Source organism: Coffea eugenioides, chromosome 8 (assembly GCF_003713205.1).
Source record: "Coffea eugenioides isolate CCC68of chromosome 8, Ceug_1.0, whole genome shotgun sequence".
NCBI classification, from domain to species: Eukaryota; Viridiplantae; Streptophyta; class Magnoliopsida; order Gentianales; family Rubiaceae; genus Coffea; species Coffea eugenioides.
Window position 1 is genome coordinate 39902484 of NC_040042.1, and position 60874 is coordinate 39963357.

The 60874-nt window shown below is 35.3% G+C and overlaps 4 protein-coding genes, 1 non-coding gene and 2 pseudogenes across 7 annotated transcripts; 2 read left to right on the top strand and 5 right to left on the bottom strand.

Annotated features, from left to right (window-relative positions):
* Positions 1-317: 317 nt before the first annotated feature.
* Positions 318-3775, bottom strand: LOC113780738 (protein NRT1/ PTR FAMILY 1.2-like). The gene is made up of 4 exons (XM_027326516.1): positions 3676-3775; positions 3152-3369; positions 1383-1924; positions 318-1197 (listed from the first exon to the last, which is right to left on the bottom strand). The coding sequence occupies exons 1-4, from the start codon at positions 3773-3775 to the stop codon at positions 318-320; spliced, it is 1740 nt and encodes a 579-aa protein (XP_027182317.1).
* Positions 3776-12718: 8943 nt separating this feature from the next.
* LOC113780739 lies at positions 12719-22186 on the bottom strand (annotated as a pseudogene).
* Positions 22187-22404: 218 nt separating this feature from the next.
* On the bottom strand, positions 22405-27864 carry LOC113780740 (annotated as a pseudogene).
* Positions 27865-32790: 4926 nt separating this feature from the next.
* LOC113781818 lies at positions 32791-32897 on the bottom strand. The gene has a single exon (XR_003469722.1). It is a non-coding gene; the product is annotated as a small nucleolar RNA R71 (small nucleolar RNA).
* A 9601-nt stretch (positions 32898-42498) lies between these two features.
* On the top strand, positions 42499-46333 carry LOC113780741. Its single transcript, XM_027326517.1, has 7 exons — positions 42499-42907; positions 43021-43084; positions 43328-43445; positions 43583-43689; positions 43795-43988; positions 44153-44350; positions 46044-46333. Exons 1-7 carry the CDS (start codon positions 42499-42501, stop codon positions 46331-46333), a joined length of 1380 nt encoding a protein of 459 aa, XP_027182318.1.
* A 2576-nt stretch (positions 46334-48909) lies between these two features.
* On the bottom strand, positions 48910-52589 carry LOC113781745 (protein NRT1/ PTR FAMILY 1.2-like). 3 transcript variants are annotated; one of them, XM_027327737.1, is made up of 5 exons: positions 52200-52589; positions 51767-51984; positions 50538-50779; positions 50229-50321; positions 48910-50138 (listed from the first exon to the last, which is right to left on the bottom strand). In XM_027327737.1, exons 1-5 carry the CDS (start codon positions 52312-52314, stop codon positions 49271-49273), a joined length of 1536 nt encoding a protein of 511 aa, XP_027183538.1. In that variant the 5' UTR covers positions 52315-52589; the 3' UTR covers positions 48910-49270. The 3 variants fall into 3 exon arrangements, with proteins under 3 accessions (XP_027183538.1, XP_027183537.1, XP_027183539.1); XM_027327736.1 differs by having other exon boundaries at positions 50229-50779; XM_027327738.1 differs by lacking the exon at positions 52200-52589 and adding an exon at positions 51468-51630 and having other exon boundaries at positions 50229-50779; positions 51767-51853.
* A 1914-nt stretch (positions 52590-54503) lies between these two features.
* LOC113781515 lies at positions 54504-56661 on the top strand. Its single transcript, XM_027327466.1, has 3 exons — positions 54504-54578; positions 55064-56244; positions 56361-56661. Exon 2 carries the CDS (start codon positions 55205-55207, stop codon positions 56234-56236), a length of 1032 nt encoding a protein of 343 aa, XP_027183267.1. The 5' UTR covers positions 54504-54578; positions 55064-55204; the 3' UTR covers positions 56237-56244; positions 56361-56661.
* Positions 56662-60874: the final 4213 nt, after the last annotated feature.

Here is a 60874-nt window from a genome sequence, read left to right on the forward strand (position 1 = left end):
TTAGATTCTCCAATTTTTGAATGTAAAGAGGTACATTTAGGTGTTTACCTTAAGACTAACAAGTTAAACTAATGTAAGTTGATCCTCCCTAAAAGTTGGAAGGCAAATTAGCTGCACAAGTGGAAGCCAGTATAGTTGTACTATGGTGCACTTGTGTCATGTATTCTGATGTAACATGACATGGATCTAGTAGTTCTGATCATTGTTAGTCATCTCATATATAGAGGATACATATGCAATTACTAGTACTGACATTGTATTAGCTCCTATGCAGCTTTTACATCACTAAGAGGAAACTGAGATTTCTCCTATTGCAACTAAACTTGTTCATCAGACTCAACTTCTTCATCAGAAGCCTTGCCTTCCTCAGCCCTACAAGGACCATAAGCCCAACAGCAAATCAGGAAATACAGCATATTTACCATACTTAGTCCAGCCAGAACGCAGAAGTAGTAATCATAGTGACCCTTGTTAATGTTGGTTGAAATCCAACTTTCTTGGCCTCCTTTTTTCGTCAAATCATCAATACTGTTCATTAGGAAACTTGCTAGCAAACTTGCCACGGACATGCCAGCTCCACTTAGGTTAGAAGCCATACTTGACATGCTCCTTGGAAACTCTGAAATGTAGAACTCATTTTGTGCGATCGCATTTAAACCCTCTGCAAGTCCCATCAAGCAATATTGAGGGAGAAGCCACAGTGCCGACATATCCACCATCGCCTGTGGATCATCTGAAACTCCTTGCTTAATCACGAGACTGCGGCGGATATACTCCACAGCTGCTGTTACTATCATACATAGAGAAGAGAGGAAAATTCCTGCTCCCATTCTCTGTCTTGCATTCACATAAACAGGTTTGCCTTTAATTCTTGATGCTAGGGGAAGAAGTACTTGATCATAAAGAGCAACCCAGAGGATCAAAGAAATGACTGCAAATATGCCAAAAGAACCTGCTGGAATTTCAAAATTTCCACTGATCCTGCGATTCATGGAGCTTGCTTGAAGTATTGAAAACGAGTTCTGGCTGATATTAATGAATGTCACCATTCCTGTTGACCATATAGGGATCACCTTAAGTATAGCTTTCAGATCCTCCACCTGATCTACGGTGCAAAGACTCCAGGGGTCCTTAGCCCTTCCATCTGCAGTCAAATCTTTCTGAGGATCTCTAATGATGCACGCTTTATTAAGAAACCTGGAGATGACATTTAGGGAGTAAGTATCAACCATGGAAGCTTATTATTGAATCTTCATACACGCATTAAACAACAAATCTTCACATTTAGTGGGTAAAAAAAACTGGTAAAAAGCTTTGAAAAATGGCATGAAACAGAGAGAAAATTAGGGATAAAGGAGATATTGTGATGCAAATTATCTGACCTCATTTTCTCACTAGGAAAAACCAGTGCGGAACCATTCTTCTGAAGGAACATGTTTGTGCTATTTAACTTCAGGGCACTATTTTTATAAGACGATACAATCACTTTAATCTGTTCAGTGAGTAACCTTGCTTTAGCCTTCACCTTGACATAAAAGGGAGTGGCAAGAAAAAAAGACAGAGCTGCAAAGAGCATCACCACCACAGAAACTCCAAAACCAAACTGCCAGCCCATGTTTTCTTGAATGTATACCATACAGGTCAAAGCAATGAGAACAGAGAACGTGTATGAAGCATAATACCAGCTAAGATATCTCCCTGACACGCCTACACTTTCGCAGCCATCTCCTTTTTCCAATTGATCTGCCCCAAAGGCTAAGGAAGAAGACCTGATGCCCCCAGCTCCAGTGGAAATGAGTGCAAAGGATGTGAATAGCAGTAAGAGTTGGAAAGATGTTGTAGAGTCACAACTGTTGTTAGATTCAATACATGGAGGAGGTGTTGCTTGTGGAATCATAGTTGTTAACCATAATAGAATCATCCCCTTCAGAATATAAGTCTTATCTCAAAATTTCATTGAAACTATTTAATGACAGTCTAATAATCAAACAACACAATTTGGCTTTTTTGTATCAATAACAAATTGATTTTCGATTGGGCATCAGCTGATCTGGGAGGAGTTATCAACAAATTGATCTTTGACTTATATCATGCTAAAAAGTAATATGTCTATGCAAAAAGTTAGAAATTAATGAAACTTTCTCTATCATCAAAGGACACAGTCATTGGCATCCTAATTCAAGTTTCTAGCAAACCTAGAAATCAACCTAGCTAGATATTCAACTCTAGTTGAGTAAGTGAAGCTGGATTTGAAAATCAAATTCCTCCAAAACAGAGGTCCTCTTCGGTGCCTAAGATCATTGGCAATTCTCACTAACAGTAACAGAATGAGGTTCTAGATTATTGCATCTGATCTTTTCAATTTTTAAGAGAGCCAGAGCTATAATTCTGGAAAATTTCCTCAAGCCAAACAAGTTCTGTACTTATCTCTTGACATGAATAGTGAATTCTGGTCAACAGCCAGTTCCTGAGTGTGATAACGTAACTCGTCCCAAGTGACCTCAGTCATGTATATGAAAATTCTAATCCACGGAAATCATAGATTCCCTTGAGGATGAACAAAAGGAGATGTAGTATTCTGACTCCATCTTTCCAAATAGTGCAGGTACTTAAGAACTCTTAGAGGTCCACAGATGTTACTGCAAGGGAATTTTGATCCTGACAAGTTAGTTACCTCTATTCCCAAGAGAAAAAGGTTTATGATTACATATTACTCAAAAGGCAACAAAAGTACTTGCTAATAAATAATAAAATACTTCAAAATCAAAGGTGCTTGATGTTGACAACCAAATTGCCAGTAAAACCCCTGTTACGTAAGGAAAATGACATCTTAATTAAAGTCAATTATATATTAACTTTCTAGTTATTATATAGTAACTTTCTAGTAATTAATAATTTAATTGAGGCACTAGACAACAACAAGCACTCAAAGAGAAGACATACTAGACCTTGCTAGAACACGGAAAATCATATCAAAATATTGAGATTGATATAGAATTAAAACCTGCATAACTGATAATACTCATCTTCCTTTTTGATTTCCTAATTTTGGCTTAGAAATTAAAAGACATGACCAAGATATTGAAACAGGAAGGAGTAATGTTTACAAGTTAGAAAGCTGTGAAATTAATTAATAGTACCAAATATTTACCAGGAGGCTAACAACAGATCCAAATCCGATCATATGAAAACGGCCCACGTAAGAATCTGCAATGATGGCTCCAAGAATCGGCAGGAAGTTAGTAGCTGCTGACCAATAAAAGAGTACATTGGATGCAGCGGTCATCTCCATATGATATTGCCTCATCAGATACAGAGTCATGTTAGGAGTTAAACCAAAACTTGCCACCCTCTCAAGCATCCCATTTGCTGCAAAGCAGAGTGACAAAAGCAAGGAACACAGTCACTTAAAACTGCAGGCAATCTTCAAGAATTCATAATCCATTTCCATGCCGGCCAAAGAATCCATAAAACAATAATCAAATACTGATTCTTTGCTAGTAACAAAGACCAGTAACAGCTGAGTTGTACTATTCAGTTTCTTTTAATCAAGTAAATGATGATTGATGGATGGCATGGTTCTTGAAACGATGCTGGATTTTCCCATTAAAATTTTATAGGCAAATTAATTCAGCCGGTTCACTAAGAGATAGTAGTAGTGTGTGTTTTTCATACCTATGATGAATGGCATGGTTCTGACACCACCCCTTGGTGAAGTCTTCAAGAGGGGCTCTTTAATCGTATCTTTCTTTGCATCTACTGATGAGCTCTCCATTTTCTGTGCTTCTCCTGTGAATCTGTGTCAAAATATCTCTTACTTCATTCTTGGGGCAGAAACAAGCGCTAAGCTCTGATTATATACTAGCAATCATGGACTGTGATGGAAAGAGACCCCTTGTCTCAATCGCGATAAGCCAATACTGAAAAGCGTAGGTAAGTCCGAGCAGTTATCGTGCAATTTGGTGTCGTTGATGTACTTCTTTCAATATTTAGGATACCTAATAAACGCTTTGGATTGTAAGCCGGGATTCAAACTACACTCGTAGGTGTTAGAGCACTTATTTGATTTGTAACGGTTGAGTCAGTCTTTTTAGATTCTCCTCTCTAGAATAGGATAGACTAGTTTATAAGATTACCATCTTTACCTGAAAAAAAAAATAATAGAGACGATTTTGCTTACACATTAAGTTTATGTACATAATTAAAATCTATCCGTAAACAAATGTTATATAAGTGTACACTAAATATGTAGTGAAAAAAATACAATGACGACAATGCAAAAACTTCAATCCTAATTGACCCAAGTCTTGAAAGCTAATTTGGATTGTGATCTAATGTTTTTGAAGTTTCCAATTTGTGAATCCATCTATAAAAAATAACTCTAAATCACAATATTGCTAAATGATAAATACAAATATCGAAATTTCTAAAATTTAGGAGATGGATTATCCATTAGTTTATTATCCATTTTTACCACTAATTTGAACTATTTGCATTAAAGTCATTACCATGCTAGTAATTTTTTTTTTCTTTTTTTTTTTTAAGTGGGAGATTTTTTATTTAGGACCTACTATTTACGATCTCTTCTATCTTACCATTCAACCCAACCCACACCCATTACTATGTTACAATGAAAACAAAAACATTAAAAAAAAAAGTTTATCACCCATTACATAAGCATTCACCATCAAGGAAGATGAAATATATTTTCAAAGACTTTGAATATTTATTCCTTAAACTTTTTAGTAACACTGTGCATTGTCGTATACCTTTGACATCTAACAATTTGCTTTTGTTTTTGGAGATATTTTCAGAAACTTCCCTTGAGATTTCTGACAATTTCACTTGGATCATTTTAAGTTTAAAAAATTACACCTACCTCCCTTGGCATAGTAAAATACCTATAATGTCCTCCACTTTGTAGACAATTTTAAATTTAAGACAATAAATTTATAAAATCCAAAAAAAAAAATTCTATTTTTCTATTTCTTATCTATTTTCACTCCTCTCTTTTCTAATTAATATAACTTCTTTTTATTATCTTCAATTTTGTGGACATTAGCAAATTGAAATTTACAAAAGCAACAGAGAGAGTAGATTATGTATCAAATTAGAAGGAAATGAAGAGACTCGTAGTCATAGAGAAATAAATAATGAAATTGATGATTAAAATAGGAAGAAGAACTAAAGATGTGAAATTTGTTATATTTTGTTTATTGTCAAGAAAAACTTTTATAAAATGTCAATAATTACATAAGAATTTCTTTCATTGGATTAGATTTTTTAATTATGATTTTATTATGGAGGTAGAATTAATTCTCTATTTTTGAGATATTAATATTTTTAAGGCCATAGGAGGGTTGTAATGACAGTTTTAGATCAAATTATCTTGTATTGAAAAGGTATTTGAGTATTGATATTTAATTTTTGGTACAACTGGTTGTCAATGGGGTTTGTGTGTGTGTGTATTTTTCTTTTCTTTTTTTTTTGGTGGTAAGTATTGATATTTTATATGCAATTTAGGATTTTTTGAATGAGTACTTGATTTTAGAACTTATACTTGAATAGTTGTTAGGGATTAAACTTGTTGATTTATGCAAAGTGTGGAAAAAAATGATTAAGTATACCATATTTTTCTTTCTTAGTTTTGTACAAAAGGGTAATTTAGGATTTTTGTGAAAAAATCTACCTTGTTGGACCTATATTATTACGAAACATTAAAAATATGGGAGGTATATATAATTTTTAAAATCTGAGGGGAACTCTTTATAATTGTTAAAAATCTCAGGGGAAGTTTGTGGAATTTTCCCGTGTTTTTGCATCAATATTATCCCTTTTGCGGGTGATACACGCTATTGCTGTACTATTATATAGAATATCCTTTTCCTTGTGGAAAGGATATCTATTTTAAAACATACAAACAAATAAGAAATTGGTCTACAAAGATTTGCTTGATTATTTACCAATTCAGTTTGCAGCTGGGGTCAAAAAAAAAAAAGATAAAAGAAAAGAGAGAGAATAAAAGAGCAAGACAAATAAATAAACAAAGAGCTTCGGGGAAAGAGAAGTTGGTAGTCTCACTCGGGGGAAACAACAATAAATATGGGCGGCGTTGGATGATGGGAGGATGCGAGCTGACCGATACTCTTCGGGACAGGTGGAGACAGCATCTTGTGGACGCGGGGGCTAACATAACATTTTCTGGACGTGGCAAACGAGGAACAGGCAAAGCTATCTACGCTAGTGATTTTTTTATACGCTAGTCTAAACACCTGTGCTATGTGCTACGCACAATGAATTGTATTTTTGGAATAAATTATAATTGAAGAAGGAATTTAAAAAGAGTGAAAAACTTATGTAATTGCTCGTACCATTTAGGGCACATCAAAATATAGTTAAAAAATAAAATTTTGTAGCAATAGTTCAAAGTATGATAAAAATATTTCCATTATTTATAAACTACCACTCTTGATGGAAGTTGGATCTCGAAAAAAAGTAGAAATGTATGTCACAAACTGAGCGATATAAGGGTCCAATTAAATGTAATTGAATATGTAATTTGATAAGTAAATGAAATACTTACAAACATTTTGTATTCAATTTGATAATCTTCTATGAAATTGTGAACATTTTTCATACCAATCAACTCTAAGTACGAACACCAATAATGGATGATTAATTATTTCTGTTGAATTCTATGGAGTTCGTACTATAAATGAGAAGGCATGATTTTTGCATGAATTAATGTGTTGGTCTGAACAATGTACTTCCATTTTCCTGAGAATTGAGAGCATACTGAATTCAGAATTATCATTTTTTTTAAGAAAGTTTATAAATAATATTACATAAAAATATGTACGTATAAATAATTTATACCTTTCTCTTTAAATCTCTAAGAGAAAAAGTATCACAACAAAATATGAATTGTGCATGCTTGTCTTGAAGATCTAGATTGAGATTACCACTAGAATCTCTAACTTCTATGTTAACATTGTATCTGTTAAGAAAAAATGTGGTGTACGATATAGAAAATTATATTAAAATTAAAGATATATGAAAAAAATTCCCTGACAATAATGCCAATTACATTATTTAGATAGATACACATCATTTTTGCAAAATGAGATTGACATGGTTGTTCATAATTTTTGCATAACTCATCGAACATATTGTCTATGTTAATGCTTTAAATGTAAATAAGTATTCAAAAATATTTAACCTTGTAGGCGGGTATGTTCCATGATAAAATTAAGTCGAGAGCTAAGATTGGTTACCGCAAGGAAGTTGAAAAAGATGATAGATTCCTATTTTTGTTTACGAAAATGACAAATGAACATATGGGATAAGTAGTAATGAGAATAGATGATAGATGCCAAGGAACTATTATGACGAATGGATAGATGGGATAAGTAATGGGAAGAAATGATAGATACTGATGAAATATTGTGTTTTTTGCCCTTTTCTTTTTTTGTCGAAACAATGAACTATTGTGGTTGAAGGATACTATTGTGGTTGTATCTATTACTATGGTTTTGAAAAAGTCTTAAATGAATGAAATTCACATTTGATGAATGTTAATGGGAAACGTGTTGAGTTCAATAATGAAAACGTTCCTAATTAATTATGGTCTTGGAGAAGTCTTAATTAGAGTGAAATTTGCATTTGACATATGCCAATGGGAAATGTGTTGAGTTTAAAGATGGAAATGTGGTGGTGATTTGAAAGACATGCACACTAATGACTTAAAAATGGTGCAGAACATGCATATACTAATGAGACATTTCAATTTTAAAGGATAATGTTCACATGATAGAAATAATTTTGAAAAATAACTAAATATCAATAGTACATGCGACAGTAGTTGAGAGGAATGTATTTTATAGAATAAATTAAATGTGAAATGCTAGACAAAAGGAATTGGGACAGAGAAGGTGCGTGGAGGTTGTTTGTTAAAAACCCCTTCTCAAATTTATATAGATATATAGATTTTCCTTATTATCTTTACAATATATAATACCAGAGGTGAGAGAACCATTGTGTGGTGTAAACACACAATATTATTCTTTGAAGTTTTTATTTTACCTTTAATTATAGGGGTAAAATATCTTTACAGTATATAATGCCAGAGGACTATTGTACAGTGTAAACACACAGTATCATTTTTAAAATTTTCTTTTTTATCCTTAATTATAAGGGCCAAATAGTCCCAGTTTATTGCAAGATAGCCACACACTTACAGCGTAGTTATATCCACTAATTACCCACCCCTCACTCCAACTCCCACGTTTATGTATTCCACTCATCTTCCTTTTCTTCTCCTAAAGCAACTTCCTCTTTTTATGCGATATATAATGCGGAGGATTATTGGGTGGTGTTAACAAATAGTGCCATTTTTTTGAAATTCTTATTTTACCCTTAAGTCCCAATTTATTGCAAGACAACCTCACAATTACAGCATAATTATCAATTCACATTATCCACAAATCATCACTCTCTCACTCCAACTCCCACTTTTATGTATTCCGCTCAACTTCCATTTTTTTCTCTCCTAAAGCAACTTCCTCTTTTCTATACCATTATCCGGAGGAGAAGTCTACTAATTCCTAATGGACGTAGATATGGTTTGATACCAATATTTCAGATATTAATAAAGGACTGTGATAGAAAATAAAAACATTATAAGGACATAATTTCATATATGTACTTTTTATTAATTGCACACCTATTAGGGTGTGCCTTAATCACTAGTTATCATTGTTTGAACTAACTCCATTTTGCGCTTCCAAATTTTTATCACTTTTTTACTTTACATCCTAAAATATAATTTATTAGAATCGTATATTCTAAACTTTTAAGTTTAGACAGTTTATATCTTAAATTCTCAAATTGTCGCATTTAAATCCAATTAATGACAACGTTAGTAGAATTAATAGCATGAAAACCTTGCAAATTAACGATAACTAGTTGAAAATTTGAAATTGGTCAAAAGGAACCAACTTATCGCAATTAGAACAAAATGATACATTATAATTAAAGTAAAGTAAAAAATATATAAAGTAACAAAAAGTATTTACCCTAAACTCACATCTCTGCTTTTGTATATAGTATTGATTTTAAGCATGAATTGCTTAAGTATAGGAGAGTAGATAAGTAATTGATTCACAAAACAACCTTGGAAGGGTGAGTTTGGATAGTTAACTTATCCCAAATAATATTTCGCTTATATAAAAAACACATTTTTTAATTTATTTTTTTGTATTTTCAATCATTTTTTTATCTTGCACATAACACATTATAAAAAGTATTACAGTAATTATTCAAAATAATATCTCAAATAATACTCTATCCAAATATGTGATAAAAAATTAAATATTCTTAATAATGAGGGTACAGAAGAAACTCAAATGATTACATATGTGAGTTAAGTATATTAGAACCGCTGCCACTGCTGTTCCCATTTATACATTGCTTGTGTCATTGTAGAGAAGAGGGGGCCCCGGTCCTCACCTTTTTTTTTTTTTTTTGGATAAAAAACATCATCATTTCATTAAATTTTCATTAATAGTAGAAATAACGTCAACCATATACATATCCAAATACATTTGAAAAATCATTATTTTATACTATGAAATCTATATAATATTACATTGAAGCTTCAAAAAAATTAAAAGATAAAATACTCATAAACCCAAGATAGAATATTACACTAAACAAATACAGATCTTGAAAATCAAGAGAATATTACACTGAATAATTGCTTGACACTGCTTGCTTCCTCCCAAATTTGCTAATGAACTGATTCAAATCCAAATATTAAGATGATATCTAACAAGGTAGAGCTAAAAAATTTCAGATCTAACAACCAAATTTGAAAAAAAACATAAATCTAATACAAGAAATAGACTAACTATAAAAAATCTCATAAGAAATCTTTAGTAGAGGAGAAAACTTTCACTAGAAATCTCTAAAGAAGAAGAAATTCTCACTAGGAAATCCATAGGAGAGTAGAAAACTTTAGCTAAAAATTCTTAGAAGTAAAGAAACTCTTATTACACAATGTTAGAAGAAACTTTATTGTAAACACAAAAAACAATCACCTAATCCATAACAAATGACGTACTTTTTAAGGTATGATCTAATTAGAGCTGTTAATCGAGCCGAGTCGAATCGAGCATTTGGCTGCCGAGCTCGACTCGAGTTTAATTCGAGCCGAGCTCGACTCGAACTCGTTAGGAAAACGAGCTTTAAAATGTGTTCGAACTTGGCTCGTTAAATGTATATGTGGCTCGAGCTTGACTCGTTTATCACAAAAAAGTCGAACTTCACGAGCTCGAGCTCGAGCTCGTGCAAATTAACTTTAATAAAAATCTATAATTTTTAATTTTTATAATTTTGATTTCTAAAATGACAAATATGCCCTTCATTAACGAGCTCTAACGAGCTACTCGAGTATCAAACTCGGCTCGTTTACTAAACGAGCATGTTTCGAGCTCGAGCTCGACTCGTTAACCAAAATTAACGAGCCGAGACTCGGCTCGTTAACTAAACGAGCATGTTTCGAGCTCGAGCTCGACTCCTTAATCAAAATTAACGAGCCGAGCTCGAGCCTTAACGAGTCGAGTTCTAACGAGTTTTCGAGCTACTCGATTGACTTAACAGCTCTAGATCTAATGCAGGTATGCACTAAAATACCCCGTTGGAGACTTCCTAACTAGCGGCCAAAAGAATGCACAGGAAATCCTGAATTTAATCATCTCCCAGAATGGCTTAATTCTCTTGGGAAGAATATGAATGTCTAACTTACAATTGATATGTAAGTACAAAACACTCTCCAAAAATTTCAAACACCAATAAAAAATATTCAAGAGGTTGTTGAATACTGCTGTTAAATTTTTCATTTAACTACTGATGACCATTTATCAGCGTCTATAAGTATTCAGCTTTATTCTGTTCCCGAAATTGGATGGCCATTGGGAGTGGTGATATGTTGTTTTCGGCCCTCACGTGACTTCCCGGCCCAATGGTGACAGCCCCAATTGTTTTCAAAATTCAATCCAAGTTGCTGTCACTTTCTCACGCACAATCAACCAAATTTTACATAAAAATCCCAAAACCTCGGAGTGAAGCTTTTGAATCATACTCACCGTTTCCATCCAAATTTCAGCGTTCGCCATTCGCCATTGACATGTAACAATCAAAGTGCTTATCTCCTCTGACCACGTGTCATAGCTCCGCCCCTACTTTGCAACATTTGCACATTATAATTAGGGTAAATAACATATGACGCTCATATGATTTTGCATACCCTTTAAAATTTTAAAATAGCCATATAATCTCTCTGTGATTTTATGTAAAGTGAAAAATAAACGGATTACATAATTAGTTACGAACGACACGTGTTTTAAAAGTGTGTACGATAAAATAATAATTTTCACTTAATACCCCTATGATTTGTATAAATATTCACTTTATCCTCCAATATTTTTACATTCATCCATGTAACCCCTGTATGATTTTGTATAAGGTGGCAAAGTCGTCATTTGATTTAGCATTCAAGTAAGGGCATCACTGGTATTTCAACTAATGATATTATATAAACTATTTTCCATTAAATTTGTAGTTTACATCAAACTATAAGGATGTGAAGTGAATATTTTGAAATGTTAAGGGGTTATAGGACAATAGATGAAACTGTAGGGAGGTTATTAGTAATTTATCCTTATAATTATAAGCTATATAGCTTCGTGCATGTAATTATAGTCAAAGAGGTTATTTTATATGATGGTTTATGTTACGTGACCATTAAATGTGTAATTACAAGCTATAGAGAAGTTTAATGATGAAAAGAAAATAATGAGAGAGAGAGAGAGAGAATGAAGAACAAATGTTTTTAGGAAAAGGGAGTGTCTAAAATCATGTTCCTTGGGTTTACATTTAGCTTGGGACATTCTTTTCAAAAAAAAAAAGAGAAAAAAGAAAAAAAAAATCATGTAGTTATCTGACGTGGTTTAGGAAAAGAACTGACACAGACTCAGTACAATTGTATTCGTTTCTTATAATTTAGCTAACATGAAAGGGTGGATGGATGACGAAACTACCTTAACAAGGAATCAATAGTGTTAGTCCTAATTTAGCTAACATGAAGAGTATAAAAGTTAATCAATTAATAAAACAACTTTTTAAATTTCATGCAGTAGGTAAAGCTTACAGCAATAAACAACAACTACTTGGCAAGTATCATGAAAACATGAGCACCATGTCATGATACTCCTGTTCATGGAAGCAATACCAGCTCTATGCTAGTTGAGGGTGAAGAAATGGTCTACTGGAGAAGCCACAAGAGGAAGAAACCACTTCCAATCAATGCATATATTTCTTCTACTCAAGAGTTGCTAAATTTCCTTGCCTTCTATTGAAGCTAAAATTTCATCCACACAAACAGCTTACCAAGGAAAATCATCCTGAGTTCCCACCTTGGATGACATTGACAGGTTCGACAATAAGTATGGCAGACTTAGTCTTGAACACGCAACATTAGATGTACAATCCTATGCTACAGTTACATTGCTAACATTATATACAATCCCTGTGGAATGGCAATGATGATGCCATTCAGATCAAGTGATACTCTTGGTTCCCCGCTTTCTTAAAGGTATATCGCCGACAGTATATCTCATATAACATACTTAAACCTATTAGACAAAGCAATGAAAGACCTTTAATCCTGTTCATCTTGTCCAGGAAGAGTTTTCTCTTTTTTATCTTCTTTTCCAGGACCACAAGCCTTACTACAAATAAGGAAATAAATAATGTTAAGCATGCTTAAGCCAGCAAGAACCCAATAGTAATAATCATAGTGACCCTTATTTATGTTGGTTGAAATCCAGCTTTCTTTTCCCCCTCGTTTTGAGAGTTTGTCAATGATGTTCATAAGAAAACTTGCTACCAAATTTGCCACAGACGTCTCAAGTAAGAACAAAGTGGAAGCTATACTTTTCATGCTTCTGGGAAACTCAGAATAGTAGAATTCATTTTGTGCAACTGCACTTGAGGCTTCTGCAAAGCCAATCAAGCAGAGTTGTGGAAGAAGCCAAAGAGCTGACATGTCCACCACTGCTTCTGAAGCATCTGAATATCCTTCCCTGATTGCCAGATTACGCCGTTTAGCCTCCACAGTTGCTGTCACTACCATGCATACGAAAGACAGGAGCATTCCACTTGCCATTCTTTTCCTCGCTGAGAGATGAACATGTTTCCCCATGATTTTGGATGCAATAGGCAGGAATACGCGGTCATAAAGAGCAATCCATATTATGATACTGATTATGGTAAACATGCCAAAAGAACCGGCTGGTATTTCGAAGCTTGAACCAAACCTCCGGTTCATGGAATTTGCTTGAAGTACAGGAAATGAGTTCTGGCTAATATTTACCGACATTATCATTCCTGTTGACCACAAGGGAATCACTTTGAGAAGCGTCTTAAGGTCCTCAACTTGATTTATTGTGCAAAGAGTCCAGGGATCTGCTGCCCTTCCATCTGTTGTCAAGTCTTTCTCAGGATCTACTATGATGCAGGCTTTATTTAAGAACCTTGAAAGACAAATCATTCATGTTTTCATAAGAGATCAATGAACCTATAACAAAATAGGAACTTGTCTTATGAATATTTTGCTTTCAAACAACTGTAAAGAAGCATTCTCAGAGTCAAGAACATTATAACAAATGTTGAATTCACCATCAGATGAAAATATATAGCAATAGTAATTGCAAACCCATTTCAGCTAACAAAGACAGGTAACCTTGTATAAGGTGGGGCTAAGGACCTAAAATTATTCATAATTTCTTATACATGGATCAAGATTGTATTTGTAAAATCCCCTAGTCTCAGTCTGACTCCTCAGAACGAAGCTATTCAATTTGGATAAGAGAACATTAAGATCAAGGGAAGACTTCTGTAAAGGTGAATATAGACTCACCTTAGTTTTTCACTTGGAAGAAGAATCGATGAACCCTTCTGGTGATGGTATATCATGTTTGAGCTCTCTGTCGATAGATCTATATGTCGTTTTCTACAAGAGGCAACAGCCACTTGAAGCAATTCAACAATTATGGTTGACTTAGCCTTCAATTTGACGTAACAGGGTGAAGCCAGGGAGAATGACAGAGCTGAAAGGAACATGAGAATGACTGGAATGCCAAAACCAACTTGCCATCCCATCTTTTCTTGTACATAGACAATGCAAGTTGAAGCAATTAAAACAGAAATTGTGCATGAAGCATAGTACCAGCTGAAATAGCTCTCAAGAATCCATCCATTCCTGCGTCCACCTGCTTTTTTCAACTGATCAGCACCAAAAGCCAAGGATGAAGACCTAGTTCCTCCAGCTCCAATAGACATAAGTCCAAAACAAGAACACGAGAAAGAGTTGCAAAGTTGTCGCAGAGCTACAATTATTGCTGGATTCATCACATGGAGGCGGCCTTGTTTGGGGAATCATAGTTGTTAACCATAAAAGAGCCATACCCTTCAAAGTAAAAATTCATTTTCAGATAATTCAGTTAAAATTAGAAATACTATCGTAAATTTAAATAACTATGTAATCCTTTCCACTGTATTACTTATCAATAGTGTTTTGTTTTCCAACAGCAGCTGATTAAAGTCGTGCATCAAGCCATCAACAAATGGAGGCATGAAGAAATATACAGAGCAATTTAACCTCTTTATGATTGACTAGAATGATGTGCAACAAATAATCTTCTAAAAACCAGGGGCTCTTTCTCAGTTTTCTTTATTGCACGTTCAATGGAGCAAGATTTGTAACTGAAACTAAATTTCAAAGCTCTTGTACGCACGGAGAAACTAATGGCCTCAAGAAATTTTTCGGATGCCATATATGGATGGAATCCTATAAATGAAGATGATTATGGAGTTCAACCCCTAGATTCTAGACGAGCTAACCTAAAATGAGAGTTGCTAGATGCAGACAATAATTCGAAAACATGCCTTATCTGCAATTGTGTTACCAGCTTCATGTTTGAACTATGTTGTTTCTTAAATGAAATGATCATCTGTGTTGATAAACATGGGTTAGAATCTATAGAATTTTGTCTCCATCTGAAGACTACAACGTAAAAGATGATGTTTTCCTTCCTCCTTTTTATTGATAGATTACTATTTTTCGCCTGTACTCTCGCTCTACACAAACAAAATAGCAGGGGATGCTTGCTTAAAAGAGTCAGTCCAATTTTACCATACAATTTCGGGATGAAAATCTTGATGGACGAAAATCCAAAAATGACAAGAAGGCAAAAATCAATTTGTACCTCAATGAATTCTAGCGTTAGGAAAAATTAAACATGGTTAATATTAAATGTTGATTACCAGCAAAGTTTGAAATTGGATTTTTACCAGAAGGCTGAAAACACATCCAAATAAGATCATCCGAAATCGACCCACAAATAGATCTGCAACTATAGCACTCAGAAGGGGCTTGAAATTTGTTGCTGCCGACCAAAGAAAGATTATGTTGGAACCAGTAGTCATCTTCAAATGGTACTCTCTTGTCAAGTACAGAATCATGTTGGGCTGTAGTCCATAGCTTGCCACCTGCTCAAAAGACTCGTTTGCTGCCCCCCCAAAAGAAAACCATTTAAAATCACGAGAACTAAATCCCATTAGCAAATTAATTTTACTCTGCCAAATCATCAGTAAACTTCAATGAAACAAAATTACGTAAAATGTGTGAATCGGATATAGCCCAAGAATAAGGCTTTAGTTTCTTTTGTTCAGATGAGATTTCGGTCCATCCCTCCTCATAGAAATTTAAGGCAAAAAAAGAAAAAATGTTACCTAAAATGAATGGGATGGTTCTGAAGCCACCCTATGCTGAAGAACTGTTATTATCATCATCAAGTAAAGGCTTTGTGATCGTGTTTCCATTTTCATCAGCTGAATTCTCCATCATGTACATATGTGGACTTCTGCTTCTTCTCCTATTACTGTAATGAAATGTGTCAAATATATACTTTGATCCTGCTTAACAAACAGAATTAGAGTATCGAGCATACGATGCATGATTTTTTTTTTTTTTTTTTTATAGTATTTGCTGCTGGTAGCCCATAAGATCATTCAAAAGAAGAAAAACAGTGATTGGGCCACACATTTGATCTTACTTACACTCCAACGTTCTGGGGAGCAATGAATGTGACTGGACCTGCCATCATAATACGTACATTGTCGTGTTTTCACTTTTTAAATGTTTTAAAGTTAGAGTCACATTTAAAAACAAATAAATTATTCTTAGCTTTTTTACTTTTTCTATTTGAATATTAAATTTAGGGTCAGTATGAATTAAGTGTTTTTATTATAACATTGTATTTTTAAAAATTTTATTATATAATTATATTTTGGGATATTTTTAAGTTATTTTTTGGTAATTTTGTTTCGTGTACTTTGAGGTGTACTTGGAGTGTTTTGAGATATGTTTTTTATTATGTTTGAAAAACTATTGCTCGAAAAAAAGTCCAAATCCAAACAGACCATTACTTGTCCAGTTATACACTCATAGAATTTTAGTGTGAGAGCCTTGTTATAAATTTAGCCACAAACATCTCATTTAGATGTAACGATTATATATTCGGTGCAAAAATTGAATGCTCAAATTGACTCAAATTATGAGATGGTGGAAGTAACACTTTCTAAATCATCCATAAGTATTGAATAACACATTTGCGGCTGCTCTTGGACGCTGCCAAATTTCCCGAAACAAGCTCTGGTCATAATTCACCCGAAACAGACTTTCAAATAGATATTGTTGAAAGAAGGAAGATGCTTTTGAGAAGGGGTGAATTGTGAGTGATTTTTTGGGGATAATGAGAGGGTATGGTGGAGATGATGACAAGAGGATAGAGCTTGTTAGGGTTTTAGGGTTTTTTTTTTCCACGATAAATCGTGATTTTGTGAGAGAGTTTTTATTTTAATCGGTTTTGATTATAGAGATTAAGTTTATCCGCCCGGTTAATCGATTAATTAACTTAACATGGTCCGAGTTGGGTTGTTTCAGGGTTTGGTTTATCAAGGAACACTTGGCAAGATTAGAAGGAGTGGGATAGGATGAATGTGAAACAGGTGTGGTACAGAAGATTCGTTGCAGTTAAATGCAATGGTCAGTTAAGCAGAATTTTAGTTCATGGGAATTGCTTTATTCAGTTTCTTGGCTATAAATTTTGTAACTCAGATAACTCATTGGTCAAGTCGAAGCCAAGTTGAACTTTAAGTTGATATTCGAGTGATTAGCCAACTAAATTCAATGCAGCAAATGTTTTTATTAAGCTCAACTCTAAAATTCATGTGTTTGAAGATTAAATTTATAGATGACTGAGACCATTATCATCAAATATAACCATGCACTGCGTAATTAAGAAGAGGCAAAACTACAGAGTATATAACGTAAAGTGGAGTAAGGGAAAAAAAATCATCCAAAATACAGGGAAAAAAAGATAAATGCAGAATCATGTCTTCACATCTAATATATATGTACTTTTTTTTTTACTTATCATCAAGTGCATTGAAGCCTCATGATGTAGAGGTTCTGAATTCAAATTTTTCTTCTCGCTTCTTAAATCCTACCATCCACTATTGAAAAAGTTTTTTTAAACAGAGCATCATGAAATATAACTTCTAGAAATAACAACTTTAAGACCATATGTCTACTTACATGCATGTAATTATGAAACTAAAGAGTTGATTGTGTCCAAAAAAAAAAAAAAGAAGGAAAAAATCCATAATTAAATTGCATACAAATATTGAGGTAATAACTTTGATGTTTGTGGGCCGCCAAAATAAACATGAAAAACCATTGCGGTAAATGAATATAGAAAATGTTGAAATAAAAACTTAAATTAGTGGAGGTCTAGTTGGTATAGTGGTGTATTACTTGTATAATAAGAAAGATGACTTCTAGAAAACACGTGCATCATGTGTTTTTTTCTTAACAATTGTTAACTATAAACCATTGCTTTATTATGGTTGTGGATGAAGCCAAAACTTGTGGTCAACTAGATTAAGAATTCTGCTGAGATGTATGCAAAGAAAACAATAAAAATTCTATTGTTGAACAAAACAATAAAATTCGGCTGAGATTCATGCAAAAAAGAGGAAATTAGGAAAGAAAATAGGCAAATCATCGATTGTGGAATACTCATGGTGCTAAGAGTAATTAGTCTTCTTTGAAATAAAGAGAAAACATAGAAGATGTTCCAATTGCAACTGTAATCAAGAACCAAATGCAGCAGCCTGAGAAAAATTCCTAAAACGATATGAGGCCGCCGGAAACTTTGCCACAAGGTTAGCTAAAGAACAGCGACACTCATAGATGAAACTGGAAAAATTGCCCGAGGAAGTGGGAGAAATTTCTAAGTTTGTGATGGATTTTAAAAAAATTCTACAAAAGGGGTGATTGTGGCGAGGAATTCTGTCGGGGGGTCTTCGCATTCGTGAAATGCGAGGTCAGGAGAGTTCGCATTTCACGAATGCGAGCTCTCAACAGAGCTCGCATTCCTGAAATGCGAGCTCTGTTGAGCTCGCATTCCTAAAATGCGAGCTCAACAGAGCTCGCATTACAGAGATGCAAATTTTTTTTCTTTTTTTTTTTTGGAGGCAGAGATTTATATTTTTGTACTAAAACAAAATGTTTTAAGATGTCACATGTGCGTTTGCATTCCTTAAAAAAAATTTATGAAATACGTTATTTTATTATAATACATTTAAATGGTGGAAATAAATTAGATCAATGTAAAAATAGAATGAAATTATTAACATGTAAGGTGTTGACTATATTTTATGAATAAAATACTAACTTTTGATCCTTTTTTGTGAAATAAATTTATTTATCAAATTCTAATTTTCCTTTGTTATTAATGAATCGTATTTATTTGTTGACAACGATGAATATTAGTTATAAGAATCTAATAATTAATAGTCATTAATATCTGTTACAATTTTTTTATTGTAATTTTAGAAATTCCATAACGCAATGCTAATTAAAAATTATATAAGTTATTTTTATGAGGTGCATGTTATTTGTTTGGTAGTTGAAAAGGAAAAGAAATCAAATATCTGGCGATTAAATCTTGCGTGTTTTACCTTTTACAATTGATGCGAATGTAGATATTTTTAGATAAAAATCACCGGTTACACAACATTTGACATACTGAAATTGAAATGGGGTCTTGGCGCTGGGTAGTGGGAGCTCAGTGAGCTCGCATTCTGAAAATGCGAGCTCACTGAGCTCGCATTTCCGAAATGCGAGCTCCAATTGAGCTCGCATTTTCAGAATGCGAGCTCACTGAGCTCGCATTCTCAAAATGCGAAGACCCCCCATTTACAGAAACCCCTCCAGGAAACGCCCTCGTTGTAGAATTCTTTTTTTTTTTCATCACAAACTAAGAATTCACCCGAGGAAGTGGCCGAGGCGAAATGAAATTTATTGCTGCTGTGCAGAAAATGATAGTGTTGCTGGCAGCACTGCCATATCCATATGATAAACTCTCTCCAAGTATACAAGTTTTCTCTATCTGGATCTAAACTCTCCTCCTTCTCTCTAACTTTTCTTTTCCAAGAGCAAGGAAGGCCAATTGGTCTCCTTTGATCTTCCTCCCTTCCATGTCTTTTTTTCTTTTGTTTTTTGTATTTATAATAAAGTCTCTCCTAGAATTTTTAGTGAGAGTTTCTTCTCTCTTAGGTCCTAACGAGAGTTTTTTCCTCTTCTAAAGTTTCCCAGTGAGACTTTAATTTCTCTTAATAATTTCTAGTAAGAGTTTTCTCCTATCCTAGAAATGAAAGCTTTTATAGTTTTTCTATTTCTTATATTATATCTAAGTTTTTTCAAATTTGATGGTCGAATCTGAAATTTCTTAGATCTAACTAGTCAGATCTTACCTTAACATCATTTGAAACAATTCATTCGAAGATCTAGAAGGAAGCAAGCAATACCGTCAGAATTATACACAAATGATCTTGGAGTTATAAGTGTTTTATCTATTTTAATATTTTTAGAGTTCCACGATGTAATACTGGATTGATTTTCTAGATCAATGGTATCGACTATTTGGTCAAGTATTTGTTTTTCAGATGTGTTTCAGATGTGTTTGTATCTATCTATGGTTAATGAAATTTCTACCATTAATACAGATTTAATGAAATGATGATGTTTTATCCAAAAAAAAAAAAAAAATCTTTCCTAGTACATAATTATGTTTGGTGAGAGCCCAGAAGTTGCAAATCCAAGAAAAGCTTTTTTTTGGTCAAATTTTGATTAACAAAATGTTGAATATTAATTGAGTAATAATGAAAAAAAAGTTTCTTTAATGGTGGATATTTTTTAATCAAATTACATTTTTCTTAAACTGTGTGCAAAATTGAACATGACATATAAAATAAACTCCCTTAAAGTGGCAGACTCGCTATCTTAAATATGTAAACATTGTGTTGTAGGAGTATTCATGTGCCAATTGCCAATAGCATCAGATCTAGAGGTACAAATCCTATACATCGATGACATTGCTAACAACACTAGATCAGCCTGACCTTCGTTACCAGCCCTGCGCAATGACATTGATGAAATCATACAGGTCAACTGATCTTTTTGATTCCCAGCCTTATGCAGGTATAATGATGACAATATAACATATGCTTGAAGGACCACCCATTCTAGGAGAAATTTCTAATATTATGATGAATTTTAAAAAAATTCTACAAATGGGGCATTTTGTGTATGGGATTCTGTAAAAGGGATGTTCGCATTTGTGAAATGCGAGTTCCTTGAGCTCGCATTTACCAAATACGAACTCTCCCTGAATTTTTCAATAACCGAAATACAAAAAAAAAAGAAAAAGAGGTCGAAGACCTCGCATTTAACAAATGCGAGGTACGTGACCTCGCATTTTGAAAATGCGAGGTAAGGTCCGTAGAAGCCATGTCCAAGCGAGTGATGAAACTGGAGCCTATTTTCTTCACTATTTACCATTTTAAGATTATTTCCAAGAACATGAATCTAGATACAAGGATACTTTGCAACAATGATGATACTGCAACTGCAACTATGATAATACTGCAATTTGAACAGAAAATAAAATTGAATGAGGTTTTTACGTCTCTGAACAACTGACCATCTCCCTAGACTGCTTTGGACGTCAAGGGCCATACAGAAGGATGTACACAACAAGATTAAGTTCCCTAACTAGTGACAAGAAAATCCATAGAATGGAGAATAGTGAAGAGGAATAGGCCTTAGATTTATCTTCAAAGAGGTCTGATGGTTCAAGAATGCTCTGGCAATGAAGAATTTGCCTAAAGAATAGGAGAAAGAAATTAATAAACCTAGAAAAGCTAATTGCAGATGGTAACTTCTAAATCAAGATGAGCCTCATGACTACTTCACACTGCAATATTGAAAAAAAAAATCTGAAAAAGATGGCTATCCCACATTCTTAATGATAAATTCAGTCTGAAACTGGAGCTCCAGAAATATTTTTGATCTGCACAGTAATTTCATGCATGGATGGTCGCCTATCAGGATGCTGAGAAGTGCAAGAAATTGCAAGATTTAACAGCTGAACCATTTGCTCTTCGAAGTTCTGATGCCTGAGAAGCTCAGGATCAAAGACTTCAATAGTCCACCTTTCCTTAGCCACTGATTTCACCCATCTAGGGAGGACGATTTCTTCTTCCTGAAGGGCGTTTCTAGGTTGTTTACCAGTTAATAATTCCAAAAGTAAGACACCAAAACTATAGACATCAGCCTTCTGGGAGACCTTGCGGGAATCAACCACCTCAGGTGCTTTGTAACCAATCAGGTCTGAAGTCGGAATGGGGGAAACCAATCTTGTTATGCAAGACTCAGAAACGCAGGCATCATAGTACTGCTTGAGGAAACTCAGAAACCATCTTTTATTTTCTGTTCAAATTGCAGTATTATCATAGTTGCAATTGCAGTATTATCATAGTTGCAGTTGCAGTATCATCATTGTTGCAAAGTATCCTTGTATCTAGATTCATGTTCTTGGAAATAATCTTAAAATGGTAAATAGTGAAGAAAATAGGCTCCAGTTTCATCACTCGCTTGGACATGGCTTCTACGGACCTTACCTCGCATTTTCAAAATGCGAGGTCACGTACCTCGCATTTGTTAAATGCGAGGTCTTCGACCTCTTTTTCTTTTTTTTTTTTGTATTTCGGTTATTGAAAAATTCAGGGAGAGTTCGCATTTGGTAAATGCGAGCTTAAGGAACTCGCATTTCACAAATGCGAACACCCCTTTTACAGAATCCCATACACAAAATGCCCCCTTTGTAGAATTTTTTTAAAATTCATCATAATATTAGAAATTTCTCCCCATTCTAGTCATCCTGTTTTGCCAGGACCATAAGCTTTGCTGCAAATGAGGAAATAAATCATGTTAAGCATACTTAAGCTAGCAAGAACCCAATAGTAATAATCATAGTGACCCTTATTGATGTTGGTCGCAATCCTGCTTTTTTTTCCTCCCAGTTTTGAGAGTTTGTCAATGGCGTTCATAAGCAAACTTGCAACAAGATTTGCCGCAGACACCCCAAGTGAGAACAAAGTGGAAGATATACTTGACATGCTTCTGGGGGACTCGGAATAGTAGAACTCATTCTGTGCAACTGCACTTGCAGCTTCAGCAGCGCCGATCAGGAAATATTGGGAAGAAGGCAAAGTACTGACATGTCCACCACTGCTTCTGAATCATCCGAATATCCTTCCCTGATAGCCAGACTACGTCGCTTAGCCTCCACTGTTGCTGTTACTATCATGCATACAAAAGACAGGAGCAATCCAATTCCCATTCTTTCCCTTGTTGAGAGATGAACAGGTATTCCCATGATTCTTGATGCAATAGGCAGGATAATGCGATCATAAAGCGCTATCCATAGTATGACGCTGATAATGATAAACATGCCAAAAGAACCTGCTGGTATTTCAAAGCTCGAACCAAGTTTCCTGTTCATGGAATTTGCTTGAAGCACAGAAAAAGAGCCCTGGCTGACATTTACGGACATTATCATTCCTGTGGACCATATGGGAATTACTTTGAGAAGCGTCTTAAAGTCCTCAACTTGATTTACTGTGCAAAGAGTCCAAGGATCAGCTGCTATTCCATCTGTTGTCAAGTCCTTCTCAGGATCTATTATGATGCAAGCTTTATTTAAGAACCTGAAAGGACAAATTCTTGAAGTTCTTGTAAGAGATTAATGTATGTATGACCTAATAGCTATTGTTCTTTTGAATGTTCAAACTTCAAACAACTATGAAAGAACGTTCTCAGAGTCAAAAACATTATAACAAATGTTGAAATCAACACCAGGGGAAAAACAATGTAGTCGTACTTGTGAACCAATTTCATCTACCAAAGACAGACATCCTCGACTAAACAAGTACTAATAAGTTGTTGCTAACTACCTGATTTTTCCCATGTTCATAGATAACGAGAGAATTTTTGTACTTCCCTAGTCTAGGACCTGAGAACGGAGCTAATCAATTTCAACAAGAAAACAATATGATCAAGGGGACGCTACTCTAAATTTGAACATTATTGAAATATGCCAACTTTTCCTACAGATTTTATCAGATTGAGTTTGATATCAAAATAATTTAGTTATTAGAAAAATAAGAATATTTGTTAACCAAAGATTATGTTGGTTTGTTAACAAATATTTTAGCTAAGATTTGCTAGTAGAAGAAGATTATATTTTTGTTGAGATTTTTAGGATAATTATTAGTTGAATATTTTGTTAGTTTGTTTCATATAATCACTATAAATAGTGAGTTAATGAATGAATAACGTAAGCTCATTTTCCATCTTCAATACAAGTCTCTTATAAGCTTTTTTTTCAACACTAAGGTGTTGTTTCTTAGTTTATGCCCCAAAAAACCAACAAAGTGATATCAGAGCCAATGTCTTAAGGGCCTGAGTCTTTTTTTTTTAGAGTGATGCATTGGTGAGGATCCTTTATAAGTTCAAAACCATGACAGGAAAGAGTTTTTTGTCAAATGTTTCAACTTTTAGTAGTGAAACTTACCAAATTTGGGCCATAAAATTTTGGACTTATTTGGTAGTCAATGATCTACGGGATATGGTGGAGACGAATTTTGTTTCACCAGCATTTGAAGAGTTGATGGATATACAAATTAAAGACCACAAAGTTGCAGTTAGACAAAGATCCAAAACCAACATTCACATATCAGTTTTTGATGCCGTTTTCACAAGGACAATGGCTAATGATTTGATTGAGAATAAATTATTCTCAATTTAAAAAAAAAAGGAAAAGTTTCACTATGAATTGGTCAGATTTTGACAATTCTAAAGTGGAACATGATGATGAAATCAAGATTTCAGATCCTGAAAAATTCAGGAGGAGATCATTGATAAGTCAGGAGGTATCAAATTGATTCCTGATATTTATCAAGATTATAACATTTCTGTTTTTGAGTCTGTAGATTTTGATGGTGATGACAAAACGAAGAATGCAGAATTTCATATTTTCTGTATAGGTTCAAATGTCGTCGAAGGATGTTCCACTTTAAACCTATGAGAAGGTTATTTGGAAACATTAAAAAAAAATCATCTTTTATGTGGAGTTTGGCATGAGAAGACAAAAGAAGTGGTTTGTTGCAAGACTAATATTTAGCTTGCATAAAAACCTAAAGGAAGAAGTTCATTGCAAGGCTAATCATCAATTGCAGAACTTCTTACAAAAGTCTCGTCCAAAACAAGATTCAAAAATTTGAGAAGACAATTGAAAATCTGCAGCAAAAGTGGCAAGGACGAGTGTTGAGATATGCCAACTTTTCCTTACAGATTTTATTAGATTGAGTTTGATATCAAAATAATTTAGTTATTAGAAAAATAAGGATATTTGTTAACCAAAGATCATGTTGGTTTGTTAACAAATATTTTAGCTAAGATTTGCTAGTAGAAGAAGATTATATTTTGTTGAGATTTTTATGATAATTATTAGTTAAATATTTTGTTAGTTTGTTTCATGTAATCACTATAAATAGTGAGTTAATGAATGAATAACGTAAGCTCATTTTCCATCTTCAATACAAATCTCTTATAAGCTTTTTTTTCAACACTAAGGTGTTGTTTCTTAGTTTATGCCCAAAAAACCAACAAACATCCACTCACCTTAGTTTTTCACTTGGAAGATTTGATGGACCCTTCTGGTGATGGTACAGCGTGTTTGAGCTCTCTGTTGATACTTTTATACGTTGTTTTCTATTAGCGGCTACAGCCACTTGAAGCATTCCAACCATTAAGCTTGAATTTGCCTTCAACTTGACATAAAAGGGTGAAGCCAGGCAGAATGACAGAGCTGAAATGAACATGAGCGCGACTGGAATGCCAAAACCAACTTGCCATCCCATGTTGTCTTGTAGATATACAATACAAGTAAAAGCAACTAAAACAGAAAGTGTGCATGAAGCATAGTACCAGCTGAAATAGCGCTCCAATACCCATCCATTGTTCTGTCCACCTGCTCTTCTCAACTGATTAGCACCAAAAGCTAAGGATGAAGACCTAATTCCTCCACTTCAAATGGACATTAGTCCAAAACAAGAACACAAGAGAAAGTGTTGCGAAGTTGTTGTAGAGCTACAATTATCATTGGATTCATCACATGGAGGCGGCCTTGCTTGTGGAATCCTAGTTGTCAGCCACAAAAGAACCATTCCCTTCAAAGTAAAAATCATTTTTCAGATCATTCAATCAGTGTTAGAAATGCTACACTAAATTCAGAGAAGGTGGTAACAGATTCCTGTGCTTTACTGGTCAGCAGTATGATGCTTTCCTACGACTGCATGACAAGGATGATGTGAAAGGAGCCGGTTCTCTTTCAGTTTTTATTTTTTCAGCCCATATCTAAGAACTAATGTTTTTAGTTCTCTTCATTGCAAAGAAATATAGATGGAGGTTGATTTGTAATTGAAACTACAATTTAAAGCTGCTGTGTGTACACAGAAACTAATGCCCTCCGTAATTTTTCAGATGCCATATAAAGTTGGAATCCTCTATATGGAAGATGAAGGAGTTGAAGCCCTAAAAAATAGAAGAGTTAACAAAGAATGAGAGTGGCTGGATCCAGAATTACACCAAAAATTCTAACACACGCTTTGCTGATGAGCAATGTTCCTAAGAAACGAGAGAATTTTGTTAGTGCGTAAAGATTACAAAGTGAAAGAACAAAAATGATATATTTTTCACCTGGTTACCTTTTCCATCCCTTTCAAACAAAACGACCAGCAGGAAAATAATACACACCACAATTTACTGACAATGGCGTACGATTCAAAGGACATCGCAACTCGCTCTTCTCACATGATAATCTGTAACATTATTGTCCAATTTCTTCTTCTTCTTCTTCTTCCCTTTTTCTTTCCTTTTTTTTCTTTGGCATGTATATATAGCACAAGATTTGCGACTCTATCCTCTGGACATGCCTCTAATTGATACCAAATTCCTCACAAGAGTAATCCAATTAAATGGCTCGTTTGACCCAAAAAAAGAAGGCATATACAAGAGTTTGATGTTTCTCAAGAACGGGAGATAATCCAACCATATTCTGGGAGTAAAAGAATAGATTCAAAAACAGAAAAGAGGTTGCCTTTTCTCCCTCTTCTACTTTACGATTCCGTACGAACTGGAAATATGTTAAACTACATCCAATAATACATAATAATTGCCAAGAATTCGATATGAATTGGATTTTCATGTAGATTGCTATCTGGGTTATATCCCACAGAAAAAAACACAAAAAAAACCCAACCATCAAAAATATAAAATAAAATCAAATCCACCAGTAAAGCAAAAAGCTAGGGGTACTTTCAAGAAGTAGTCCATTTTACCATACAATCTGCAGTTGAAAATGACATGATGGATGAACAAGCAAGAAATAAGCACACATTGTACAATGATGTATTAATTACTGAGACCAGTAAAGTTTGTACATGTAATACTTACCAGAAGGCTAAAAACACATCCAAATAAGATCATCCGAAATCGACCCACAAATGAATCCGCAACTAGAGCACCAAGAAGGGGCATGAAATTTGTTGCCGCTGACCAAAGAGTATGTTGGATCCAGTTGCCAACTTGCCATCTTCAAATGATATTCTCTTGTCAAGTACAAAATCATGTTAGGGTGTGGCCCATTGCTTGCCACCTGCTCAAAAGAGTCAAAAGACTCATTTGCTGCCCCAAAAAAAAAAAAAATCAAAAAGCAAAACGGTCAATTCAAAGTAGAAAATTTTATTTTAGTAGTTCATCACTGAACTTCAATTTAATAAACTTACACAAAATCAGAATCAGATATGGCCAAAGTGAATAAGGGTCGTGTAGTTTCTTGTTTGCAAAAGGAGGCTTCAGTCCTCAAACCCTCCTTTCTACACGTTCGAGAAAAGAAAAGAAAAGAAAAAAAAAATGTTACCTAAAATGAATGGCATGGTTTTGAAGCCACCCTTTCCTGCAGACGCATCGTGATCATCATCAAGTAAAGGCTTGGTGATCAACTTTTCACTTTCAGCAGCAGAGTTCTCCATCATGTATATGTGGGCTTCTGCTGTTTCTTCTGTTTCTTCTTCTTCTGCAATGAAATGTGCTGAGCATTTAAATTGATCTTGTCCAACAAACACAGAAACACCCTGAGGGCGAAGGCACTGAGCAGTGAAACAATGAAAATTCCGTTTCAAGGAACTGCTGTTGTTTGTGGTGGTCCATAAGATCAAACAAAAGAGTTGAAAAAAAAAAAGGAAACAATGAAGTCTAGACCTTACGTCCATTACATTTTTCTTGTTTGTTTCTGGCTTAAGAGTGGATTCCTTACGTTAAAGTGTCGAACTCGAACGGCCGGGGAGCAGAGCAATGACACCTGGTACCGTTGGGTTATTCCAACGGTCCAGATTGAATTACACAATTTTCACTAGACAACCTCTTAAAAAATAGGCCAAAGTTAACAAGTATATTCTAGTGTATAGACTAATTAACTTAAAGTAAAATGTAACATACGGTAAATTAATGGCAAATTCTGTGGTCACTTAGTGAAAATATAGTTCAAAAGATGGAAAAATTCCTTAGTTTTTCAATCTAGAGTAATTGGACATTTTTTTGTGTTTGGGGCGAAAATTAAAGTAAGATTATTAGTTGAGGGCCTCACGTTAGTTTTTCATAAAAGTGAAATTTAATTAAGAAAGTATTTAAATGCAAGGTAGGAAAATCAATGTAAAACAATGCATTTAAATGATAAATTAAGTGTATTGACATGCACAAAAAGGTAATGCAATTATTATTTTGACACAAGAATTTTACAACTCAATCAAGTCGTTAATCCACTAGAAGCCAAATCGAATTTAAGTTGATACTCGACTCATTGTCAGTTAAATAAAATTCGGAAGATATCATTCTTAAACTTGTTTGTGTTTGAAGATTAAAATTTCGGACAACTTAAGTTGATTGTCATAAAGATAACCATACACTTCATAAAATAAGCCAACTCTAAAATATGTCACCTAAAATACCTTTATATACTTTTTCTATTTAATCTTACATATCTTTTTTTTGTATTTATTTTTTTCCTGATTAATCTTATATTTCTAAAAATGTGATACCCGAAATATATTTTTGAGCATCCACAGACCCATTTTTGAAAGGTCTAATACCTGAATTTTTCAAAGATCTTCCAAATACAGAAAATTAAACGCAGAATCATTTCTGCACCCCTCTCTCCCTCTCTCTCTCTCTCTCTATTAAATTCTTACGGGTATATATTTTTCATTAAATGCAGAATCATTTTTCACCGCCTTCAATTGGGTGGGGTGGGGGATTTGGATAATGAAGAACTGGAGAAGCGGGACAAATGAAGGTAGAATTGAGAAATGGTATGGGTAGGGGGAACTGGGAAGAAAGATACGAAGAAGAAAAATGAAATGGTGAAAGAAAGAGGAAAGAGAAATGGAAAACGATAAGAAAGAAAATTGCCAAAGGAAAAGGATCAGAAAAAAAAAAAAACAAAATCGATGAAGAAAAAATGCCAATGGACGGACAACTTCTGTTCTACATGTGATGTACGTTAACCGAAGTGATTAAGTGCTGTGAAAACCCCAAAAAATAAAATAAAAAATAAAAAACTACTGGTTTGCGCTAAAAAATGGCCACCGCCTAATGATGGCGTTGAAATCTAAAAATTCACTTCGTTGAAGAAATTGATCAGAGGCTAAATCTTTTTTTTTTTGGGAAATGTAACTGGTGCACAGCAAAAGATGAAATTCCAGCCTTTGATGTTTCAGGATGCCATGTCTTGATGTCGGTTTGAATGTGTAATTTTTAGAATATTCGTATAAAATTTTATTAATTTATTGTAGAAAAACTAAAATCAATAGAAGAGCGTTCGTGTATTTAGAGTTTGAAAGAATTAAAAACTTTCCTTTTTTTTCCTATTTTTTCCTTTTTCCTTTTATTTTTTAATTTCCTTTCTCTCCTCCCTTCTCCTTCGTCCCCACACCCCTACATCAGATCAACCCTTCCTCCCTCCCTGTCGACTGTCGCCTCCCGCCACTACTGCGGCCACTCATCTTCTTCCTTTTTTTTTCTTCTTCATGCCCTTTCTCCCTCCATCTCCTCATTCCTCATTCCGCTCTCTTCCCTTCCTCCACTCCTCCCTTTCGCCCGCTACTCCCTCTTCACCAACCCCTTTCCGTTCTCTTTTCCCTCTCTGGAAGGGGGGAGGAGGAGGATGGAAAACGAAAAGGAGGAGAAGGGAAAAGAGGGAGGTAGATGAAGGGAGAAAAAAAATGCAAACCACCAGCACTGGTGAGTGAGGTAGTGGCAATGGCTAGGGGTGGGAATGGGGCGGGGGACACCTCCCCCAACCCCCGCCCCGTTGCATTTTAATTCCCCCCGCCGCCCACCCCCGGCTTCCCCTGCCCCGCCCTTCATTATAATTAAATTTGAGCAAATAATCAAATACTAAAATATCAACATATCACCAAATTATTATTCATTATAACTTCACAATTGAAACTCATAAAAATAATTAAACAAAGGTTATTTGAATACAATCTAATATGATAAAACAAATATAACTAAAATAATCAAGTTTTCACTTTTGATATAAATACAATCACTAAATTATTATTGTATTTTTTTCCGAAAAAAGTGTTATTGTATTAAGTGTAGTTAAGCATTTAACATAAATGTATTAATAAATTTAGTATAAATAATTAATAATTTTTATTAATAGAAATGTATAATTAGTAGTATAATTGATAATATCATTATATATATAATTATGCACATATATATATATTTCAAACGCCCCACCCCCCTCCCCGTTTCTAAACGGGAGGGAAAAATTCCCCCCGGCCCCCGCCCCAATGACCCCCCGCGGGTGCCTGCCCCCGTTGCCATCCCTAGCAATGACAACGGTAGGTTGAAGTGGGAGGGTAACGATAGAAGAGGAAAATGATGTATATTTTTGATAGGTTACAATTTTATTATTTATTTTATTATTAATTTCCCCTATTACCTGATCTGATGTGGATTAATTATTAGATTCTACTCATTTTTCGTAATTTGCATTTATTTCAGGGATAGAACGAAAATACCACAATCAAGATCAATTTGACAGTCATCAGGAAAGAATTCAAATGAAAGGCATATAGGGGCATTTTGGGAACAAAAGAGATGCAAGCCCTTTTTGGGCAATTTGGGCCGAAGTGTTCTTTTCCCTTGGGAGCCGCCGCACAAGAGGAGATCTTAGTTAGCAATTAGGTAGAAAAATTGGGCAGAGGACAAGCACTACTTTTAGGCTTTAGCTTAGTTTTTCTTTTGACTTTTCGTCTTTTCGTCTTATTGTGCTTTTGCTTCCATTGGATGTGAAGGCAAAGAAAAGCAATTGGGCATTCTTTGTAATCTTGACTTTTCCTTCATTGCCGAACTGAATTGAATTTTCTCAATTTCGGAGACGATGGCCACAATTGTTGCTGCAACTTTGTGTGGGTCTTTCTTATCCGAGATGAACTAAATCTTCTTCTCTAGTCAAGGAACAACGGAGGTTTTGGTTCACCTAAAACTTGTGAGATCGATTTAATTTTATCATTTTTATTTTATTTATTAGTATTCGCATATTCTCTGATTACAGTGATTATAATTGTCCAATTAATTGATTGTCTTGGATCCGGATAATTAGTTGATTGGGTAATCTATTGTCAATTAGGGCATTAAATCCGTAATTGTTTAATTGCCTTGAAATAGTAACAACTGGCATGATTGGGTTTGTGTCACGAAAATACGCGGGCTAATTTGAAATAACCCTGGTAGTGCGTTATTTGGTTAGAATAGGGCTCCTCTAATACGTAAGGCAATTGGGGAATTAAATTCTGTGGGCGTATCTAGAATTATTTCTCAATTAGAGCAGTGATTAACGGGTGTACCTTAATCACCGACACAGTAAGGAGGGGTTGACTGTCATCGCTTGTTTGGCAGTTATAACCTATTTATTAATAAATAATTGAAATTGCTTGTGCATCGATGATCAATTAGGTGAACCATTGCTGAAATTATTTCTTGGCTAGATCTTTAATTATTATTACCTTGATTTTAGGAAATTGCCATTTGATTTTTAGTTGCCTATTTTATTTTATTTTTAATTATTTTCTTGTTTTAATTGTTTTAGACCTTCAATTATTGTTACTCTAAGTTTAGTGAATTGTCATTTAATTTCTAGTTAACTATTCATTTTTATTTGAATTTCTTTGATTGTCAACTTCTGCACAAAAACATCCCCTGTGTTATTTTTGGATTTCGAAAGAGACAAATACTCCCAGTCCCTGAGAATACGACCCTACTTGCCCTGTTTACAAATTAATATTTATTTGTGAAAAAAAGTCATCCCATTCGAGTATATCGGATCAAACAAACTCTTCGGGAACAGGATAAATCAAATAATCCATTGCACACCTAGAATCTCTACTCCAGTACTTGGAATCGGGTTTTGGCTATTTTAATTGGCAATTAGGCTTATTTTTTGTATTGTACAGGCTTCGACAACCTGTCAATTTTTGGCACCGCTGCCGGGGACTGGCGTTATTATTTGTTTCTTTTTAAGTTCATTTTTGCTCTAATTTTCTGGTATTTTTCTAGTGTATGCCTCGGTCTTCTCGTACAGGTGAATTGATTTTTGACCCTGAAGTAGAGAAGATCGTGCGTAGAACGAGAAAGAAAACTAGACAGCTCAGAGAGGAGCAGTCCAGTGTTGCATCTCAAGGACTTAATCCAGAGGTTGAGTCAACGGATTTGCGTAGTGATAACTCAAGTGATTCAGATCAAGAGGAAATCACCATGGCGAATGCACAAACATTAAGGCAGTTGGCTGCTCCCAATTTAAATCAGCAACCTCTATGCATTACTTTCTCAAGTTTAAATGATAACACTCCATTTGAATTAAAATCTGGTCTAATTCATCTTTACCATCATTTTATGATTTACCAGGTGAGGAGCCGTATAAACACCTGCAAGAGTTTGATGTAGTTTGCAACAGCATGAAGCCCCCAGGTATTACAGAAGTGCAGATAAAAATGATGACATTCCCCTTCTCTTTGAAGGACTTTGCAAAAGACTGGCTGTACTACCTGCCACCAGGTAGTATCACCACGTTGGACCAGTTGAAGAAAAAATTCTTGGACAAATATTTTCCGGCGTCTCGAGTTGCAAGTCTAAGGAAGGAGATCTGCCGTATCAAGCAACACCCAAGCGAGTTCCTCTATGAGTATTGGGAGCGATTCAAGGAATTGTGCATCAAGTGCCCCCAGCACCAAATAAGTGAGCAGTTGCTCATACAATATTTTTTACGAGGGGCTACTTTTGAGATACAGGACCATAATTGATGCTGCAAGTGGAGGGGCATTGGTGAACAAGACCCCTCGAGCAGCATGGGAGCTAATTGAGGGAATGGTTGAGAATTCGCAACAGTTGGGTACAAGGGAGGATGTCCCGATACGCAAGGTGAATGAGGTAGAGACATCCTCTATCCAGCAGCAGCTGACTGAGTTGACCTCTTTTGTTAGGCAACTGGCTGTAGGAAATGCATCTTAGGCTAAGGTGTGCAGAATTTGCACTACGATGGGCCATTCTACAGATATGTGTTCGATGATTCAAGAAGAAAGTGCAGAGCAAGTGAACATGGCTGGTCACGCGCCCGCGCCAAGAATGCCCTATGACCCGTACTCGAATACATATAATCCGAGTTGGAGAGATCACGCTAACTTCAGTTATGAAGGCAATAGGCAGCCCAATTTTGTACCTAATAGACCACAGGGGCATCACCAGCAGTATCAGCCCCGCCCACCACCACCTCCGTCACCAAATTGTAGTCCATCTTTGGAGGAGATGATGAAGCAATTAATTGCTAATCAACAAAAGACAGATTCTGACCTAGAAGGTATGAGAAATCAACTGGGCCAGATACCAGTAATGCAAAATCTGCTAAGTCAGATAGCAGTGGCAATCAACCGCCTGGAATCCCAAGTTTTTGAAAAATTGCCTTCTCAACCTAAATTGAACCTGAAGAATGTAAGTGCAATGATCTTAAGGAGTGGTAAGGAAATTCAGGAGTCCGAACTCACGATTTCTAAGGACAAAGATGAGGAAAGGATCGATAATGAGCTTGAAAAGGAAGACAGCAATGGCACAAATCAAAAGGTACTCCCTGATCCAATCATTACAGTTAGAACTAACCCGCATCCCTTTCCTAACAGGTTGGAGAAACCGAGGAAGCAGGATAAGGAGAAGGAGATTCTGGAGGTGTTTCGCAAGGTAGAGATCAATATTCCCTTGTTAGACGCCATCAAGCAAGTGCCGAAGTATGCAAAGTTTTTGAGGGACTTATGTGTCAACCGAAGACGGCTGAGAGGGGATGAAAGGGTCATTGTGGGGAAGAACGTGTCAGCAGTTCTCCAAAGGAAACTTCCACTGAAGTGCGGGGATCCAGGTAGGTTTACTGTCCCATGTAGGATAGGTAATACTTTCATTAGGAATACCCTGCTGGACTTAGGAGCATCGATCAACGTAATGCCTAAATCTATGTATGCTTTTCTGAAGCTCGATCCATTAAAAGAAACTGAGAAAATAATTTAATTAGCTGACCGAACAAATGCATACCCTGATGGGTTGGTCGAGAATGTGCTGGTTAAAGTTAATGAATTGGTATTCCCGACTGACTTTTATATATTTGATATGGATGATGACTATTCTCCCGACCCTTTGCCTTTACTATTAGGTAGACCCTTTTTTAGCACAGCACAGACAAAAATTGACATTAATAAGGGTATATTGTCCATGAAATTTGATGGAGAAATGGTCCATTTTAATATTTTTGATACAATGGAACATCCTGCTAACTCTTCCTCTATGTTTGTTATTCATGCTATTAATCCCTCTGTGCAAGAATTTTCTGAGTTTGCTTGTAGGGGCAAATTCAAATTTACTGAGAACAAGTATAAAGGGATGAAAGCAATGTATGAGATGAAAAGGAACAGGAAATTAAGAAAGAAGGCTGCACTCAAAAGTTATTTGGATCCTGGAGGAGGGCCACCGATTACAAGAAAAATTGAGTTATACCCAGATTGAAAAGTGGTGTTCAATGTCTAGCCAAAAATATTAAAGAAAGGCGCTCATTGGGAGGCAACCCAATTTCTTTTAATTGTTTGTTCAGTTTTGTTTGATAGTTTAAATATGTTTTCCTTGAGTTTGACTGATGTTTTATTTCAATTTTCATTTTTGATGATTTGCAGGTGTCTCTCTGACTTGACGCCTCTCTGACATGACGCTCCCGCGTCAAGTCGAATGGAGTGCTCACGGTCAAAAGAGTTATTGCCCTTATGACGCGCCTGCGTCAAGTCACCTGGAGAGCTCCTCATTCCGTGCCTTCTTGACGTGCCCGCTTTACATTCGCGGGAAAGGTAAACATTTAAAAAAAAAAACTCAAGAACGGTTATTGATTTTCTATTGATCTCTACTTTTGAATTTCGGAAATAAATTTTGTCCAGAATAATAAGAAAAAAAAATTTTCAAAAAAAAAAAAAAAAGGAAAAAACAAAGTAAAGAGAAAAAAAAAACAAAGTCTTTCCGTTGAAAAAAAAAACAAGTCTTAAAGAAAAAAAAACAATAACAACAAAAACTATTTTTTTTCTTTTCTTTCTTTTTCTTCCATTTCTTCTTTCTTCTTTCTTTCTCCTCCCCTGTTCTCCTTTGTGTCGCCCGAAGCTCGCATGCCGCCTGCTGCTCAACGCCACTGCCGCGCGCCGCCTCTCCTTCTCCCTCCGAATCTCTCTCTCTCCGCGATGGTAGCACACCTCCACCCAGCTCTCTCTCTCCAACCAACCTCACCGCCAGCCCACCTTTCTCCCTCTTCCTCGATCTCCCTCTTCGCACGCCACCACCAGCTCATCTTCCTGTTGCCGGTCAAGCTGCTAACTCCGCCGTCCAACCTCGCGCGTGGCGAGCCATCCAGCAGCACAGCTCTCTCGCGCGCCTCGCCCCTACTCACGGCCGCACGACCACTCCACCACCAGTTCTCCTCCAAGCCTAGCCAGCAGCTCTTCCGTCTAGGCGACGCTCGCAGCCCACGAACAACACCGCCCTCTCCCATTGCGCGCAGCTGCCAGTGCGCATCACCACCTCGTCCGCCACCAAGCAGCCGCGCGCAGACCCTGCGGTCTTCTCCTTCTCTGTCGCACAGCTCACCCAAGCTCCAGCTCGCCGCCACCACTACTACGGATGCTGTCCGCCATCACCACCTATCAAACAAATTGACGGGTAGAGGTATTGCTTTTCACCTCCGTCACTAATATTTTTCTGGATTTTAAACTGCTGGAGTTGTTGCCATTTTCTTGGATTTTTGGGTGGATATTAGCAAGTGGTATATTGCTTGATTTTCTTTACCTGTGCTTTGTTTGGAGTTTCTATTGCATGTTTGGGGCTGCCTTGGAGTTATTTGCCCCAATTGATTACAGTTTTGGTTTCTTCTATTTCTGGTACTGCTTGTGCTGTTGGATTTATCAGTGTTTTGGGCTGCCTATTTGAATTGCTTCTTCCCTGTGTGTTTGGTCAGCTGTTTGCTTGAAAATCCAAACCCTTGTGCTTATATTTGCTCCCAGTTGAGTTATGTATTGGACTTTCCAATTGGTGACAACTTTTGGGTTTTAGGGGTGAGTTCATTTTGTCATTATTTGCTACCTTGTTGGGATCGTTTTTAGTATCACTTGAGTCTATTTTCCTGCCTTCTGTCTTGAGTCCATTGGAGTGACGTGAGTTGAGTAATTTCTGCTTTTGCTTGTTGATTTGGAAGACTACTGTGCCACTTTCATTGCTTATTGCTTAGTGATTACGTCTAATTAACAATGTGCATAGCATGGCGCAGAATTTGGCAGCATTCATGCAGCATGCGGGTCTTATGCCTCATTTTGGCTACCACCAACCACTTTGACCCCACTTCAGGGAAATTTTGTTACCTTCTCCCCTACTTTTGATGTTAATTTGCTACATTGAGGGCAATGTATTGTTTAGGTGTGGGGGGGATCAGTTGTGGTTTTAGTTTTTAGTAGTTTTTAGGTGTTTTTTCTTTATTTCTAGTTTGTTATTTGTCTATCTTTCGTTCATTTTCTTTCTTTCTTTTTTGTGCTTAGCTCTCATGTGAATACCATAGTTTGATGTTAGGTTATTGGCTCTAATTCTACTCTTGCCAAATTTTAATAATAAAAGTGTATCTAGTTAATGTGGTGAAATCCCAAAACATGTCTTTGGTGAATATCGGTGATTGCTTGATTCTTTTAATTTCTTTGTTAACTTTTCTAGGCAGAGGGAATTATTGTTGGCATTTTCATGTGAATTGGTCCAATATTGACTCTAATACTCCATGTTGGGCAATAATGAGGCTAGCTGCTCCTATTCTTATTTTTAACGGTGTTATTTTGCGTTATTGTGCTATGTGATTGTAAATAAGGTTGACTGTACTCCGCTATTAGTTACTACTGAGTAGCCGGGGGTCTTCACTTAAAGTGTCGATTCTCGCGTCAAAAAGTAGTAATTTCTATGAGTACGTGGTTGTATAGCGATAGGAGTTGAGTAACCGGGCTCCTTTATCTGAAGAATGTCGGAGTTCGCGTCAAAAAGCTCCAATGGCTAGAGACTAAGTCTTTTGTGCAACGAGAGAAAAAAAACAAAAATTAGAAAACGTGAAAAAAAAGTGAAAGTTGTGTTAGTGTGTGATAAAAGTCAGCTTGCCGATTTATGGATTTAATGTTGAGATTTTGGTTAATATTTGGACCATTAGCTGATAAATGTTGTGTGCTATTCCTTTTTCTTAGATTAGTTAATTTGCAATTGAAGGAGTTTGTGCTGATAAATGTTGTGCGTCATTCCTTTTCTTTTGACTTTTCCTCTTTTCGTCTTTTTGTGCTTTTGCTTCCCTCGGATGTGAAGGCAAAGAAAAGCAATTGGGCATTCTTTGTAATCTTGACTTTTCCTTCATTGCCGAACCGAATTGAATTTTCTCAATTTCGGAGACGATGGCCACAATTGTTGCTGCAACTTTGTGTGAGTCTTTCTTATCCGAGATATATTAAATCTCCTTCTCTAGTCAAGGAACAACGGAAGTTTTGATTCACCTAAAACTTGTGAGATCGATTTAATTTTATCATTTTCATTTTATTTATTAGTATTCGCATATTCTCTGATTACAGTGATTATAATTGTCCAATTAATTGATTGCCTTGGATCCGGATAATTAGTTGTTTGGGTAATCTATTGTCAATTAGGGCATTAAATCCGTAATTGTTTAATTACCTTGAAATAGTGATAACTGACATGATTGGGTTTGTGTCAGGGGAATACGCGGGCTAATCTGAAATAACCCTGGTAATACGTTATTTGGTTAGAATAGAACTCCTCTAATACGTAAGGCAATTGGGGAATTAAATTCTATGGGCGTACCTAAGATTATTTCTCAATTAGAGCAGTGATTAACTGGCGTACCTTAATCACCGACACAGTAAGGAGAGATTGACTGTCATCGCTTGTTTGGTAATTATAACCTATTTATTAATAAATAATTAAAATTTCTTGTGCATCGATGATCAATTAGGTGAACCTTTGCTGAAGTTATTTCTTGGTTAGATCTTTAATTATTATTACCTTGATTTTAAGGAATTGCAATTTGATTTTTAGTTGCCTATTTTATTTCATTTTAAATTATTTTCTTGTTTTAGTTGTTTTAGACCTTTAATTATTGTTACTCTAAGTTTAGTGAATTGTCATTTAATTTCTAGTTAGCTATTCATTTTTATTTAAATTTCTTTGATTGTCAACTTCTGCACAAAAACACCCCCTGTGTTATTTTTGGATTTCGAAAGAGACAAATACTCCCAATCCCTGAGAATATGACCCTACTTACCCTGTTTACAAATTAATATTTATTTGTGAAAAAAAGTCATCCCATTCAGGTATATCGGATCAAGCAAATTCTTCGGGAACAGGGTGAATCAAGTAATCCATTGCACATCTAGAGTCCCTGCTCCAGTATTTGGAATCGGATTTTGGCTATTTTAATTGGCAATTAGGCTTATTTTTATTATTGTACAGGCTTCGACAACCTGTCAATTTTTGATATTTTGAGGTGTGTATTTTAAAACTTTGAAAGTATTTTTTGAGTTTACTATAAACAAAGTTATTAATAAAAAACTTATCTAATAAAAACCTCTTAAAAAAAAAAAGCAGACCCAAATAACCTAAGTGGGAGTTATGGTGATGGATTTGGCCTGGTAATGCCTTGCTAGCTGCTTGATATTACCATTAAGATTAACACGCTTCACTTCGTCAAGGGAAAAATAAATAAGGTAAATTCAGCACGAATGGCAACATGCACAATCAAAAGAAAAGGAAAAAAAAAAGCAAATCAATGACCAACACTAACACGCATTGATTAGATAATTAGAAAAACAACATGCAAGCACCAAAGTAAGAAAATTAACGAGCAATAAACCAACAATCAAAACCCAAAACTTGGGACATAAACACTTACAAAAGCCCAAGTTGGCCTTTGAATTGGCCACCAAAAGTAGAAGCAAAGTTGACAAGTTCAACGGAAAGAAGAATAAGTACCTAAAGGAGAGCTATAGTTGGATGTTTATGCTGAGATGTTGCCAAAATGACTCAAAATGTGTAGAGTGAAAATGATTTTGGGCACTGGAAGGGAACATCAAATTAACACACTAAACTAAATGACTATTTTAATTGACCTAAAAAAAAAAATCTTCTATAAACCCCACAAATATATACCAAGTCTATTGAGGTCAAGAAATGCCAATCTTTATAGCATATGCTTTCCTGGCTGAGTGTGGTAGGAATAGGATAGTAGGAAAAAGTCTGTGAGTAATAGGGTGCGATTTTATCATTTATTTTATTATTAATTTTCCCTATTATCTGACCCGACGTGGATTAATTGTTAAAGTCTACTCACTTTTAGTATTTTACATTTATTTCAGGGAGTAGAACGAAAATATGATAACAAGTGCCAATTTGACAGAAAAGGAGTCCAAGTTACAAAGCTTATCCCAGGGGCATTGCTGGCAAAGAAAAACTTGTGCCCATTTTAGTAATTGCTGAAGCAGAGAGGACCAGAATCTCCTTTTCCTTGGGAAGCCGCCGCACAAGGAGGGCATGAGAGTAGGACTTTGATAGATATTAGGCAGCAGAGGACTTTTTGGAGGGCTTAGCTTTTCTTTTAACTTTGCTCCTTCGTATTTCGTCCTCTAGTGAATTTTGCTCCTGCGTCTGCAAGGAGCAATTAGGAACAAGCAAGTACTCTTTGTAACTTTGTTTTTCTTTGCCTGATTGAAGCAATTCGAATTCTCCTAATTTCTGAGACAGTGTCTGCGAATGTTCCTTTCGCTTCGCGTGGGTTTTTCACATCAAATATGAACTAATTTCCTTATTCTAGTCAAGGAACAACGGAGGTTTTGATCCGCCTAAAAATTGTGAGATCGATTTAATTTTATCTTTTTCTTTTATTTATTGGTATTTGCATATCCCTTGATTGCAGTATTTATGATTATTTAATTAATTGATTGTCTTGGATCCGGATAATTAGTTAATTCGATAATCTATTATCAATTAGGGCATTAAATATGTAATTATTTAATTGCCTTGAATTAGTAACAACTGACATGATTAGATTTGTGTCAGGGGGATACGCGGGCTAATCTGAAATAATCCTAGTAGTGTATTATTTAGTTAGAATATGGCTCCTCTAATACGTAAGGCAATTGGAGAATTAAATTTTATGGGCGTATCTAGGATTATTTCTCAATTAGAACGTGATTGACGAACATACCTTAATCACCGATACAGTAAGGAGGGGTTGACTGTTTTCGCTTGTTTGGCAGTTATAACCTATTTATTAATAAATAATTGGAATTACTTGTGTATCGATGATCAATTAGGTGAACCATTGCTAATGTTATTTCTTGGTTAGATCTTTAATTGTTATTATCTTGATTTTAGTGAATTATCATTTAATTTTTAGTCGACTATTTTATTTTTAGTTGAATTGTTTTAATTGTCACTTTTTATAAAAAAATACCCCCTATGTTACTTTAGATTTTTAGAGAGACAAATATCCCCAATTCTTGAGAATACGACCATACTTGCCCTGTCTACAAATTCATAATTATTTGTGAAAAAGTCATTCCATTCGGGTATATCGGATCAAGTAAACTCTTCGGGAATAGGGTAAATCAAGTAATCCATTGCACACCTAGAATCCCTGCTCCAGTACTTGAATTGGGATTTGATTATTTTAATTGGTAACTAGGTTTAATTTTATTATTGCACAAACATCGACAACCTGTTAATTTTTTGCGCCGTTGCCGGGGCTTGGTGTCAGCTATTTGTTTCTTTTTAAATTCATTTTTGTTCTAAATTTCTGGTATTTTCGAGTGCATGTCTCGTTTTTTTCGTACAGGTGAATTAATTTTCAACCTCGAGGTAGAGAAGATCGCACGCAGAACAAGGAAAGAGATCAGGCAACTCAGAGAAGAGCACGCCAGTGCTGCATCTCTGAGTTCTGATCCAGAAGTTGAACCAACAGATTCGCTTGGTGATTCTTCAAGTGATTCGGATCGAGAATAAGTTATTATGGCTAATGCCCGAACATTAAGGAAGTTGACTGCTCCTGATTTAAATCAATAGCCTTTATGCATTGCTTTCCTCACTTTAAATGATAACACTCCATTTGAATTAAAATCTGACCTAATTCATCTTTTACCATCTTTTCATGGTTTACCAGGTGAGGAGCTGTATAAACACCTGCAAGAGTTTGATGTCGTTTGTAACAGCATGAACCTCCCGGATATTACAGAGGAACAGATAAAAATGAGGGCATTCCCTTTCTCCTTGAAGGATTCTGCAAAAGACTGTCTGTATTACCTACTACCAGGTAGCATCACTATGTGGGACCAGTTGAAGAAAAAATTTTTAGATAAATATTTTCCTGCGTCCAGAGTTGCAAGTCTAAGGAAAGAAATTTGCGGTATCAAACATCATCCAGGGGAGTCGCTCTATGATTATTGGGAGCGATTCAAGAAGTTGTGCATCAAGTGCCACAGCACCAAATAAGTGAGCAGTTGCTCATACAATATTTTTACGAGGGGCTACTTTTCAGAGACAGGAGCATAATTGATGCTGCGAGTGGATGGGCACTGGTGATCAAGACCCCTCGAGCGACATTGGAACTAATTGAGGGGATGGCTGAGAATTCACAACAGTTTGGCATGAGAGAGGGCGTCCCGATACGCAAAGTGAATAAGGTAGAGACATCTTCCATCCAGCAGCAATTGACAGAGCTAACCTCCTTTGTTAGGCAATTGGCGGTAGGGAATGCGTCACAAGCCAAGGTGTATGGAATTTGCACTGTTATGGGTCATGCTACAGAGATGTGCCCAATGATCCAAGAAAAAAGTGCACAGGGTTACGCGCCGGCGCCAAGAAAGTAATATGACCCGTATTCAAGTACCTACAATCCTGGTTGGAGGGATCACCCTAACCTTAGCTATGGAGGGAACAGGCAGCCTAACTTTGTGCCAAATAGACAACAAGGATACCAGCAGCAGTACCAATCCCGACCACTTCCGCCACCAAACTCTAGTCCATCTTTGGAGGAGATGATGAAACAACTGATGGCTACCACCGCACAACATCAACAAAAGACGGACTCCGAACTGCATAACATAAGAAATCAAATGAGCCAGATGCAATTCATGCAAAATCAGATGAATCAAATGGCCATAATAATCAACCGTTTGGAGTCCCAAGTCCAAGGTAAATTGCCGTCTCAGCCTGAGTTGAATCCAAAGGACGTAAGCGCGATGATCCTAAGGTGCAGGAAGGAAATTCAGGGGCTTGAATCTACGATTCCAAAGGACAAGGATGAGGAAAAGATCGAAAATGAGATTGAGAAGGAGGACAGCAATGGCACAAATCCAAAGGTAATCCCAGACCCAGTCATTGTAGTTAAAGCTAACCTGCCTCCCTTTCCTAGCAGGTTGGAAAAATCGAAGAAGCAGAATAAGGAGAAGGAGATCCTGGAGGTGTTCCGCAAGGTAGACATTAATAACCCCCTCTTAGACGCTATTAAACAAGTGCCGAAGTATGCCAAGTTTCTAAGGGACTTGTGTGTCAACCGAAGGCGGTTGAGGGGAGATGAAAGGGTCATTGTGGGGGAGAATGTCTCCGCGGTCCTGCAGAGAAAGTTTCCACCAAAGTACGGGGACTCAGGTATGTTTACTATCCCCTGTAGGATAGGCGACACTTTGATTAGAAAGGCCTGTTGAATCTGGGAGTCTCGATTAATGTTATGCCTAAATCTATCTATACTTCTCTAAACCTAGGTCCATTAAAAGAAATTGGGATAATCATTCAATTAGTTGACCGAACTAATGCATATCTTGATGGGTTGGTTGAAGATGTGTTGATAAAAATTAATGATTTGATATTCCCAACTGACTTTTATATACTTGATATGGATGATGATCACTCTCCCGATCCCTCACATTTACTATTAGGTAGACCCTTTTTGAGCACAACATAGACGAGAATTGATGTTAATAAGGGCACCTTATTCATGGAATTTGATAGTGAAATTGCGCATTTTAATATCTTTGATACTATGAAATATCCCTCAAACTTTAATTTTAGCTCTGTTTTTTCTGTGAGTGCTATTGATCCTGCGGTGCAGGAAGTATTTAAAACTGTTGGCAGGGATGAATTGGAGGTTGCTTTAACCAAGCACCTCGAATTGGAGACAACTCCTGAGGTGGAGTGGAGTGGAGTGAAGATCTGAAATGCACAATAGGGGCATTATACTCATTGCCAACCACAACAAAAAGGTATGAAATCTCACCAATTTTCATTCTCGAATCTCACCAAAGGGTACTGTCATCTGTGGTGCAGGCACCTGTGTTAGAGTTGAAACCCTTGCTGAAACACTTAAAATATGCGTATCTGGGCGACAACGAAACACTCCCGATGATTATCTCAGCTGCACTCTCAGAAACCCAGTAACAGAAGCTAATCCGGGTCCTTAGAGAGCATAAGAAGGTGATAGGGTGGACCATCGCCGACATTAAGGGGATCAGCCCTTTCGTCTACATACATTGAATAAGGTTGGAAGAAGACGCCAAATCTGTATGGCAAGCTCAAAGGAGGCTCAATCCCCTCATGATAGAAGTGGTGAAGAAAGAAATTTTGAAGCTGTTGGATGTGGGGATCATCTTTGCAATATCAGATAGCCCATGGGTGAGCCCGGTCCAAATAGTTCCGAATAAGGTAAGAGTGACAGTGGAAGCCAACCAAACTGGTGAGCTCGTGCCAGTGCGCAAACCCACTGGATGGAGGCTATGTATTGACTACCGTAGCTGAACGCCGTCACAAAAAAGGACCATTTTTCTCTCCCTTTTATTGACTAAATGGTTGAACGCTTAGCTTGTAGGGCTTACTATTGTTTCTTGGATGAATTTTCAGGATATTTTCAGATAGCAACTGCACCAGAGGATCAAGACAAGACGACTTTCACGTGCCCGTTCGGGACCTTTGCTTATAGACAGATGCCCTTCGGCCTGTGCAATGCACCTGCAACGTTCCAGAGATGTATGGTAAGCATCTTTTCTGAATATATTGAGAACATTATTGAGATTTTCACGGACGATTTCAGTGTATACGGTGATAGTTTTGATACCTGTCTAAATAACCTGAAACTGATTCTGTTGAGGTGTATAGAGACTAATTTTGTGCTTAATTAGAAAAAATGTCATTTTATGGTTGACCATGGGATAGTCTTAGGTCATGTTGTGTCTTCTAAAGGTATTGAGCTTGACAGGGCGAAAATAGATATTATATCTGCTTTACCTTACCCCGCGAGTGTGCGGGAGGTGCGCTCTGGGTTATATTTTTGCCATTAATTCTATGATTATTTTCCTCTTTTATTATACCAAATATTATTTTAATTGATTGATTCTACTTATATTTGGTATTTGGTACTAATTGTAGGAAGGTGGAGCAAAAAGAGATAAAAGATGTGATTTTACAAGAGTTTCCCAATTCAAAATGGAGTCTACATGGATTATTGACGGAAGATTAAAAGGAAGTCTATTTGGTTTCAAAAAGCTACAAATTAGGAAATGAGAGGATGGCCGGCCCGTGTAATTAATACTCAAAGGAAGCAGCAATTTCTGGTCCTTTGATTTCCTTTGCACGGATTTGAGGGAGTAGTAGAAGCTGAATAGGAAACAAAAGAAAAGAGAAAGCCAGATCCCGCGGGATTGCTACTTGGCCAGGGCTCCTGTTTGACTTCGGGGAGGAAACAATAAGAGACGTGAGGGCACTAGACTTGCTCTCCACTTTTGTCTCCTTTGGCCGATTATGAAAAGGAGAATTGCTTTGGTTTTTATTTTCAGTCTTTTACTTTTCTTCTTTGGACGGAATTTGGGAGACAGCAATTGTAAGCTTCGAATAGGTTGGTTTTCCATTAATGGAGAACTAGCCTCTTATTTCTAGTCAAGGGACAACTGATGATTTGGTTCTACAATTACTGTGAGATCGTATTTATTTTAATCGCTTTCTCATTTATTGGTATTTATATGATTCCTGCTTTTAATTGTTATAGCTCTTGTGTATGATTGATTAGTGCGCAATAATTAATTATTCATATAGGCTATTTTGCTAAATAGGGGTAATTGAATCCGTAATTGTTCGTTACCTCTATCCCAGTAGCAACTGGCGTAATTGGGTTTATGTCAGGGAAACATACGATCTAATTTAAACAAACCCTCTTAGCGTGTTTGTTAGTTAGGATTGGGCCTTTCTAATTCTTAATGCAATCTAGAAATTAAATCCTACGGTCGTACCTAGGGTTGTTTTTGGGTTAGAGAAATAGTTAATGGTCGTACCTTAGCTATCGATAAATTAAGGAAGGGTTGGTTGTTTATCGCGTGCATGACAACTATAACTAATCTATTAATAAATGTTGGAATTACCTTGAATCGATGATCAGTTGCATGAACCATTTCTGAAGTATACCCTTGGCTAGAGTTTCTCTTAGTTATTTCTTTTAATTAATTATTTTCTGCATTTAATTTGTTTAGTTGGCATTCGATACCAAAACCCCCCATTAATCTTGATTTGAAAAGAAACAAAATATCTTGCTAGTCCCTGAGGAGACGACCCTGCTTACCACTGTCTACTAGTTAGGGAATTCAGTTAAATAATTAATTCAGGTATATCGGATTAAGCAAACTCTTCGGGAACAGGGTGAATCAAGTAACCCATTGCACACCTAGAGTCCCTGCTCCAGTACTCGAATTGATTATTGACTGTTTTAAGTGGTAGTTAGGTTTTATTTATCATTATTGCACAGGTTCGGCACCTGTCAATGCAGGATTTTATCGAAGGTTCATCAAAGATTTCTCGAAGATTGGAGCCCCGTTTTTCCAACTCTTAGAAAAAGATGTGACTTTCGAGTTCGATAACAAGTGTGAGAGAGCCTTTGACACATTAAAGAAGCTGTTAACCTTACCCCCGATCATCCAGCCTCCTAACTGGAGTTTGCCATTTGAGATCATATGCGATGCCAGTGATCATGTTGTACGGGTTGTATTGGGGCAAAGAGTGGGAAAGGCAGCTCACGTCATCTACTATACATCCTGAGTCTTGAACGGAGCTCAATTAAACTCCTCCACTACTGAGAAGGAGATTCTTGCAGTTATTTTTGCTTTAGAAAAATTCAAGTCACATTTGTTAGGTGCTGAAGTTATTGTATTTTCTGATCATGCAGCATTAAACTACCTAATGACCAAGAAAGATGCAAAATCGAGGCTTATAAGGTAGATATTGCTCCTACAGGAATTTGATTTGGAGATAAGGGATAAAAGAGGCTCAGAAAATCTAGTAACCAACCATTTGAGTTGCATACCAATTGGAGAGGAGAACGAGCCATTGAAGGATGCATTCCCTGAAGAGCATTTATTTTTTCTAAATTCTCAATTGCTTTTGTATGCTGATCTAGTTAATTACTTGGTGGTAACTGGTAATTTTCCTGCAGGTTGGCCAAAATCGAAGAGGAACAAATTGAACAGCGACGCCAAGTATTTCATTTGGGATGACCCGTACTTGTGGAAGAGATGTGCTGACCAGGTGATGAGACGATGTGTAAGTGAAACTGAATTTCAGTCAATTCTGAGTTTTTGTTATACTTTTGCCTGTGGAGGTCATTTTAGACCCAAGAGAACTGCTCATAAGATATTAGAAAGTGGGTTTTATTGGCCTTCGTTATTTAAAGATGCATATGTATTTTGTAAATCTTGTAATCTTTGTCAAAGGGGAGGTAATATAGCCCGCAGAGATCATATACCCCAAGTCCCATTGATTTTTGTCAAAATTTTTGATGTCTGGGGTATAGATTTTATGGGTCCTTTTCCTACTTCATTTGGTTATATATATATATTGTTGGTAGTCGATTATGTGTCTAAATAGGTGGAAGTTAAAGCCACCCGGACTAATGAATTTTTAGTTGGTTATTTTATTCTTAGTTGAATTGTTTTAATTGTCACCCTTTATAAAAAAACACCCCCTGTGTTATTTTGGATTTCTAGAGAGACAAATATCCCCAATCTCTGAGGATACGACCCTACTTGCCCTGTCTACAAATTCATCATTATTTGTGAAAAAGTCATCCCATTCGGGTATATCGGATCAAGAAAACTTTTCGGAAACAGAGTGAATCAAGTAACCCATTATACACCTAGAGTCCCTGTTTCAGTACTTGAATTGGAATTTGATTATTTTAATTGATAATTAAGTTTAATTTTATTATTGCACAGGCATCGACAACATGTCAGTGAGTATATTCATTTTGAATTGAACTTCGCCACCGCATTATTGCACATTTGGCAAATCTATATATGGCCAAAATAAATTACTACTACTGCCATATTTGGCAATAGTCTTTCAGTGGGCTGTGTTAGGCATCCCCCGAATGCTTAGAGTGGACATGCATTCTCAATCAATGGCTTTAGGAACAGAAAGCGGGTTTCAGCAATTGTGTGTTATTTGCACCATTCGACCTGTATAATAACAAAATGGATTCAAAAATAAGGGTAAATTATATATTCGCCCCCTATGGTTTCATCTATTGTCACTTGACTTTTCTTACGTTTTAAAATGTCCACTTCAAGTCCCAATAATTTTACGTAAAGTGAAAGTTGGACAAAAAATAACCTATATAATATCGTTAATTGAAATATCAATAGTGCCCTTTCTTAAATATTAAATCAATCAATGACTTAACTACTTTATATAAAAGTATAGGGGGATTACGTAGATAAATGTAAAAATTACAAGTGGCAAAGTGGATATTTACATAAATCATAAAAGAGTTACATGAAGATTAAAATTTTATCACACGCACTTTAGAATGTGTTTGATATAAACACAGTAACTGATCCTACATTTTATCCATTACATAAAATCAAAAAAAGGTTATGTGACTATTTTGAAACTTTAGGAAGATCATGTGATATTATGTGCAATCACTTGACGGTTATAAGTAATTTACCTAAAAAATAATAAAGTACATAAATATAATAAACTTTTTCCATTTATTAAAAATTGTGTTGAACAATCAATACGGTTTAACTGAATTCGAATTGCACCTATCTGAACAATCTATGGCGTCGTGCTATAAAAGAAAATCCAACCCAAAGGAAACGATCACGTCAGGCTAGCAATTTGAGGCTATGACTTCAGGCAACCTCAAAGCCAATAGAATACTTCCCTTTGAAGCACATAGATTGAATAAGATAAAATGCAAAATGTTGAATCATCTTTAAAGATTAAGGGATTTCTATTAATTAATGGAAGAATATTATCAGTAAGGAGAAGTTTATCAAATTGTCCAGTGGATTTTTGACAATTTCACTTCGGCCACTCGTACCTATACAATAATAAGATGAAATGCTTAAAAGTATTTTCATTTCCAAATTGCCATTCGATGGCTTATACATAATTGATGTCACAAATTCAACTAAAAAATAACTTGAAAATGCATCAAACATATGAAAGAAATTTGCAACAAAAAATCATGTATAGCAGGCCAAAGGTTATAGCAAACAATAGAGAGAATTGATGTAGGAAATTTGAAGTAACAAATTTAACTTTTAAAAGAAGCTTAAAATGTCAATACATACAGAAAAGGGAGGGGAAAAAAGTGCAATTAGCAATGATGCAGGAAATTAACAAGGAAGATTATTTTTCTACTACAGTTCGCAGCTGCGCGACATCAGTGCATCCAGATATAATAAGTTGGATGACAGCTTTTATAGTAAAATGGCAGATTTACAATCTTGAACGTGTAAAGTTTGTATATTCATACACCAACAGCATCACATCTATAGATACAATCCTATTCAACAGCGGCATTGCCAACGATATGTAAATCAGTTTGATCTTCATTACCAGCTCTCTCCAATGACATTGTTGAAAACATTGTTGGATCAGCAGATATTCTTGACTCCCAGGCTTCTGCAGGTATGTTGATCACGATACAAATTGTCTAGGTTACATTATGGCAATGAAAGAGCTATAGTGCTAATTATCCTCTTCGTGAAAAGTTGTCTCTTTCTCATCTTCTTTGCTAGGACCATAAGCCTTGCTGCAAATGAGGAAATAAATCATGTTAAGCACACTTAAGCCAGCAAGAACCCAATAGTAATAATCATAGTGACCCTTATTGATGTCAGTCGAAATCCAGCTTTCTTTTCCTCCCAGTTTTGAGAGTTTGTCAACGGCGTTCATAAGAAAACTTGAAACAAGATTTGCCGCAGATATCCCAAGTAAGGAAAGAGTGGAAGATATACTTGACATGCTTCTTGGAAACTCAGAATAATAGAACTCATTCTGTGCAACTATATTTGCAGTTACGCCAGCACCGATCAGGAAAGATTGGGGAAGAAGCCAAAGTAATGACATGTCCACCACTGCATCTGAATCATCTGAATATCCTTCCCTGATAGCCAGACTACGTCGTTTAACCTCCACTGTTGCTGCCACTATCATGCCTATGAAAGAAAGGGCAATTCCAATTCCCATTCTTTTCCTTGTCGAGAGATGAACAGGTCTCCCCAAAATTCTTGATGCAACAGGCAGGATTATCTGAAGATAAAAAGGTATCCATAGTACTGCACCGGCAATGGCAAACATACTACAAGAACCTGCTGGCATTTCAAAGTTTGGACCAAATTTTCGGTTCAAGGACTTTGCTTGAAGTACGGAAAATGAGCCCTGGCTGCTAGTTACTGACATTATCATTCCTGTGGACCATAAGGGGATCACTCTGAGAATCGACTTCAGGGCCTCAACTTGATTTACTGTGCAAAGACTCCAGGGATCTGCCGCTTTTCCATCTGTTGTCAAGTCTTTCTCAGGATCTATGATGATGCAAGCTTTATTTGAGAACCTGGAAGACAAATTATTGAAGCTTCCATAAGAGAACATTGTTAAATTATTGAAGCTAATCATTTTGGATAAGAGAAAATTAAGATCACACCTTAGTTTTTCACATGGAAGACAAATTGATGGACCCCTGTGGTGATGGCACAGCAATTTTGAGCTCTCTGTTGACAATTCCATATGCCGTTTCCTATAAGAGGCTACAGCCACTTGAAGTATTTCGACAATTAAACTTGATTTAGCCTTCAACTTGACATATAAGTGCGAAGCCAGGGAGAATGACAGAGTTGACAACAACATGAGCATGACTGGAATGCCAAAACCAACTTGCCATCCCAAGCTTTCTTGTGCGTAGACAATGCAAGTATAAGCAATTAAAATAGAAATTGTGCATAACGCATAGTACCAGCTGAAATAGGACTCCAGAGCCCGTCCATTGTTGTGGCCACCTGCTTTTTGTAACTGATCAGCACCAAAAGCTAAGGATGAAGACGTAATTCCTCCAAATCCAATAGACGTGAGTCCAAAACAAGAACACAAGAGAAAGAGTTGAAAACTTGTCGCAGAGCTACAAATTTTATTCGATTCATGGCATGGAGGCGGCTTTGCTTGTGGAATCATAGCTGTTAGCCACAAAAGAGCCATTCCCTTCAATCAAAGTAGAAACTCATTTTCAGATGATTCCATTAAAATTATAAATAATATAGTAAATTTGAAGAACTAAAAATGCACCCCTCTGTATTACTGGTCAGTAGTGTAATTTTTTCTTGCAGCAGCATGACTACTTCCGTGCATCAACAAGTGAAGCCTTAAAGAAAGATGCAGAGAATTTAAATTTCTTTAAGTTTTACTAGTGTGATGTGAAACAAATTATCTTCTAAAAGTCAGGGGTTCTTTTTCAGTTTTCTTCACTGCACATGAAATATCAATGGAGCAAGATTTGTAACTGAAAACTAAAATATAAAGCTGCTGTGTGCGTGAAGAAACTAATGGCCTGCATTTTCGGATGACATCATGCCATATATGATTGGAATCCTCTCCAAAAAAAAAATTATGGTTATGTAAAATGAGAGTTGCTGGAAAGCAGAATTAGACAAGAAAGTCTAAAACACATGTTCACCAGTTTGATTGGCCAAAAACATGCCTTTTCTGCAATTTGTTTCACCAGTTTCCTATGTGAACATGTTGGTTCTTAATTGAAATGATCAATTATGGTTCTAAACACAGGGTCAGAACAGATAAAATTTTGTCACTGCATGAAGATAAAAAGTGAGAAATGATGTATTTTTCCGACAAAAAAGAAAAAGCATCTGACAGCGGCAGGAAAATGACTTACACCACTCTTAAGCAACAATGATGTAGTTTTAAAGTGCACCCCAACTCCTCCTTCTCACAAGATCATTAAGCATTTTTAAATGTTCTTTGATCCATCCTGGCCGCCAGATCAAAGAAAAAAGCCAGGGAAACTCTATAAAATTCGTCCACTTTCACAGTACAATCTGAAGTTGAAAATGACATGATGGATGAAAATGCAAGAAATCGGAACTAACAGCTTCTTGTGCTATGAAAAATTAAACATAATTAAAATAAATATTAACTACTGAAAACACTAAAGTGTGTAAATGGGGTATTTACCAGAAGACTAATAACACAACCAAATAAGATCGTCCGAAATCGACCCAGAAATGAATCTGCAACTATAGCACCAAGAAGGGGCACGAAATTTGTTGCTGCTGACCAAAGAAAGATTATGTTAGACCCAGTAGCCATGTTCAAATGATATTCTCTCGTCAAGTACAGAATCATGTCAGGCTGTAGCCCATGGCTTGCCACCTGCGCAAAAGCCTCATTGGCTGCCCCCGGAAAAAAAAAAAACCATTAAAACACAGAACGGTCAATTCTTAATAATAAACTTCAATTAAACAAAGACACATAGAATGAGAATCAGATATACGCAGTTTTAATAAGGGTCGTTTGTTTCTTGTTTTCAAAGTGAGGTTTCAGTCCTTCCCACCCCACCCCACCCCTTCTACAAATTCAAAGGAAAAAAGAAAGAAAAAGGAGTTACCTAAAACGAATGGCATTGTTCTGAAGCCACCCTTTCCTGAAAATCCGTCATGATCATCAAGTAAAGGCTTTGTAATCATACTTTCTTGTTCATCATCAGAAGAATTCTCCATCATGCATTTGTAATCATACTTTCTTGTTCATCATCAGCAGAATTCTCCATCATACCTTCTTCTTCTTCTTCTTCTTCTTCTTCTTCTACTGCAATAATACTGAGCACACTGGAAAACAATTACTAATATTTTATATGAATAATTCTATACTAAGCATACGACCTAAGTGGCAATGCAAACTGAAACATAGTCCATCTTCTTCTACTACATTTTGCCGCCCCATCACATTAGACGAAAGAGAGAGAACGATGAATGGTCTTACGTTAAATTCTCAAGTACTTGATTTTGGAGGATAGGAAGGTAAACTTCAATGGGCTGAGGGAGTAATGATGTGACGTAAACTAGTACCGCTGGCACAACTTACCATTGTGGTCCGTCAATTAGATACCAATTTATAATCCAACCATCCATAGATGCCCGCTTTGAAGTAGAGTGGGGTCTTTTGATTGTACACTAAATTATGTGGAGATGGGATTTGGTTTGAAATTGAATGGATGAAATTGCAGGAGGATTTCTAAAGATTGTCTTTTGGTAAGTTACTGGTATTCATCTTTGTCGTGTTAATTTATTGTGGTAGTATAGTACAATTAAACTTATTGTATGAGTAGTTATATTGTACATTACAATTAGGACTGGTAATCGTACAACATCTTAATCCTTAGCTGCTAATAAATTATATTGTTGTGTTTTTGGATGGAGATATTTGGATGCGTTTGGATTTCAAATCCAATTCTCTTATCCAAACAGATGAAGAAATTTGGTTGAGAATTTAAAATTTACCAATTACTTGGTATATCGACTAATTAGTTTTTGACCAATGATGATGTTCCAAATAAGACTTTAGATCTCATTAATTACATGTTTAATACAATTCAAATAACATTGCCACCATTTGGCGGTTGCCGGCAAGATTGGCTCTAGAAAAGAAGATGAGTCATTCGTTTTTTGCTGTTCAAACTTGTATACAAGTTTGTGTCTGGACTATATCAATTGCGCAATGCCTTGGTGTTGGTGCTATCGCCGGAATTAATCTAGAAGCCAAGTAATACAGACTGCAGAATCGCGTCCGGCCATTTAGAGAAGAAAGCAAAAAATCAATTTCTGCCCCAACTGGTTTTATTAATTGTGAATTCTATTATCTCATGATATCTTTTGAGCCAAACAATATACTTGAACAATGTGTATTTCAAATCTATTCATTCCAATCCTTCCTTTGAATTCAAATTCACAGGCATATGTAACCTTACATTAAATTTAACATATGTTACTTAAAATTTGCAAAAATCAGTGGCAAATTATTGTTTAAGAAAGGAAATTGCAGGTTAGTTTTCTTATCTCAAGCAATTTGGACAAATCTTTGTGATAGTTCAAGAAATAAAGTGGGATTAAGTTTAACTGGGGTTTAATTGGAAATTCAAACTGTGTTAATTGAAATTTGAGGAAAACAATGGCAAATTCTCGTGGCGAAGTGAAAATACTGTTTAAGACTGGAAAATTTCTTACAGCTTAGTTTTTGACGTCACGAAATTGAACAAACTATTGTGATGGATCAAAAACTAAAGTAGGGTTAAGTATTTAAATGTAAATGAGTTAATAAATATGACAATGTGTTCTAAACTGCTTAGATGTAAAGGGGCACCCCATACCCTTACATCAGACAGCTCAGATTATTGCAATAGCTTTATTCAATTTTTTAGCCTAAAAGTTTTAGCTTGAATAACTTAATAGTGAAGCACAAGCCAAATTGATTTAAGTTGATGTTTCCTTGTATATTCAATCTTCTTCTACTAGATTTTGCAGCCCCATATCATTAGACAAAAGAGAGAGAACAATGAATGATCTTGCGTTAAAACCTCAAGTTCTTGATTTTTGAGGATAAAAAGGTAAACTTCAATGGGCTGGGGGACTAATGATGTGACGTGACCTAGCTATTGGCTACTACCGCCAACTTAACTTTTGTGGTCCGTCAATTTGAATACTCCCTCCGTCCCAAAATTTGGGACGCTTTTTGGGAAACACACTTTTTATGTACAGTAGCATAATGGGACACACTTATCTGATTATTCCAATCGTGCCCTTTGTTGTTCGTGGAGTAAAATAACAAGCTGTTGGGTGTTGGGGACCACTTGCCATTAAGACATTTGACTAAAAGGCAAAGACAAGTTAAAGTAAAGCAAACATCCGTTTCCAACTCTAGCTATTCCTCTGTATACTTGGGTTTCATAAAATCAACAAGATCAGTTACAGAAGATTGACAATGGAAAAAGGTAAGATTTCTACAAATCCGTCTATCACTTTGTTGGTGCTTTTTTTTTATTTTCATTTTGTTTTATGATCTTTTGATCAATTTGAAGTAGATAATCTTGAGACTTAGCATAATTTAGCTAATCTTTTATTTGGCGCCATTTATTGTTTTTCCCTTTTTTCTTGAAATTTGGCGGTTCATTGAAAATTTGTAGATGCATTTTTTTAAGCTTTTTGTTTCTCACGTTTCTTATAAATAGATTTTGGAAGCAGATAATTCTGATGCCTTTATTCTCTATATAATGAGATTATAGAGAGATTCGTCTATTGCACAAATTCTGTTTGATAATATTCCACAGTGAACATGGATAATCATAGTTTTCAAAATTATGAAATCTCTAGGAAAAAGTTGACAAATCAGCAAAGGCAAGCCATATTTGAAGCATTATTGCAATATAGTTATGGTGGGCAACTAGAAAGAGGATTAACCAAAGTTATTGCAACACAGTTCAAAATCAGCACGAGGACAGTACAAAGAATTTGGGAAAGAGCAAAGTCTTCAATCATTAATGGAGGCTCGGTTGACATCTCTCGCAGGTTTCCTAAGAGGGTAGGACGCAAAAGGGTAGAGATAGACTTCAGCACTATCATGGAAATACCTCTACGGTGTCGAACAAATATTCGTTCTCTATCAACCAAAATGAAAGTTGCCAAGTCCACTCTTCATCGACGAATAAAAGAAGGTGTTATCAAAGCACATTCAAATGCATTAAAGCCTCACCTTACTGATGACAATAAATTGGTAAGACTCAAATTTTGTTTGTCAATGCTTCAACAAGAGAGTCTTAATGATGCACCTGTTTTCGAAAACATGTTCAATATGGTTCATATCGATGAAAAGTGGTTCTACATGACTAAGGAGTCTGAGAAATACTACCTACATCCTGAAGAAAAACACCCTATGAGGACTTGTAGGAGTAAAAAGTTTATTGTTAAGGTTATGTTTCTAGCTGCAGTTGCTCGACCTCGCTTTGATTGTTCTAGAAACAAGCACTTTGATGGGAAAATTGGAATATTTCCTTTTGCCTTCAAAGAACCAGCTAAAAGGAATAGCAAAAATCGTGTTGCTGGTACTCTAGAAACAAAGCCTATCCTATCAGTGACCAAGGAAGTGTATAGAAGGTGCTTAATTGATAATGTTTTGCCTGCAATTCGTGCTAAATGGCCACAAAGTGATGTTATCAGCCCTATCTTCATCCAACAAGATAATGCAAAACCACATATTGATCCAATGGATGTTGAGTTCATAGAAGCTGCCACAAGAGAAGGTTTTGATATTCGTTTATCATTTCAACCACCTAATAGCCCTGATATGAATGTTCTTGATCTTGGGTATTTTAGAGCCATTCAATCACTCCAGCATCAAGAAGCACCTAACTCTATTGACGAACTAATTTCTGCTGTTGAAAAGTCTTTCGATGAATTATCATCTGAAAGTCTCAACAATGTGTTCTTAACCTTACAACTATGTATGCTTGAGGTGATGAAGAATTGTGGAGGGAATAATTACAAAGTTCCACATATTGGGAAGCAACGGTTGATAAGAGATGGAAATCTTCCTTTGCAAATTGGATGTGATAAGGAGCTTATTGACAAAATCATCCATTATCTACAAGCATGAATGTACTGGTATTGGTTAGAATTTCCATATTATTTAAACTTTGCTAACTTCTAAATTATGATAAAGGTAGTGATAATGCTATCTAACTTATGATTGATTTCTTTTTCTCTATTTTGTTCTGAAGGTATATCAAGTCATGGATCAAGTTTCTGGACTTGGATTATGCTAACGCTTTTTGTGCAGAACAAGGGACTTGACTTTTGCTATTAATGCTTTTGTACAAAACAGGAGACTTGACTTTTGCTAGACTTTTGCTACTAATGCTTTTGTACAAAACAGGGGACTTGACTTTTGCTAGACTTTTGGTACTAATGCTTTTGTACGACTTGGCTTTTGCTAGACTTTGCTACTAATGCTTTTGTGCAAAACAGGGGGCTTGACTTTTGGTCCTAAGTTATTTTTGAGGGTTGCTTATAAGATTTGGTTGTCACTCGAATCCATTTTAGGGGCATAGATTTTGTATTTTGTTGATTTGTATAGACAACCATGAACTCTTGGAAGCAATGAGCAGTAAATGTTATTTTAGTCTTGGTGCTTTCAAATTAATGCCTTGCTTGGATGTTTAGGATTTCAACGTAATACGCATTAGTTGATCATTTTATTTTTTCTTTGATATTTTTTTCACTCTATTTATTTGTTAGTTTGATACTAGAGGCAAATTTAAGAGCAAGAACACAAGTTATAGGACAAATTTTACCTTTTCTTTTTTCACCTTTACATTAAAAAAATTAAATAGTGATAAACAAAAGGGTAAGGAATGCATCTAGCATTCTTTATTTGTTTATCCAAAAAAAAACTTGATTTGTATTATTGTAAGAAATTTGTTCTTTTGTTAAAAAAAAAAGATAGAAAGACAAGAAACAAAACTTTCATTGCATCTGCAAACACTTGTGTAGCTTGAAAAGAGTAAAGAAAAGAAAAAAATGAAAAACAAGGAAAAAGAAGAAAAAAGGAAAAAAAAAAACAAAGATTTGAAGTGCAAGAAAATAAATGGAAATGAAAAACACAAAAAAAAAGCAAGGAAAAAGAAGAAAAAAGAAAAAACAAAGATTTGAAGTCCAAGAAATGTAACGGAAATAAAAAAAACGCAAGGAGCTAAATGTGTTATGGCAGGGCCCATCATAATTGTTTAGTGTAATTTTGACTTTTCAATAGAAGGGTATAACTGGAAAGTAATTTTAAAAGTAGTTTGACTTTTTTAAAGTGACTCAAATTTTGAGACAAGTAAAAAGTGGAAATATGACATTAACAATGGGACGGAGGGAGTATTTGATACCAGTTTATAGATGTGGTTGCTTCTACTGTGAAAAGTAGAACGAACTCTCCACCGTAGGCAGAAGCAGTATTGACAAGGCAACTCAGCGTGGACATCTTTCACATGTCAATTGGGGCCCAATTGAAATAAGGCAACGGCTGTAGGGTTGGCTTAACAAACCCACCTTGATGATGGATGGAACTCGGAAATTCTGAGTGAATTAACGACTTTTTTGCGTCAAAACCTGAGTTTTGTTTTTACTCACAAGCTGCTTGACATACTAGTCGTGTTTTTAGAATTACGATCCCGAACTTAACATGCCATGTTGGTACCAAATGGGTTATGGTTATGAAATTGGTTTCTTGTTAATTATTATTACAAGAAATACTTACCATTGGAAAAGATTCAATTCTTACGTACTGAATAATAAATGTTTTTAGTGCAAAGAGCAAAAATAAATATAAATGTTAGATTTTACTTTGTAGGACAAAAATGCCAGGTTTTACTTTTTTAATGGCAAAAATAAATATGAATTTGATCATTTATTTAATTATAAATGGGATCTAAATTTTTTGCCTATAAAAAAATGACCATGTGTAAGTCACATGATTAATTCAAGATAAAATGTAGTTGAAAACCTAGGTTGAGACGAAATTTTATAAACTTGATTTTGTAAGAGATTTAAAGTTACTATTTTAAAAGTGAATGACTAAAAAATTCATTTAACAGAATGTGAATAACATTTTGAACGATTTTTTCATATTTTTATATATGAATGTCAGATTAATTTTTAGGACAAAAATGCTAGATTTTACTTTTTTAATGGCAAAAATAAATATGAATTTGATCATTTATTTAATTATAAATGGGATCTAACTTTTTTGCCTATAAAAAAATGACCATGTGTAAGTGGTCACATGATTGATTCAAAATAAAATGAGTCGTTTCATATGGCCAAAAAATTCATTTAACAAAATGTGAATAACATTTTGAACAATTTTTTTTCATATTTTTATATATATTGTGGATAATTAACAGTCTTAGTTATCTTTTACATTCTAATTACAAGCACTGTACAAGTTAGTATTGAATATACGATATTAATTTCAATATGCATGCATGCATGGTATCTCAAAAGCCAATTACTTTCTTTAAAAATCATACAAAGGTTAAAAGGTTATAAAATTATACGCTTCCATACTGTGAATTTCATCTATGCATTTTGGATTATCTTTTGGTTATTTGTGATTATTTATGTAGTAGCATAATTCATTAATGTAATTACTCAATTGAAAAACTTCATGTATCAAATATGAAGATTGTGTATATGCACCAACTATTCTTTTTCTTTTTTGCATAATCCTAGATAGTTGGGATAGCCATCACATTTACAAATTATAAGAATAGTATTTTTTTCTTAAAGAAAAAGAAAATTGTTGGTTAAATTATATTAAAAATAATTAAAAAGGTTAAATGCAACAAAGAAAATTCGCTTTTGAACTAATAAACAGAATTAAAAAAATTGAATTCAAAAATTGGATAAATTACTTTAAACAAAATGGAAAAAAAGAAGAAGAAGAAGGGATCGCAAATGTGAAGATTGTGTAAATGTAGATACATTTTAGTATAATAGAATACTTAGTGAATACAGGTGCATTGTTATCTACACTATATATAAAGTTTGAGAAAGGGATTTGGGGTTAACATTTTATGAACTTTTTTTTCCCTTATAAAAACTACTTTTACTTTAACTATCTATAACTACTCATCACTATTTTTACTTCTAACTATTTAAGTATATGTTTTCAACATAACTACCACTAAATATTATAACTACTAATATAAATTATTTTATGAAAATTATTTAAAAGATTAAAGTTTGTTTCAATAATAAAAATTTTATTTAAAATATATGATCATAAATATTATATTTTTTTTATTGCACACACATTAGATGTGCATTTGAACACGGGATTGGAAATGCTATAAATGCTAGTGTCTATTAATTTGAACACAGGATTGTAATTAACATTTATCTAGATATCATTGCTTGCTTGTTTCAATGTATTTGCTATCATTAGATAATCCATATCAATATCCATATCACAACAAAATCTTTAAATTTAGCAATTACTTTTAAGAGTAAACTTTGATTTTTACTATAGTTTGGTTATCCTTATCATTATATAATGTTAATATATTAAAAAGTCTCAAATTTTGACACTATATTACTAGTCAAATTTGTGATTTATAGTTTGTTATGTCCAGTACAACTAGTTGTACGGTTAGGACTTAAGTTGATAACCATATAGTTATTTTAATAGTTGAAACGTCCAATCCTTGAAACATTTGTATTATGTGATTTATCTTTATGATTATTTTATCTACAATACAATTCTAGTTTATTGGAGTACTATGTTAATTATATTTATGATTACTTATCTACAAATTCGATATCAATTTGAAAGTCACCATGTTACGTATAAGATTACTTATCTAATTTCTAAATTTGAATTAAAATCTACCAGATAAATTATGTCACAATTCTGGTTTCTTGAAGTACTATGTTAATTATGTTTCTAATAATTCATCTAATTTTGATTCCAGTTAAACAGCCACTATCTGTGGAATATATAGAGTTAGAGGGATCGTAGTTAGTGCAAACTTTTTATATCATTTTTTAAACTTTCAATTTTATCCTTGAAGAAAAACTGATTTTTGCTCTTACTTAATCAAATTTTGCCAATATAACTACTCGTAACTACTAAATTACAATAACCTTATAAACCAAAATTCTTTAATAAATTTATAATAAATGTATTTACATAAAAATAAATTTTATATACAATTTCAATTATTTATGTATATAATTACTCATCTATGTCAACTAACAATTAAATTTAAACCGTCATAAAATTTTTGTCAAGTAAGCATTTACAAATTTAGATTGGAGTACACATGGCTTCATTCTCGTGTATCCCAAGGATTATTGCATCTGACTAATTTTTCCAAATCTTCCCACTCTTTGCAACTTGTTTCCCGCCAATTAGGCATGGGGAGCTACTCCCCAATTAATGATAAATTTTGGGTGCATACAAATACCCATAAGTTGTTGAGGGGCATACATGTTATTTCTCCTAAAAGTACAATGGACCTTGTGAAACTTCTTCTACCAGGTTCCGGTCACTACTTTTAATAACCTTTCTTCACCCAGGCCCACTGTGCTGTGTTATTCTAATTTCCTTTGCTCTTCCCACCATGCATTGGTAAGTCAGCTTTCCACCGTAGATGAAACCGATATTTCAGGATGTCAGGTCTTGATGTCGGTTTGGAATGTGTGCTTTTTCAGAATATTTGTATAAAATTTTATGAATTTATTGTAG

What these genes read in the sequence shown, in the direction of transcription:
- LOC113781515 (XM_027327466.1), top strand. Translation starts at nt 55,205, where the DNA reads ATGGAAATACCTCTACGGTGTCGAACAAATATTCGTTCTCTATCAACC.
- LOC113780738 (XM_027326516.1), bottom strand. Translation starts at nt 3,775, where the DNA reads ATGGAGAGCTCATCAGTAGATGCAAAGAAAGATACGATTAAAGAGCCC. An exon ending in GATCTGTTGTTAGCCTCCTG is followed by an intron (nt 1,925 to 3,151) that starts GTAAATATTTGG and finishes TATATTCTGAAG; the next exon opens with GGGATGATTCTATTATGGTT. An exon ending in TTTCCTAGTGAGAAAATGAG is followed by an intron (nt 1,198 to 1,382) that starts GTCAGATAATTT and finishes TGTCATCTCCAG; the next exon opens with GTTTCTTAATAAAGCGTGCA.
- LOC113781745 (XM_027327736.1), bottom strand. Translation starts at nt 52,314, where the DNA reads ATGATGGAGAATTCTTCTGATGATGAACAAGAAAGTATGATTACAAAG. An exon ending in AACAATGCCATTCGTTTTAG is followed by an intron (nt 51,985 to 52,199) that starts GTAACTCCTTTT and finishes TTCCGGGGGCAG; the next exon opens with CCAATGAGGCTTTTGCGCAG. An exon ending in GTTGTGTTATTAGTCTTCTG is followed by an intron (nt 50,780 to 51,766) that starts GTAAATACCCCA and finishes CTTTGATTGAAG; the next exon opens with GGAATGGCTCTTTTGTGGCT.
- LOC113780741 (XM_027326517.1), top strand. Translation starts at nt 42,499, where the DNA reads ATGATCCTAAGGTGCAGGAAGGAAATTCAGGGGCTTGAATCTACGATT. An exon ending in ACTAATGCATATCTTGATGG is followed by an intron (nt 43,085 to 43,327) that starts GTTGGTTGAAGA and finishes CTTTAATTTTAG; the next exon opens with CTCTGTTTTTTCTGTGAGTG. An exon ending in AGTGGAAGCCAACCAAACTG is followed by an intron (nt 43,989 to 44,152) that starts GTGAGCTCGTGC and finishes ATGAATTTTCAG; the next exon opens with GATATTTTCAGATAGCAACT.